We start from the raw sequence: 61335 nt of genomic DNA, 5'->3' as shown, positions 1-61335 counted from the left end.
TGCCATTATCAGAGGATGTGAACTGTTAGATCTTACATTTGTTTAAATATTATACATATTTTTAAATCGCCAAACAAAAAAAAGAAAGGCTTTTAAATATGAACAAAAGCCAAATTATTCAAGGTGTAGTGTGTACAAGAAAGTGGCATCGTGCGGAAGGAACTTGGCAGAATTGGAGTACGATACTCAAAAGTATCCATAGTAGTGTGTTATCCCATGAAAATAACAATAGTCTTTTCGTTACCTTGGAATGAGCCCTCTATTTGTAGAACGGGGGAGGGCCATGTTTCTACAGTAGCCAAGTGGAGAGAACGAGTTTTTAGTTCAGTCAACAACCAATTTAAGTGTACCTGAACCATCCGTTTAAGCTTGAATATGAACACTAATAAATGTGAATAAACAGTTTTGGACTAAACGTTAGGAGGGAGGCCGTGTCGTCTCCATGGCTGCGACCCATTTGTGATCCTCCTTTTACAGTCGTTGAGTATGAACGTTATAATCATTGATTTTGTACGTGAAATGCACCTCACTCTGCATTATACTGCAAGGGTCCGAGATGCTTAAACCTGACTCTAGCTATTTTTACACTGCCAATTTCACAATCTTGCCCGTGTAAAATCCGAGGGGGTAAAATCCCCCTTCGTCAAGGAGCAGGCTTTCTTGGTTCACTGGAGAAGGCGCGGCTACGCACGGAGAGTAGACCTCTTTAGAATAATTTGCATACTCTGAATGTTTTCATTTCTTCATGATTCAAGACACTCACATGCAATAATGAGTATACATCTGAGTGTAGGCTACAAACGTGATTTACAAGTGCAAAAACGCCAACATATTCAGGTTTTTTTCCCAACAAAAGCCTCCTAAGGAAAGTTCCTCTGGTACTTTCTCGTAGATCGCACCATCTTTCCACTTCTGCGTTAAATGCGATGGCATCACCTTCTCTCCCATGATGGTCTGCATCTCTTTCACCGTCTCTCCAGTCATATTGGTATCGCTGCATTGTCTCTGTTGTAGAGAAAACGCAGCGATACCTGGCGGGAGCACCAGTCCCGCCCCTGGAACCAGTGGCGGTCTTAGCCCTTTACGGGCTCCAGGCGAACAGTAATTTGGGGGCCCCTGAATCTACCGGGCTAATGTACTCCAAACAAGGGATGAACGAAAGTCACTATCCTTCTTTCACGCAAATGTTTATGATTTATTTACCTTAGGTTTCCAGTAGGGGGTTGGACAGGGCATTCTGGTCTATTTTGTGTCACATGCAAAGTGAGAATAGCATGCAAAACAAAAAGATTATTTATGGTGACACATAATACACTAACTGTTAATCAATATGTCAACATTTACCGCTTTAGTCTCAATGTTTATTTGCCTCTCCTCTCTCTGTTTGTCTTCATCTGTGAGCTTTAGTCTCCTCTCTCTCTCTCTCTCTCTCTCTCTCTCTCTCCCTCTCTCTCTCTCTCTCTCTCTCCCTCCTTCTCTCTCTCTCTCTCTCTCTCTCTCTCTTCCTCCCTCCCTCCCTCCCTCCCTCCTCTTGACTTACCGCCGGTGAGAGCAAACGATGTAGACGGCTGCTCTTGTTCTGCAAACGGTCCCTCTGCCACCGCGGTGCCTGTAAAAAAGCTTGATAGCTTTGAAATAAACTCCAGCCTTTGGTCTTTCTTCTTTGTCTGTGACCCGCTTTCGTACGTTCGCTTCATCCTCGATTTATCTCTTTTTTCTATCTTACCGCTATTTACTGTTTTGAATTTTACATAATTTTTGCATATGCGTGATGAGCGTATGCATATGCGTGATGAACACAGTCTGCACTACTTCAGTCTGTAGTGCAGACTGAAGGGGGGTGCACACGGAAAGACCGTCAAAACATGACTAATTAGACATACCAATGCTTCTATTGTGAAGAGATTTTTATAAAAACAATAAATATGGGCACAAAATATAAAGAGGTAATTTCGGGGGGGCCCAAAAGGCCTTCTATGGGGCCCGGGGCTCCAGGCAAATGCCTGGTTTGCCTAAGTGCAATTCAAATTAGTAATAGTGTAGTCTGCCATTTCATTATTAATCGTATAGTAAACTGGCACCATGGTGACGCCTGCTGGAGAAAAGGTACACTCCGAATTTGCAGTCAGAGCTTTGATTCTGTGTACAGAATCTAAAGCCGATAATTGCCTCTAACCTTGTTATATATAATTTCCTATTTTTTAAGGACACTGGTAAGTGAACAAGACACATTTCGGAAAAGTTATGAAAGGGCGATGTTGAAACTTGGTTGACACTTTATCGGAAATATATTCAAAATAAACTTTAAGGAAGATCATTCAGTTAAGTATACTTGAAAGAAGTACGCTGAAAGCATACTTCAAGTATTACAGCAGTAGCATACTTATTCTCAGTATATTAAAGTTGAGCTTAATGACTTCCTGACAGAAATAAACTTTAACTGAAATATGTTCTAAATTAACTTTTGAAAAAGATCATTTAAGTGTACTTTTAAGATGTATACTTATGTATACTTATTTTCAGTATATTACAGTTGAGCTGAATGACATCCTGGCAGAAATACACTTTATCTGAAATATATTGTAAATAAACTTTGAAAAATATCAGTGAAGTATACTTTTAAGATGTATAATGAAACAACACTTTAAGTACATTAGCGTTGGTATATTTCTTTCAAGTACACCTACATTGAACCTCAATAGATCTCAGAAGAAGTATATTTTTCCTAAATTCTACCTTAAATATATGATGTACTTATGTACTTACTTATTATGAACATAATTATGAATTATGTACTTCGGAAATATAATTTTAATACACTTCAGTGCACTTAATTTTCACCAGGGGGGCACTTGGTCTCGGTGATGAATCGGCCTGCGCCTTTACTTTGAAGTAGGCAGGGACTTTTAACACGTGGAGACTATAAACAACAACGAGAGAGGAACGAAGCAGACGCAATTCTCTATGACTCCTGTTTCTGCATAGTACTATATTTTCAAACTCAGAGCAGCATTGAGAATATGGATCTATATTTCTCTGAAGACATTGCACGAATACATTTATGGTTTGCAAAGATATTGCTTCTTTTTTTAAGATAATTGATCAAAATTGATAATGTTATCCTTCAAAACAATGGTTCATTTAGATAAGATTAGAGCGTGATGGGAATTGTGAGAATCAGGAGAGGCGCTGCCCCCTAGTGGCGGTAGAGGGGAGGACGCTCTTAATCCTAAAGTAAGAGCACTTTTTAGTAAAATTTAAATAAAGACAATGACTTGATATTATAGATTAATTCAAGTCCAAATCAAAAAATATATCAACTAGCATACAGCGTAGTTGTAATTGTGTACTTGTATGACGATAAATCATATGCAGTTCATTTCATGTGTAACCCGTTTTCTCTTTATCTAAATGACCTTTTCGGTTACTCTTAAGGAACGGATCGAATAAAAGTAGTGTTAAAGCTACTAATAGTTAACCTTGCTGCATTTTACAATTTGCTATTAGCCAATTAGCAATTTGCTATAGTCGCTTATAATATTTACTAATCTTTCTATCAAATAAAGGTAAAAAATGCAATTGTAGTTTGCATAAAAAATCTCTCCCTCTTATATGTCATATGACTTATATGACTCATACTTATTTAAGCATGACCATGACAGCGGGGGGCAAAGCGGTTAACATCTGAACTACATTTCAATCAGATACAAACAGACGCCATTTCCCATCGGCAACCGCTTTACGCAACACCAAAGGTGACCTCACATCCGGGCACCGCTTCGACGGATCACATTTCAAAATAAAACGCATTCCCCGCATACCACCTGTCAAGAGTTATCGACTTTAACAAGCGGAGTTCACGAAAACCATCTTACCGACTTTTACTTTGAAATCGGGGTGCTCGTTTGGGTTTCGGGGCTGGCTGTAGTGGCGACACTACCGAGTACTGTTGCGTCTCCGGCTCCGTCCAACCCGCAGACATGAAGCTCCGGTGGATCGGCTCCGTGCTGCTCTCGGCGGCCGCCTATTACGTCTACCTCCCGCTGCCCACCGGCGTGAGTGAGCCGTGGAAGCTGATGCTGCTGGATGCCTTGTTCCGGAGCTGCATGCATGTGGTGAGAAACGAGCAGCAGAATTAAATAAGTGACATAACGTTTCTGTAGGGGATCAGGGATGGCAGGTTCAGCATCTTATGTGTTTAACCCGTGTAGAATAGCGCCGATGCATGCATGGAGATGACTGGGTCTTTGCGTTTAAACAAATGAATCATTGAATAGAAAAGTTATTTATGCAGGAGATAATTCCATTTTCGCGACATAGAGCGATATCATGCTGCAGCATAGTGTGACTGAATTGAAATGCATGGGGAACTACCCTATCTGCATACTAGTCCAAATAAAAAGCTGTTGACTGTTATTCAATGTTAAACCAACAGTGAATAACACTGTAGTTCACTGTTAAACTAACAGCGAATAAACATAAGCTGGTGTTACGTCAGGTTGGTTTCCGAGTGTACTCATCCAAACTTTGCCCTGGGAGTGTTTCAGCGTGGCCTAGTCTACACTTCTGTGTAATAGAGCTACATGCATGTTTGTAACATGTTTGTAATCACTAATGGAGATACTGGTTCAACTGATCCTCCCAACACACACACGCACGCACGCACGCACGCACGCACACACACACACACACACACAGACACACACACACACACACACACACACACACACACACACACACACACACACACACACACACACACACACACACAAACAGCCTGTTAAGACATGTGTAATGTATGTGTCTCCTCATTCTTCGACCAACCCAACTCAGCCGCATTAAAGATGCAACACTACTGGTTTTACTGCCCATCCCAGCTCGTTAGTCCCCAAATTAACAAACTAGCCTTCTGACTCTACCTGTTCCACTGTAAGACTATCGTTAGATATAAGGAGTCATTCAGTACAAGGTTAGATGTAACTATATGTACATAACATATCTCTCCAATAGACAGCAGAATGCATATCAGTGTTAAAAGATAACAAGGTGAAGTCTTGACATTCTTTGTATCGACATTTTCCTCCAAAGTCTTCAGCCCGGTAAATGAACCATATCCAATACCAGTCCAGGGCTGGTATCGGATATCTATTACCATGAGTGGAACATTTAAGACCAGCATCAGATATCTGTTATACCTGCTGCAAATCGATATCAGTTACCAACGGAATCTTAAGATATATGTAATGAGTTTATGATGGTAATGTGTGTGTCTGTTCTTTTGTGTGTGTGTGTGCGTGTGTCTGTTTTTGTATGTGTGTGCGTCTGTTCTTGTGTGTGTGTCTGTTCTCGTGTGTGTGTGTGTGTCTGTTCGCGTTTGTGTGTTTATTTGTGTGTGTATGCGCGTATTTCTGTTTTCGTGTGTGTATGTGTGTATGCGTCTGTTCTCGTGAGTGTGTCTGTGTGCGTGTGTGTGCATTTGTGCACATGTAACTGCATGTCTGTGTGTGAGTGTCTGTATGTGTGTGTGTGCGCATGTGTCTGTGTGTGTGTGTGTGTGTGCACATGTCTGTGTTGTGAGTGTCTGTATGTGTGTGTGCGCGCATGTGTCTGTGTCCGTGTGTGTGTGTGTGTGCACATGTCTGTGTGTGTGTGTGTCTGTGTCTGTGTGTGTGTGTGTGTGCACATGTCTGTGTGTGTATGTGTGTGTGTGTGTGTGTTTCCAGGGCGACATGGCTCACGCGCTGGGCGTGTGTCATCGCGTCAGCCTCATCAACCAGGTGGTGTCGTGGGTGGAGGTGATCGAGCCGCGCTCCTGCCCCTCCGTGGACGTCAGCGACATACTCCTGGGGGGCGTGCCAACCCGCGTCTTCCAGCCAATCGGCGGGCAGAAGCTGAAGAGGGGCGTGGTCTACTTCCACGGCGGGGGGTGGGCCCTAGCCAGTGGGAGTGAGTACATTTATATTTACGTTTAGAGCAGTTAGCCGACGCTTTTATCCAAAGCGACGTACCATAAGTACGTTTGTCAGAAGTAAGAGAAACAACAATACATCGCTGTGGGTACAGTAAGGATGTTCATAGAACCAAGGGCCAAGCACTAACAACCGCTAGGTTAGCCCATTCCCCGTATGCAACAAAGATAGCTAGGATAAGACGCTACACAATGCTAAGTGCTGTTTTTAAGTGGCAGGACGTACAACGTACAATAAGTGAGTGGGTGAACTCTGAGCAAAGGACCACATTAACCATATGGACAACAGGGGGCCCAGATCGCCGAAGGGCCCCAGGCCACGGCAGCATTAGTTGTTAGACCTTGTTTTACGTTAGCTTGTGGTCTGCGGCGGCACCTACCCACAATGCAACAGCCTGCAAGCCGACAGATACCGAAATGGTGCCCGATCAACGTGAAGCTGGTGTTGATCGGGCGACTTTGTCGGAGCGCAAAACGAACACTGGCACTGTTAGGGATTTGTGCATCGGTGATTTATAAGTTGTCTTTATTTAAAAGCATTCGACTTTAATAAGTTGAACGCAGAATTCAGTTTGAAGCATTTAACAACAGATTGCCTCTGTTTTGAGTTCTATAACAAAGGCTCAGTTGTTGAACCACGATGACCACAATATGATTATTGTTTGGGGGGGGGGGGGGTATTTTGGTGAATGAATACACAAGAACAGATTTCTGGGTGCGGATTGTACTATTCATTATCTGCCTTACTACACAAGATGGTTTCTCTGTGTCTTGACTAGACAAGGGTACGAAAAGATTCCAGGGAAAAGCTTTAAACACGTGTTCTAGTTTCAAAACCATAACTTGCACACGTTGCACTGAGGACAGCTGGCTAACCTCTTCTCTCTGTATATATAAAGGAACAGAAAGAGTTCCTTTCCAGAGAGAGACAGAGACAGAGGGTATAGAGGGGTGAATAGAGAGAGAGAGAGAAGGAGTAAGATAGGGATAGGGGGAGAGGGAGGGAGTAAGATAGAGGGACAGAGAGAGAAAGCTAAAGATAGAGAACTTTTAGACTCTGGCATTACTCTCCAAGGGCTTTTTCTACTTAATAAGCAGCTCATTATGCTCAGTGAACATCCATCTTTGTTGCTCTGTTGATTCTCAATATTTTTTTTGTTATTGTTTCTTTCCAAAGCCCCTAAATAAGAAGACACATAAGGTTTGAAACAATAGGGAGTATGAAATATTAATAATTTATCCACACACATATGTAACTGAAGCAGCAAAAAACCTTTGTGTGACTTTTCGCTTGGTGTTTTCTGGCCCCGCCATGCTCACTGACAGGACACTGTGTAGTGATCTGGTTGGTTAACAAATCTCTTCCTTTATCTGTGTGATTCCCAGGGATGCGATCCTACGACCTTCTGTCTAGGAAGATGGCCGAGGATCTCGACGCGGTCATCATGTCAGTGGAGTAGGTTTGCTTCCTTCTCCTGCCTCGAACCCTGAAGCATTTTATACACATTGAAACATTCCAGTAAACTGAAAGCTGTGTATAATCTCTTGATCAGGGAGATTATACACACACTGAAGCAGTCCTGTAAATTGAAAGCTGTGTATAATCTCTCGATCAGGATGTGTATCACCTCAGGCTCCGTGAAAAGTTCACTTTGCCTTCGGCGAATAATTGTTTTAGAATTTACTACACGTGAAGACTGCAAAAATAAACAAGATAACACTTTTTGCCGGGAATTATTTGTGACGAGACGACCGTCACACAATATCCCGAGTTTGAGATCTCAATCATGGGATACTGCCCAATATCCCGAGATAGTGAACCAATCAAATTGCGCCATTTTAGGACGTTCACATGTAGCATAAACTAAGTGTGTATATCCTGTAATATTCATTCAAAATAACTCTTTGGTAAACATATCTCAATACCCCTTAACACCTCCGTCGTATCATAAAAATAATCAATGCTTCATCAATACATACAAATGTTATCCAACCAATATCCTTTAAACAAAAGCATATCACGTCACACTATGATATCATCTAAACCCCATATCATAAAGAGTATGACAAAAGAACACGTTCTGTGTGCGTGTAAGAACACTACAAAGCGGTGGAGCTACGTTAGCGACGTTAGCCTTGTGTGACTCACACGCTAAGAGTCCTAACATCCTTCAAAATAAAAGTACTTCCCCTCGAATCACTCTCACTCCCCCTTCATCCTCACCGTCCTCCCCCTGTGCGTGCGCGCGTGTGTGTGTGTGTGTGCGTGCGTGCGTGCGTTCCGGTTGCCATAGTTACCGTCTGGCCCCGGAGGTGGTGTTCCCGGGGCAGTACGAGGACGCCCTGGCGGCGTCGAGGGCCTTCCTGTCGGCGGGGGTCCGGGAACGCTACGGACTGGACCCCCAAAGGCTCTGCGTGTCGGGGGACAGCGCGGGGGGGAACCTGGCCGCCGCCGTGGCCCAAGAGGTGAGCCACCCCCACCCCCCACAGTGACACTCGGGCCCTGGGGCCTGAGAGGTCTGGTTAGGCGTCAGGGGGTATGGGACGGGTCCCGGCTGAACTCACTCACTCTCTCACTCACTCACTCAACCCTACCTCTCTGGTCTCTCTCTCACTCACTCTCTCACTCACTTACTCAACCCTACCTCTCTAGTCTCTCTCTCACTCACTCACTCACTCAACCCTAGCTCTCTGGTCTCTCACTCACTCTCTCACTCACTCACTCAACCCTACCTCTCTAGTCTCTCTCTCACTCACTCACTCACTCTCTCACTCACTCACTCAACCCTAACTCTCTGGTCTCTCACTCACTCACTCTCTCACTCACTCACTCAACCCTACCTCTAGTCTCTCTCTCACTCACTCACTCACTCAACCCTAGCTCTCTGGTCTCTCACTCACTCTCTCACTCACTCACTCAACCCTACCTCTCTAGTCTCTCTCTCACTCACTCACTCACTCTCTCACTCACTCACTCAACCCTAACTTTCTGGTCTCTCACTCACTCACTCACTCACTCACTCACTCAACCCTACCTCTAGTCTCTCTCTCACTCACTCACTCACTCAATCAACCCTACCTCTCTAGTCTCTCTCTCACTCACTCACTCACTCACTCAACCCTAGCTCTCTGGTCTCTCACTCACTCACTCACTCACTCAACCCTAACTCTCTAGTCCCTCACTCACTTACTCGACCCTAACTCTCTAGTCTCTCACTCACTCACTCACTCGACCCTAACTCTCTAGTCTCTCACTCACTCACTCACTCACTCAACCCTAACTCTCTGGTCTCTCACTCACTCACTCACTCACTCAACCCTAACTCTCTGGTCTCTCACTCACTCACTCATTCACTCAACCCTAACTCTCTGGTCTCTCACTCACTCACTCATTCACTCAACCCTAGCTCTCTGGTCTCTCACTCACTCACTCGACCCAAACTCTCTAGTCACTCACTCACTCACTCAACCCTAACTCTCTAGTCTCTCACTCAACCCTAACTCTCTAGTCTCTCACTCACTCACTCACTCACTCACTCACTCACTCACTCACTCTCGGTCACTCACTCTCGGTCACTCACTCTCGGTCACTCAAGTTTAAAGTAGGGGTGTAAACGTTTACACAACCGATTTTTTTTCCCGTGTACACGGTTAACCTTTTTTTTTTATTAATTAATGTATTATTTTCTTTTTTTTAAAGTGGACCGCAGTCGCGCTATGGGGGGATTATTTGTTTATCAACACGGCGGATGCGCGAGCAGAATGATCCCAAAAAGAAAATTTGTTTGACCGGTTGCCATGGTTATCTCCGTGTGGTTAATTCGCAGTTGCAGTTTTTAATCAGCGATGTTGTCAGCTTACTGTTACATTAAACTGTAATCAGACAACGCGGTTATATGCTATAGACCCTGTAGTATCTGTGGTATAAAGGCTGGGACGAATTTCAAATTATAAATATGTACACTTTACGTTGACAGTATAGACCGTCGCGATTCCCATTGAATCAATGGCGCGGTGATTATTATTTTGATTTTACGGTTTTCGTTTGCTGATTTTTCCTAAACGGTTATGATTTACTAACCGGTTACACGTGTACACGTTTACCCGTGCACACCCCTAGTTTAAAGCACCTGATGTGAACGGATTTACATCCAAAGTTATGTGAATGTATAACTTCTTAAAGGGCTGATATTAAGCAACAGTATTACCCCTTTTAAAGTCCCACATTGTAGATTTAGCATTTAAACCCAGACTTCATACTCAGGCTCAGATAAGGGGGCCACGGCCCTCCCTCAGAGTCTCACCACCCCCCCGTCCCCAATGTGACCCCCCCAGCTGGCTCAGGACGCCACCCTGGAGGTCCGCTTCAAGGCCCAGGCGCTGGTCTACCCCGTGCTCCAGGCCCTGGACTTCCACACGGCGTCCTACCAGCAGAACCACGACGTGCCCATCCTGTACCGGCCCGTCATGGCCCGCTTCTGGCTGCAGTACCTGGGCGCCGACCCCGCCCTGGAGCCCCTGCTACTGGCCAACAACCACAGCTCCCTGGACCAGGGCGGCCTCCCTCCCGCCGTCCGGCCGAAGCTGGACTGGACCGCCCTGCTCCCCGCCGGCCGCAGGAAGCACTACCGGCCGGTCGTCAGGGCGACGGGCTCGCCGGGCGTGGTCGAGGCGGTGCCCGCGCTGACGGACGCGCGGGCGGCGCCGCTGCTGGCGGAGCAGGCGGTCCTGGCCAGGACGCCGCGGGCGTACGTGATGACGTGCGAGTTCGACGTGCTGCGGGACGACGGGCTGATGTACGCGCGGCGCCTGCGGGACGCCGGCGTGGAGGTGACCGGCGACCACCACGAGGACGGCTTCCACGGCTGCATGGTGTTCGCCTACCCCCCCGTGAGCTCCGCCGTGGGGCGCCGCAGCATGGACAACTACATCCGCTGGCTGGACCAGAACCTCTAGCGGGGGGGGGGGCCGCACGGTGGTGCCAGGGGTCTGGAACCGAGAACGGAGGTTCCAGACGACGTGTTCTGGAGGCGGGCGGCAGCTCTAGTGGAACGCTCGATGACGAAGAGTGTTCTAGGAAACGTGTTCTAGAGGCGAGATGACGAATAGAACCACGCGATAGAGCCACAGAGTGTTCTAGAAAATATATTTTAGAGGCCACCAGAACCCCTCAACGGCCAATAGAACCACGCAATTCCCCCAACCGGAACGACAGTTGATGTTCTAGAAAACGTGTTCTAGACTCGGGCAGAACCTCTAGCTAATGTTCTAGAAAACGTTATTCTAGATGCGACCAAAATCCCCTCGACGACCAATAGAACGACTCGTAGAACCACAGAGTGTTCTAGAAAATATATTTTAGATGAGGGACGACCAATAGGACCACTCGACAGAATGTTCTCGAAAATATATTCTTGATACGACCCGGACCCCGAGCAGACCAATCAGAAACACGCGATGGAACCACGCGGGTCGATGCAGAACTGTCTTGAATCCCGGTACGTCCAGAAGCCACAAGAGCGTCTCCTCCAGCGGGAGGGACCGGGGGAAGGGACTGGAACCTTACGTGGAGCGAAGTAAAGCCATGAGGAGCAGGAGGAGGTGATAGCACCGTGAGCCGGAGGGGTTTCACCCTATGGGGTCTGGTAAATTACCCCCACCCTGTCCCAGACTCCTCCAGGGACTGTTATTGGAAGCACTTGGCCCGGGGGATGAGGCTCTCAGCAGGAACCCGACTGACTAGACGCGAGGGTCCGGACTGAACACATTTGATTCCCTCGCGATGATTTCCGATTCATGCGGACAATCGCTGTTGTTGTTTTTCTGGGAACTCTCGAAAAGATTCAGAGTCGCGCTTTGCAAATACAAAAAGGACCACTTATTCAACCAAAACAACGCTACCAAAATACATCATATCAAGGAAGTACTGTATATATATCGATCTATAAAACCACTAAATGAGTCGCTGAGTCCGGCTCAAACCAGCTTTGTGCTTTTGGATTCAACCCCTAGCACTGAAACGTCCCAAAGTACCAAGAGTTAAACTAAAATACATCTTATACTACCTATAAACGTACTACCTATACTGTCCAAGCAATCTGAATAATGAATAACTCAGACCTAGCCTGCTAACACGCTAACACAGACCATACTACGGCCCATCAGGGCGTATGCATGGGGAAACGGTTGTGTGTGTGTGTGTGTGTGTGTGTGTGTGCGTGTGTGTGGGGGGGGGGGGGGGGGGGGGGGGGGGGGGGGTGGTGAGTGATTAAGTGTGCAGTAGAGAGCGAGCGAGAGAGAAAGTGTGTATGTCTGTGTATGTTTTTGATACGAAGAAAGCAAGACCGAGTTTGCGGCTGTGAGGTTGGGGAGAACACATTAGAGCTTATATTACACACACACAAACACACACACACACACACACACACACACGTCCCCCCCCCCCAGAGACCACTGTTTTGTTTTTGCACAGCAGAGCCGCTGGCCGGGAGGTCGATGACCTCACATCGCCGCGGCGACCATGAGCCAGATCTGCCCCCTTACTCTTCCTCTTCATCCTCATTACGAATAATTAGAACGATAGGATCTATTATACGTGGAAGATTAGTTGGATATCAAGCTCGAATGAAAACAACAAGCCGCATTCCTCAACCCCCCCCCCCCAGGAACTAACCTTTTTTGAGCCTTTAAAATTGAGCTTTTTCTGGGGGGGTGGGGGGAGAGTTTGCTCTTGAGTGAAAAGCAGGAATTCAGACTACATCTCCCAGAGGTCATTGGGTGTTTGGCTGCAGAAGCAGAGTTCAAGGGGAGACCCAGATACAAGCCTAGGGGGCGTGGCTCTCACCCAGGGCTGGCTCGTTTGAGCTGGGTTTGTGTACTGCGTTGTGTGGCAGAGCTAAGGGTGAACCATCAGCCTCTCGCGCAAACACTCTGCACTGGGTGAAGCGATTACCTTACTTTAATCTATATTACAGTATTAGCTGTATTTTGTAGGATTTCAGAGGGTCTTACATTGGTGGAGGGGAAGCACACTGCTTTGCTTTGCCTCTTCATGTTTGTTGATACTATATTTGTGGATATTAATAATCATAAATCATAACTTACTGTGATTTGAGATTCTAGGTTCAGTCAGGATGACTGATGGTGAGGATCATAGGCTTTTATTTATAAATATACATGCTGTAAACAAAAGGAAATAGATGTAAAACATGGCAATAAATCTATGTTTTTTTACGGTTAGTATGTTTGATTTGGCACAACTGCTATTAATGGAAATAATCTGTGGTATTCAGGATGCTTGAATGTATTTTTGAGTGATGTGTTTAAATAATGTATTTCTGTAATTAAGAGTAGAGATTAATCAAGAAGTAATTGTGAAATTGTATTTTGTGAATAATTTATGACAATATTTTTAATGGATATATTATAGAACAGTTTTTATTGCAATGTTCTTTATTACCCTGGTATAGAGGGCCTATTACTTTCCACATTATATAAAATAAGAAACTATTTTTCCCTGTGGATTATTATTTTTGTGGGTATATTTAAAATTATTCTCTTTTATCAAACCAAACCAATAAATAGTAGTTTGGTTGCATTTTTAGTCCTTTTGTCCTTTCTTCATTTTTAAGAGCAGCATATGAAGACCTTTCTTAACCTACTCCCTGTAAATGTAAAATATTTCGTGGGTAACTCTCACTGTCGACAGCAGGTGGCGTCAAATCGTCCTCAAGAGGCAACGGTGAAAAGCCTCCAAACATTTGACCACATATTTACATTTCCGTGAATACATTCGGATGCGTATATTAATGAACCGTGACACGCCATTAATCAACCAACCGCACTGCTTTCCTCAAGTTAAATTCTTCTCGTTTTCTCCAGCAACCAGAAGCAGGTCTACTTTGAATAATTATATGTGCTCAGGACCAGTCTGTCCTCCCAGAACATGAGATCACTGCCAACTCTTTGCCCCCCATCATCATATCTCTCTGAACAAAGTCTCCTGACTTGTTTTTGGTGGTTTCTCTGCTCCCTTGTTCTTAACCATGTCGTCTCTTTTCCAAGGGCCCTCTTATGAACGAGATCATCCCCACTGAACATAAAACTCAACAAGTTGACCAAAAGAAACAAACAAGATGGTGGTCTCAATGAAATTGGAGGGATGGGTGTAAGTGGGGATATCTTTACATTTACAATCAGGGCGTTCAGCAGACGCTTTTATCCGAAGCGACTTACAATGAGTACATTTCTCAGAAGAAAGGAACAATATATCGCTGTCGGTACAGTAAGGATTTCATAGAACCAAGTGCCAAACAATCACTAGGTTAACCCATTCCCGGTATACAACACAGATAGCTAGGATAAGATGCTACATAATGCTTAGTGCAATTTTTAAGTGCCTGGACGTACAAAATACAATAAGTGCGTACATTAAGTGCCAGAACGTACAACATACATCAAGCGCTGTAGATAAAATATCTCAGAGCGTGCTAGACCCCCCACCGGGCACCCCAACAATGTGCTTCTGGAACCTCCCTCCATGTTCTCTTAGCACTGGGCTGCCCTGCAAATCCAGGGTTGGTAAGAGTTAAAAAGCACACAGTCCTATAGGAACCAGAGCCTCCACATCGTGTTCAACAGTAACCCTAATCAAGAACAGCCAGATACAGTATGTAGCTTTACACACACACATGCACATATACTTGCGCGCACACACACACACACACGCACGCACGCACGCACACACAAACATCTTTACCCCATCTCACTGAACCACCTTGACTTTAATTTCTCCCCATTCGTACCTGTCTCACTGCCACTGATCCAAAAACGTGAACGCTAAATAGCTTGTTGAGTTTAAACTAAATGACCCATACCGTTCTCACTACCTCATCCTTACCTGTCTCGCTCCCTAACCCTATACAGTCTCACTCCCTGATCATTACCTCTCCCATTCCCCCTTCCTTACCCATCTCATCCCCCTTCCTTACCTGTCTCACTCCCCATCCTAACCCGTCTAACTTCCCCTCCTTACCTGTCTCACTCCCCGTCCTTACCCGTCTCACCCACTTTCCTTACCTGTCTCACTCCCCGTCCTTACCCGTCTCACCCCCCTTCCTTACCTGTCTCACTTCCCCTCCTTACCTGTCTCACTCCTCCATCCTTGCCCGTTTCAATCCCCCTCCTTAACCATCTCACTCCCCCCTCCTTACCTGTCTCACTCCCCATCCTAAACCGCCTCACCTCCCCCCCTTACCTGTCTCACGTCCCCTCCTTACCTGTCTTACTTCCCCTCCTTAGCGCTCTCATTCCCCCTCCATACCTGTCTCTCCCCCCCCTCCTGTGTGAGCCGTCTCACCTGCCCCGGTCTGGTTTCAGCGTCAGGTCTCAGCGTGCAGCAGACAGACAGCTGTCGTCCTCCTGGGGCCGCAGGATGACACGCAGACAGCCGGGTTTGTCAGGACATGTGTGTGTATCTGGGTGAGAGTGCACGCCTGCACCAACGTGCACGTGCATGCAGATAGGTGTGAGTATGCAGTGTGGTGCACGTGTGTACAGTTACTGAGAATAAATCCATGTGTGTGCGTCTGTGTGTATGCGTTCCTGTGTATCAAATGTGTGTGTGTGTGTGTGTGTGTGTGTGTGAGAGAAGGGGCCTGACAAACGTGTGTGACAAAGTGATGTGGTATATATGTATGTGTGTGTATATGTGAGTGCTAGTGTTTGCTTGTGTACATTTATGTGAACGTGTCTGTATGTGTGTGTGCATGCGTGTGCCTGATGTATCTGTGAGTGTATGTGAGTGTGTGTCAACGTGTATGAATGTGTGTGTGTGTGTGTGTGTGTATGTGTTTAAAAGTGGGTGGGTACGTATGTGTGTGCCTAATGCTTCTGTGAGCGGATGTGTGTAGGTGTGTACGCATATGTTTGAGTGTTATTGTCCAGTATGTGCTTTAGAATGTGTGTGCGCATGTGTGTGGGCCTCATGTATCTGTGTGGGTTTGTGTGTGTGTCTTCTGTATCTGTGTGGGTGTGTGGCTGCTAATGTGTCTGTGCATGTGTGTGTTCCTAATGTATCTGTGCGTGAATGTGTGCGTAATGTATCTTTCTGCATGTGTGTGTGCCTAATGTATCTGTGTGGGTTTGGTTGTGTGCCTCATACATCTGTGTGGGTGTGTGTGTGTGTGCCTAATTTGTCTCTGTTGGGGGGGTGTGTGTGCCTAATGTATCTGTGTGGGTTTGGTTGTGTGCCTCATACATCTGTGTGGGTGTGTGTGTGTGCCTAATTTGTCTCTGTTGGGGGGGTGTGTGTGCCTAATGTATCTGTCTGTGTGTGGGGGTGTATGTGTGAGCCTAACATATCTGTGTGTGTGTGTGTGTGTGTGCGTGCCCCTATAGAGTTTGTTTCCCTGAGCTGGTGTAAAACACACTTGAAGGCTGCGTGGACCCCTCCATGAGGAGCAGATTAGGTGATGAAGGACAGGTGGGAGAAAGGGAGGGAGTCTTTTCCCAGTAACAGCAAAACAAAAGCCCACATCGCCATAACACAACGCAGACCGTGGCCGCTCAGACGTGAACGACACTTGTGCAGCATGTGAGCATGTGTGTGCTGGAGAACACATCTTGTGAAATGATAACCACCTCCGTGGATACTGAGGGGGCCCATACTAACACGCTGAGGTGCGCTCACTCCTAGTGGTGTTCTCACTCCTAGTGGTGTTCTCACTCCTAGAGGTGTTCTCACTCTTTGTGGAGTTCTTACTCTTTGTGGAGTTCTCACTCTTTGTGGTGTTCTCACTCTTTGTGGAGTTCTCACTCTTTGTGGTGTTCTCACTCCTAGTGGTGTTCTCACTCCTAGTGGTGTTCTCACTCCTAGAGGTGTTCTCACTCTTTGTGGAGTTCTCACTCTTTGTGGTGTTCTCACTCTTTGTGGAGTTCTCACTCTTTGTGGTGTTCTCACTCCTAGTGGTAATCTCACTCTAAGTGGTAATCTCACTCTAAGTGGTGTTCTCACTCTTAATGGTATTCTCACTCTAAGTGGTAATCTCACTCTAAGTGGTAATCTCACTCTAAGTGGTGTTCTCACTCTAAGTGGTATGAACAATTGAATTCCAGAATGGTGCTGGTTGTCTGTTGGAAAGCATAAGAAACAACTTATCTCTGAGAAGAAAGGGCGACATGTGTGATGCAGTCCTATTGTCAAGAAACTGGTAATCAAAATGCTTAATGTGGCAAAAGGCTTAAAAAACAAGTCCAGTGCTCTCTTTGATTCAATCTCTTCTTCCTCCTCTTTCAGATTTTTTCCATGCTCCTCTGTGTGACCTTGGCGTTGGACACAGAATACGTGTCCTGTCTCTTAGCGGTTGGGTAACCAACAGATTTCTATCATCTTTGATCAGAGATCAGATCGCTGATAAAAGTCTTGTGGGGTTTTACGGACACTTGAGAACAACTTAGTGTTGGACACTGTGTGTTGTGTGTTGGCAGGCGCTGGTGTCTCGGGGGAAAAACGCACACAGGAGGAAGTCTCTCGCTCACTACACTCACATGTGTGGACCGGGGGGATAGCGCGGGCCATACGAGTTCACAGAAAGGACCCTGAGGGGCATGCAGTTTAGAATCCCGACGCATGTTTTCCGTCTGACTTGGTTCGATTGTGATATTTTTGTGTTAATTACTTCAGGTCACATTGAATCAAGTGAGAGGAAGTCCTGGCAAGGCCGCAGCCCAGATACTGACAATGATATGAAAGGACGCCCATGAAAAAGGGGAGAATATGAACATGAGTCATTGTGTTTGTTTCAGCTGAAATCCAGCGAAGCTCAGACATGTAAGAATGGTGCACGTGGGTGTGGGCTTGCCGGTGTGTTTCTGGAAGCGTGTGTATGAGTGTGTGTGTGTGTGTGTGTGTGACTGCATGCGTGTGTTTATATGCGAATGAGCCGGTGTGTGTTTATACGTGTGTGTGTGTGTGTGTGTATGTTTGTGTGTACCCGTGTATGTATGAGCCTGTGTGTCTTAGCGTGTGTGTATGCGGATGTGTGTCTGTGTGTCAGCATTTGCGTGTGTGTGTGTGTATATGAGCATGCATGTGTGTGTGTGTGTGTGTGTGTGTGTCTATGAGCATGCGTGTGTGTGTGAGTGTGTGTGGCTGTGCCACCCAGTGTAACCAGGAGTCTCTCTCTGGGCTGCGGAGTGCTGGGGCGGCGATGGCGTCTAAAGAAAACAGAGCTCAGAGAATCAGACCTAAGGAGGGCAAAGTCAGAGAGAGGGAGAGAGAGAGTGTGAGGGGAAGGCTCGCACGCCCCGGGCCTGGGAACCAGAGGGAGAATGTTATCGCTGCAGTAAGTTAGTCTAAAGGTCATATTGTTCACTTCTTCCTGACAGCCCGGGAGAGGGCGAGGGGAGAGAGACATAGAGACAAAGAAGGAGAGAGAGAGAGGGGAGAGAGAGAGAGAGAGGGTTAGAGTGAGTAAGAGAGAGAGCCAAGGCTGGAAAATGAGCAAGAGATAAGAGAAACAAATAGAGAGAGAGACAGATAGAGACACAGAAGGAGTGAGGGAGGATAAGATAGGATGAGAGATGGAGACAGAGACACAGAGAGAGAGAGAGCGAGAGAGAGAGAAATACAGCAAGAGATAAAACAAAGAACGAGAGAGTAAGGGACAGAGAAAAAGAGGGAGAGAGGATAGAGATAGTTAGAGCGAGACACAGAGAGAGAGAGGGAGAGAGGGAGAGAGAGACAAAGATGGGGAGAGGAAATGAGAGAATTAGAGTCAGACATAAAGGAAGAAAAACTTGAGAGAAATTGAGAGAGCTTGTGAGGAGAGAGAAGGAAGACAAAGGGAGAACGCAAGACTATAAAGGGGAGAGAGAGAGAGAGAGAGAGAGAAATGGAAGGGAGGATGAGAGATATGGAGGGAGAGAGAGGGAGAAGGAGGGAGAGAGAGGGAGAAGGAGGGAGAGAGAGGGAGTAGGGAGGACAAGGAAAGATTGGTAGCTGGAGAAGAGTTGTTTTTGACTGTGTGGGAGTGAATGGCACCATGGGCCTTATACAGGCAGACTCACACTCCCTACAACAGACACACACACACACACACAGTCCTAAAACACACACTCACACATACACTGATACCAACACACACACAAACATACGTACACGCTGACACACAAACAACCACACACACACACACACACACAACCACACACACGCACTGAACCACAGACACACACACACAGACAAACTGAACAACACACACACACACACACACACACACACACACACACAACCAAACACATTTATATAACATAAACTGACAGAGACACACTAACTCCCACACATAATTGACTTATAAGCACACACACACACACACACACACACATACACACTAGGGGGTCCCCAGGGGCCCGGGGCCTCCCAGGGCTGTGCGTTCTGTCTCCGCTGATTCCTGCTGTGAAACGATGCATTCAAACTGAGGACCCCCTCCCAGACACACACCCCCGCACGCAGACACACACTGGACGCACAAACACACACACTGCACGCACAGACACATGCATACACACTGCACACACAGGCATATAAACGCACGCACGGATGTACACACTGCACACACACAGACTGCGAGCACAGACACACACATGCGCACACGCTGCACGCGCAGACATACACACGCGCAGACATACACATGCACACACAAACACACTGCACATGCACAAACACACTGCACGCACATACACACAGACTGCACAAAGGCATACACAAGCACACACAGACCTGGTTTCTTCAGTTTTCTCTCAGTTTTCTCAATCCCCTTCCCGACATCACTCTTCTCTCTCTAGCAGACCCACGCACACACAGACACACACACACTGTACACAAACACACACAGACCATAGCTGCAATCCAATACCTTCTATACACAGAGGCCAGCCTGCCATGTTCTAATTGTGAGATAAGTAGCAGCAGATCAGAAGGAAACACACGGTGTGTATATCTACTGCAGCTTCACGCGGTTCACCAAATAACGCCACAACCACAGCCCTGGAAAATCCCCCGAAAGTTTCCTGTCGGGCCATTGGTGGCATCCTGCGTTTCCGGCTTGGCCATTGGCTCATTCCATTTTCCCGCCCCTCACTTCCCTGATGTGTGCATGAACAAGATATTGGTTGTGTTGCCTTTGTATGCGTGGGGGGGTGGGCAATGTGGGTCTGAGCAGGCAGACGTGCGTTGCTAACCGGCTCTTATTGTGTCTGTCCTCATGAGCGTGGGTTTGAGACAGAATGTGAGACTGGGGACCTGAGAAATGACACCCATGTGTATGTGTGTGTGTGTGTGTATGTACTTCAATGAGCGATGCGTGTGTGTGTGTGTGTGTGTACTTCAATGAGCGATGTGTGTGTGTGTGTGTGTGTGTGTATGTACTTCAATAAGCGATGTGTGTGTGTGTGTGTGTGTATATGTACTTCAATGAGCGATGTGTGTGTGTGTCTGTGTACACTTCCATGAGCGATGGCTGTCTGTCTGTCTGTGTGTGTGTGTTTGTGTGTGTGTGTGTATACACTTCCAGGATCGATCTGGTGTGTGTGTGTGTGTGTGTGTTTGTGCGCATGTGGTTCTGATAAGGGTGACGATGACTACTATGATGATGATGCGCGTGCACGGAATAGCCTTGGCCTCCACATGCGGTTCTCTTCCTTCTCTGTTTTCCTCGCGAGCCCCCCGACACATATACCTAAACCTGCCCTCGCGCCCCCCCTCGAATCGATGGGCCAAGCCAATCATTAATCAATCCAATTAAATCCCCCCAAGGACGCCCCCCCCCCCCCCCCCCAAATAATAAAAAAACATAAGTGTACTTGTGTATTTCTCTCCGTCGCCCAAACCCACGCAGAAACACACACTCGCGAAGGAATATATATATAAATATATAAGTGAGTGAAACCTAATAAGCGCGGCTCCCCAGGGGGACACGCGCACAGAGCCAGATTGAGGCCAGATGTTTCAGATACCGACAAGAGCCAACAAGGGCCCGCCTGGGCCGGGGTCCATTTATAGGCTTTCACTTCCCCCCCCCCCCCCCCCTGAAGAAAATGTAACAATGGCGCGGTGGTAAAACGCAAGCCTTTAAAACTCATACTTAAGTCTTTGCGGTAGTTTATAGCGCGCGGGACTTTCAGATCAACAACGACGATACGGGCACGAGCCTGCTGCCACACCGCCCTGCCCGACTTTATCAGTGTTGTTTCAACTCTGCGGGAACGAAACACACACACACACACACACACACAATTTTAACAAAGGATAATGTTAAAAAGAAATCTCGTTCTGCTTTGGTGACCCCGCCCCCCATCCCCACCCCCCTCCTCCCCCCTCTCGAGGAATTGGCCACATTTCAGGGAGGGAGGGAAGGGTGTGTGTGGGGAGGTGTGTTGGGGTGGGTGGGGGGGGGGGGGGGGGGAGTGGAGCTAGGCGGACTCGGTTCTGCTCTCGTGTTCTTGTTCGAGGAGATCTTGGCACCGGAGCAACGCGCGACGGAACTGGACGCTAAGGTGGTGCTGGGCGGCGCGCGCGGTGGTGGTCTGTCCGTCTGTGGTCCGTGATGACGGGCTCGGGCTCGGGCTCGAGTTCGGGCAGACTCCCGCACCTCGGGGTGCTGCTGCTCGCGGCGGTTCTGCTGCAGACGGTGTCCGTGACGGTCACCGTGTTGTACTTCTCCAGCGCGCTCAGCTCGGTAAGGAAAGACACTGGGAGTTTTTGACTTCTTTAAAAAAAAAATATAGCGGGGTTCCGAGAGGAACGCGGTTACCCTGCTCCGCGGACCGTTCCCGTTCCCGGTTACCCTCCTCCGCGTTCCCGGTTACCGTTCCTGGTTGGAACGGGTAAATGTGGACCCAACGCACGAGCGACGCGCGTCTTTCTATACACTTTACAGATTTACGCCTTTAATAATTAATAAACGACTTGTCGTTTTCAGTCCGGTCTGCAGTCATCATGAAGTAGAGAGAATAGAGTTGTTGTTTTGTTGAGAACTGGGGAAGAGCCATAAAGCGACTGAGCACGAGGAAGTATTCAGCTCTGCCAAACAGGCCTCAGGTCACAGGATACATCATATCAGGGTAGGGATGGATGACAGTCTGGGTTTGATATTCAATGTTATTCTTGTGATCGGAAACAGATTTCCTCGCTTTGCTTTGTCAAGGTGCAGTCCAGACAATCTAGACCCATCATTGTGTCAACTGGAGGAACTTAATTACGCGTGTTATCTAACAACCTAACAATAGCCGATCGGAAAATAGAGCCACGTTGTTAATATCCGTGTATAGGCCTAGGCTGTGTTAAAATAGGATGAAGGATTCATTCTTCATCTGCAGACGTGCAGGTAAACAAACCATCAGTCGTTGTCGTTATCTTGTCTCGGCCTTCGTTAATGTTTTACTTGGCTCTAGAGTTCGTTTTGTTTTAAGAGCCTCGACATGTAAGCCACTGTTTGAAACTGTGTGTGTGTGTGTGTGTGTATGTGTGTGTGTGTTTAGATGAGGGAGACGTTCGCGCGGAGCAGCGTGTCTTGCTTTACGCGCGGCGACCCGTCGGCGAGCGAGACGCGGGGCGATCCGTGCTGGCAGGTCACTCAACAACTGCACGCGCTCATTGAAAAGGTATGGTAGGCATCTGGTGTCCTGTCTGCACGCAAACACACACTGGTGCGTAAACGCACAAACACACACACACACACACGACATAATGCCACACACACGGAGAGACGCACATATTGACAGATACAAAGACACACACAGACAAACAAACACACCACAGACACACACACATACAGATATTAAGCTACACACAGATATACAGCCACACAAACACGTAACTATATAGCACACACGTTACCCACAGCGTTTTTTAATTGGTCATTCTTAGTTGTTTTATATGATAGCCTGTTTCCTGTGAGTTGTTTCCCTGGGAGAGGTAAACAGGAAGCAAGGGTGAACTGATATCTCACCACTGTCTTGTTGAGGGGGGGGGGGGGGGGGGGGGGGGGGGGGCGGGGTTCACCCCCACACAATGGGCTCCTTCATGGCTGGAAACGTGATGTGGTCCAATCAGCACTGGAATGCACTCACCTGGCCCCGTTACACACGCGCACACCTACGCACATACATACATACATGCACATACACATGCACACACATACACGCAAGCATGCGCATACATACATACATACATACATACATACATACATACATACACACATACATACATACACACGCATACACGCACACACACGCGCGCAAACGTACATACACACATACATACACACACTTAGGCATGCACGCACGCACGCGCATGGAAACATACACACATGCACATAGCAAGTTTCCAATGCGTCCTATATACATTGTCCACAATGTCATACATCATGTGTGTCCGTAGGCATTTAAACATTAGGGATTTCTGCACTAAGTCATGTTCAATGAAAACTAACAGAAACCTTTGTTTTAAATTTATAGCATATCTATAAAACGAAAAAAAAGAAAAAGATATCACAAGCATGGCCACAACATCTGTCTATTGATTATTGATAATCATTTACCAGATGCTACACCGTACTTAAGAAAGAATGACAGGTGTTTGTCTCCGAGTTGACCCCAGGTCAATGGGGAACGGTTACCCAGCATTATTCGCACACTGGTCCCAGTATGCTAACCACCGTCTGTTCTCCACAGTCCATGTCTCAGCGCTACCAGGGCCAGATCTCGTCCGCAGTGAGAGGTGAGTTCCCCACCGACCGCACCAGTTAGACCTGCCGGTTAACACTCTGCTCACGGGACAATAACAAGCAACCGCTCAGTCACAGCTAAGTTCACAGCTTAGCTTCCGGTATCTCATTGGGTTGAATCTGAGAGGCCTGGGTTCGAGTGAGTCTCTAGGTAGTTGTCGTAGAGTTAAGACAGATTTTCCGACCGATTGCAATTTTTTAAAGAAAGAAAAAGGGGAATTGTGTTAGCTCGAGGGAGTGTGCGAAAAAAATACTTTTTTGGTACAGCTTTCATCGAATTTAATATATTCACACACATGTTGAAATATATATTTTTATATACACACACATGCACTTGGCACAACAAATCTGCGGAACAACACATCACTTTTCAGCAGGAAGAATGCAGAGGTTTAATAGGCTTATTGTAAACTGCTATTCTGTGGCTCAGAGGGGTGTCAGGACAGGATGGCTTGTGTTTGAATCCCTTTGTGATTATTATTGTAGGAGATGACTTCAGAGTCAGACTAGAGGCCTTTACTTCAAAAGGATTTGATTCTCAACCCCAACTGGATTAAACCTTTCTGTTTTGTTTACAAACTGATTGTGGTTCTATTTCAATCACAAAGAATTAGCCTATCATACTTTAAACTTTGTTTAAGTCCATTGGCAGAACAGCTTGCTCCTCATAAAAAATAAATGTTTCTTCTTTCAAAGATTTACCCCCAAAACTCTGATCTCTCTTTCTTTTGATAACCCTTATTATTAGCTATAGAATGAATTATAGATTCACAACTTCCAACTTAAAAGGTATGGTAGGCAATTTGGTGAAACCAGCCAGGGTCAGCCACAACTTTGAAAGTTTCCAACTAAAAAACTCCAAAGCCACTCCCCCAAAACAAGTGACACGCTTGCTAGCTTTAGCAATAGGTCTGCCTGGCTTGTCGACCCCGGTCTTGTGCAATCAGTGCACAGGTAGGTGGGTAGGTAGGGAGACGGACAGGTAAACCAGCCAATCATTTTATTCAGGCCAAATTAAATGAGTGGACTGGCGTATGACAGGCCTGCGACAGCCAGAAGAAGCTTTTGTCACAGCAGATAATATATCGATTGCTGTCGCTATATAAAGCAATTTCATAAATATGCAAATACACAAAAAATATTAAAAAATAAATAACCTACTCTACCTTTAATCTCAAACACCTTATAACTGAACTCTCCTTTAGCTAACATGTTTTACCTTCTGCTTCCCGCCGACCAGATGAGGTTTCCCGCGTGCTTCCTTCGCTAGTGGCAGACGAACCGCACCCCCACCGTCCCAAAGTGGCCGCCCACGTCACCGGCAGCTTCGTACCCCCGATGGGCGGCGGCAGAGGTTAGCATGCTAGCATATACATATCGTTTTAATGTTTTTATGTTAGCATTGTAGTATTTATTGTTACCTGTTTGTTACAATAGGTTAGCATGTCAACCTGTTCAGAGTTCACCTAAACTCTGCATAGCCCCCCCCCCCCTTACCCCCCCTACACACAACCCTCTTACGCACTTATTGTATGTTGTACGTCCTGGAACTTAGTGTACGCACTTATTGTATGTTCTTCATCCTGGAACTTAATGTACACACTTACTGTATGTTGTATGCCCTTGCACTTAAGAATAGCACTTAGCATTGTGTAGCATCATAACCTAGCTAGCTTTGTTGTGTACGGGGAATGCGTTAAAGGTCCCTTGACATGCCACCAGGTGTGAGTGTGATTAGCCGTTGCAAGCCATTTTGAAAATCTGTCTCTTATGACATCAAAAGTGGGTGTATCCACTTAGATATGTGACGGATAGATGAGCAACGTTTACTACAGTCCACTGGGTAGGCTGGTAGTCTGATCTATCCAGCACACATCTAGTTGGACACGCCCACTTGTGATGTCATAAGAGCCAGCTTTTCTAAACGGCTAATCACACTCACACCTGGTGGCATGTCATGGGACCTTTAACCTGCTTTGCACTTGGTTCTAACATCCTTAATGTACCGACAGCGATATACTATTGTTTCTCTTTCTTCTGACAAATGTACTTATTGTAAGTCGCTTTGGATAAAAGCGTCTGCTACATTCCCTGAATGTCAATGTAACATTGTTTGCAAATATTAGCATTTGTATAATATGAGAGCTTCTAAGGCATGTATCCCAGTGTGGTATCATGTTAGATTAGTTTCACCATAGGCTAGGTGTGTTTTCAATTATCAGAACCAGAAGGAAGGCGGATGGTTTTGAACTCAATGCACACAAGGAATGTTCTCCTGGCACTGAAGAGTTTGCTGAACACCTGTACTCCTTCTTTAGCTAACGGCATTCCTTCCCTCCTGGTTTCCACGTAGATGGGTTGGCCGGATATGTCGTTTTTATTGCTGTTTCCTTTCCTGTGTTTTGGACACTTTCGCCGCTTCAGCTGTCCGTGTCTATTTCCAGTGCGCTCTGGAAATCGTTTATCTTATGATACTATTATCAGATCATTAGCATCAACAACACATGACTCCGTTTATCGGAAATATGAAAAAAAAAGAAACCGGTTGATTTTTAAACCATCAAAGAGATACAATAATAGTTTGGCCTACTTGTTGAAGGGAAAGTGTTTGATACGTCTATCAATTGAGCAATAATAACTGTTCATTAATATTTAAATGACAGACTGAACTAATTGACTGAACTCATATTTGCTGGTGTAGTCTGGCATCAGTATAACACCAGGCGTTGATAAGGGCTAGTGGGCGCACTATCCGAGCTGGAGCGATCATTGGAAATAAAATGAGGATTTAGTATAAAAGTGTCTTTCAACTTTATCACCATTCCCCTAAAATTGACGTTTAAGAGACAGGCAGAGGACGTGCCGACCCGTACCAAATGAGAGGGAATGCAGATAGTCCGCCAACCACTTTCTTCGATGTTTACGACCAACCCTTTGTTCCTTGGTTGGAACGTTCCTAACGAGTAAACCTGAGCTTTAATTGGTTTATAGTCACTCTGCTTTACCCCCAGGGGGTGTGTGTACTATGTTTACATTTAGGGCATTTAGCAGACGCATTTAGCAGACGCTTTTATCAAAAGCGACTTACAATAAATACATTTTTCACAAGAAATAGAAACAATATATCGCTGTCGGTACAGTAAGGATGATCGTGGAACCGAGTGCCAAGCACTAACAATCACTAGGTTAACCCATTCCCCGTATACAACAAAGACAGCTAGTATAATATGCTACACAATGCTAAGTACTGTTTTTAAGTGCAAGGACATGGGACATACAATAAGTGCGTACATTAAGTGCCAGGACGTACAACATACAATAAGTGTGTAAGAGGGGTGTCGGGAGGATGTAAGGGGGGAGGCTATGCAGAGTCTTGGTGAACTCTGTACAAGTGAGTCTTGAGTCTTTTGCAGAATCTGGTGAGCGACTCTGCACTCCTGACATAGGAAGGGAGTTCGTTCCACCACTGCGGTGCCAAAACCGAGAAGCTTTGATTTGTTGTGGCTTCCAACGAGAATCACTCATTGTGTGGCTGCTCTGCTGTCCTTCCTCCACCTCAGGCTCTCCCAGCCGTCGGGTGCAGGGCCAAAAGATCTCCTGGTGGGAGGGGCGGAAGGGCCTGGCCTTCCTCCAGGACGTCCAGCTGTTGGACGGGGAGCTGGTGGTCCCCCGGCCCGGCCTCTACTACGTCTACGCCCAGACCTACTTCAGACACACTCACCCCGTGGCGGAGGAGGAAGACAAAGAGCAGCCGGAGAACCAGGGCGACCGGGACGTCGGAAAGCCCCTGCTGCAGTACATTTACCAGAAGGTGAGGTGTGGACCGCTTTTGGGCGGGCCGCCATTGCAAAAAATAGAAAAGGCCTCCTTCCAAATGGTGATGATCATCATCATCATCGGCTGACGTCACTTTGCCCTCAACCTTATAGTCTCTCTTTCATCGCCGAGTTCGGCTTGGAATGTTTCTTATAACCTCTCACCCCCTCCTTGTCCGCCAACAGACACTCCCCATAAGCAGTTTTTTTTCTTTTAACATTTCGTCATTCTTAAGTGGTTATATTTCACTGTGGTGATGTTACCATGCGGACGGACCTTGCTGAACCCAACGATAAACCCTCAGCCTGAGAGGTTGGGGCCTCCGCGATTTACAGATTCTATGCCTGGATGGGAGGCCTCCAGAGGGCATTGGTGAAGGGGAAAGAAAGAGACGCCGCCAACGTACTGTCACACAGGAAGTGATGGGTGGTTTACATACGGTTCGAGGACGACCTCCAAGAACAAGTAGCAGGCCGTCAGCGGAAAATATCCTGACTGTGGAGAAAGTTCCACAGTCCAAAGAGCCACGAGCAGTCTCATTTAGACCTGAATAGGACATGACAAGCCTTTGGAAAGCTGGACGGTGGTCAGTAGCGCAGTAAAACAGTCGGAGGTCTGTGTAAACTCTGCTGGACTTGTCAAGGCAACTAGGATGAATGGATGGGTGTCAAAGTTGTGGAGCGTGGCCCCTGGAAGGCCCCTCCATTACCGGGAACCTGCCGGGTTCACCCTAAACATGCCACTATATGCCGACGACGGATATTTATAATCTGTCACTTTATATTAGCTGGTTCTTAATCGTTGTTTGGAAAATACACAAAGTAGCAATTAGTATCCGAACATTTCTGAGAACTGTGGGCCACGTCGTGTTGAGGGCGGATCGCTCATCGTCAACCCATTAGCTGCGTTGGTTTTGGCGGACTCAGGTATGAGTTGTTGCATTTCTTCTTAATAGGCACATGCTTTCATTGTTATTTTAAGTCTCCATAGGTTTCATTGTTGATGAAACTAAAATAGGTTTGCTCGCCAACGTCGACAGGCTGGCCCGAGGAGGTGGAATTTCCCCATGTTCGACAAGTTGCCTGCAAGGAATGTCCTGTCAACCAAGGCTTCAAGTGAAATTGAAAGCACTGCTTTCAATTTCACAGCACAATTGTCATTGTGTTTTTAAAGAATAACACATCTCAGTGTAAGCTTATGTAGTTTAAAAGTCGTAGTTTTAAGTCAAACAGATATTTAACAGATATATGACCGGTATAAGTTCCAGTGAGTCTAGCCGTATATACCTGCCAGTGTTGTCATTGGGTGCAATAGTAAAGGCACCTTGTAGATCACCCTCCTCCAAAACAAAACTCACACGCATAGTGAATCAGGCTGCCAAAATAACTGGCTCCCCCCAACCCCCTCTATCTGAGCTGTACAGCCGTGAAAAGGAAAGCCAACCTGATCACAGAGGACACCACTCACCCCCTCCATCACTCATTCTGGCTGCTACCATCAGGCAGGCGTTTCAATCAATGTACACCTGGCCTGTAAAAACAGCTACAAGAAATCCTTCATCCCCTCTGCAATAGCCCTACTGAACAGACCACAGTCAGCTGATACCTCAACACCCATGTCTTGTCTTGTCTTTTATTTCTGTGTGTCACCCTTGTGTTAAGTATTATCTTATCTTATCTCTTCCTTCCTCCGTCCCTCCCCCTCCAGATGAACTCTTACCCGGATCCCATCCTGCTGATGAAGACGAGCCGGACGTCCTGCTGGTCTCGCGGTTCCCAGTTCTCTCTGCACTCCGCCCACCAGGGTGGGCTGTTCCAGCTCAGCACAGGGGACCGGCTCTTCGTCACCGTTAGCAACGCCTCCGCCGTAGACATGGACGAGAAAAGCAGCTTCTTCGGGGCTTTCCTTGTCAGCTAGCGTGCGTTTGTGCGTGCATGCATGGGCGTGTCCTAATGGGGGGGGGGGGGGGGAAACGTCAACATTTCTGGAAGGGAAGTCGAAGTGAATTCCCTCTTTGTTTTGTTGGCCTTTTTAAAAGGCAGATAAAAACGTTTGGCTATCTTTGCTACTGGGGGAGATGTGTGGGCATGAGAGGGACTATGCCAAGATCATCTCAAATCAAATGTGTTTTAAAGTAAACAAGGCCAGCTAATGTAGCAGAGTTTGATAAAGTGTGCTTTATATCTGGGGAGGGACTGAGTTTATGTGTGCATGCCTTTCTGCATACCGTGGGATATATCCCACGGTATGCAGAAAGGCGAGGGGTAAACAAATAAACAGAAATGCACATACTTGATTCATTTCTGATGTTCGGGAAATGAAAAGAAAGCTGATCCCTTTGTTATGTCGTTATGGATTATCTCCAATGATGCTCCTTTTATCGTTTTGTATTTCTAATTCTTTGCCGCGACTTCCGGTTCGTTCTCCTTACTGGGTCATGAACCGGAAGCTGTAAAAACATCGGGCACATTTATTCGTCGACACAAATGTTTTTTTTCCTTCAAACCAGCCTGAGCGCACTTCTTCATAAGCACGTTAGATCGTAATGTAGCTCTATGGATCAATTCAGATTAAATATGACGGGCTTTTCAGCTGTTCTCTAAATATAGGACCACCTCCTGTATTTTAATACTTTTTTTATGAATGTATATATTTTCTTTTTCTTGCGTCCTGCATTGAGAGCGAAAGAGATTGAGGCGTAAATGACCTGTTTTTTAACAGACCAAAACGTACCAAAAATAATGATATTTGAAGTGTGTCTGAGCAGTTTGTCAGTGCCAAAAAAGGTCTTTTTTGTGTGTTTTTATTTTTCATTTCAGCAGATTCTACCAAAAAGAAAAAAAGTCTTAAATGTGCCGAAGAGATCTGGTTGAAACTAAATGTGAATGTAAATAGCAACTGCGTGTATATATTTGAAATAAAGATATCGTGCGATGGTTGCTGGTCTGGTTTTCTGCAGAGCTGCTGAATACATTACAGAGACATGAGATATTACAACTGGAGATATCACAGTGCATACCAGCATCAATCCCCGTCCGGGATTACCAACAGGTGTAGTCTTATTTAGGAACAGGTTTTTTACGATTTCACATATTCCTTGTTTACCCTGTTCTAGGTAAGTCTAAATATATTTTATATAGGATGATGCGTCATTGTTAGGATTATTCCTATATTGATAAGACAATCCCATAGTGATTATCTTTGTTATGTATTGCAAGTTTAACCCTATTTCTTCCTCTCATACTGGGAGGGACCTGTATTTCGAAACATTCTTACGTCATCCCTCGTAAGAAGTGTGATCCATCATGAGGATTTGAGGGGGCTTAGAGACGGGATCCCTGGCGATGGCTTCAAATAAATGATGAAGTGCTCTCCTAAATGGAGCTGGAGACCCACCCACTGGTTACACTCACATGTGGTCGCTTAGGGACGTGACTCCTCCGACAGACGTCATTCTTCGTGTCACAACGCAGGCTCCAAACACACAAAGTCATCCAAACCATCCCACAAGTGTACAAAAAATGGGCCGACAATTTTTCGATTTTCTTTTTTGTGGAAATATGTTACAGTTATATTACATGTTTTTAATGCCCCGTGGGGAAACAAGTCATTCGAGGACATCGGTAACTAACACTAACAGGACAGCAACATCATTGAGACGCAGACTGTGCAGAGCAGGAACGTCGGACAGCCCGCAGCGCAACCTACGCTGGAGGTGACGTCACAATAAACACTGCGAATATTGTTAACATAACTTATTACAAAAAAAAAACACCAAGGGGAAGTTATGGTCCTCCTTGAGTCCTTCTGGTGGATTAGCAGCAGGTGCGAAGCTTCCAGGGATCCGAACCAACAACGAAATATGGAGTGGACTCCCCCCACCCCCCACCAAGACCACTCAACTCTCAAAGGGTGTCTTACACGTGGAAGAAAAAAGACTAGAATACTACGTCCACAGTATTTATTTGAGCTGTACCTGGCCAGAGTGGGCGGGAATAAGGTAAATTATATAAGTGCTTGGCTCCAATTGATTTTGTAGTGTCACATGTAGACCAGCTCGTTCCACCATTCTCAGTATACACGCAGTTAAACATGTACTGGTTGGACTGGACTGATTCATTTCATATGTCCGAATTACATCATTCAAACTGGGAAAGCACTTCACAATATAAGTTGGTCGAGGCTGATAAATAGGTAAATCGTCTGTAGTCAGTGTCAAATTGTCAATATTTTTGTGACTAATGCAGGATTTTCTTTCAATCATTATTGACCAAATAAAGTAAGTGGCTTGGAATCTCAGGTCACGTTTAATTACCATCTCATGGTTCCTGACATTCCCACACTGGCCCAGCCAGCTTGAATAAACACTGAACTCACACTTCAAATCCCTTGACTTCAGTGAAACGCATCTTGCCGAGAAACAAGTCCACCCCACCCAACGGCTTTCCTCAGTTTAATGTAACTTATAAAATAGATCATAAAATGTCTTCTTGAATGGAAACCGTTGTCCGTATAAAAAAAAGTTTTTTCCTCTTATATAAATTACACAAGTCTGCAATGATGACGCCTCCATTTCACCATTCATACACATACACACACATTCATACACACACACACACACACATACATACACACAAGTGCATGCACTCACACGTGTGCGCACACACACACACACACACACACACACACACACATACATAGGGGTTGGGGGGGGGGCATGGTTGGACTCTACTTGGCCAACATTCCTGACAAACGAGACATGCTCTAAACATTACCAACAGTAGAGGCCCACCACCCACCTCCTCGCTGAAATGATATTTGTGAACATACAGTAATGCTACAGATCTCTCTCCGCCTCGCTTCCTGATCCACCATGTGAAACCACACTCGGCAACCGGGGGGCGCTGTTTCCCCGTGTAAAACCACCCGCAGCCACAGAGGGGTGCTTTCCCCCCGTGCAAAACCACCCGCAGCCTCCGGGGGGCGTTGTTTCACCGTGTAAAACCATCCGCGACCACCGAGGGAGCTGTTTCACCATGTAAAACCAACCGCGGCCACTGGGGGGGCGCTGTTTCAACGTGTAAAACCATCCGCGGCCAACGGGCGGCGCTGTTCCTCCTCTGTCCTCACTGTAGCTGCCTTATTTGGGCGCCACCGCCGCTCCGCGTTGTCAAGGTGACGGGGGGGCAGAGCCCTAACAGTCAAAGCGCATCTCCAACGAGTCGTCGAAGACCCGGTTGTCGTGGCCCGCCCCCGACAGGAAGGCGGCGGTGACGGGGGTGCCCGTCGCCGTGGTGACGTTGATGAGGGTGTTGCCGGGGGCGCTGGAGGCGGGGCTACGCAGGGCGGCGGCGGTGATGCTGGTGAGGTTGATGCCAAGCGTGAGGCGCGTCTGCTCCAGGGCCTTCTCCGGAACGGCGAAGGCCTCAAGCTTCTTCTCGCCGTTCGCCATGTAGGAGTTCTGACAGCCGCGGCAGATACAGTCCAGACACGCCTACAACATACATAATACATACATTATAGATATCATATACATTATATGGATTATACACATTACATAGATACACTAAAGGAGTTCTGACAGCCGCAGCAGATACAGTCCAGACACGCCTACAACATACATAATACATACATTATAGATACATTTTAGATATCATATACATTATATGGATTATACACATTACATAGATACACTAAAGGAGTTCTGACAGCCGCAGCAGATACAGTCCAGACACGCCTACAACATACATAATACATACATTATTTATACATTATAGATATCATATACATTATATGGATTATACACATTATATATATTATATAGATACACTAAAGGAGTTGTGACAGCCGCAGCAGACACAGTCCAGACACGCCTACAACATACATAATACATACATTATAGATATCATATACATTATATAGATTATACACACTATATATATTATATAGATACACTAAAGGAGTTGTGACAGCCGCAGCAGACACAGTCCAGACACGCCTACAACATACATAATACATACATTATATATACATTATAGATATCATATACATTATATGGATTATACACATTATATATATTATATACACTAAAGGAGTTGTGACAGCCGCAGCAGACACAGTCCAGACACGCCTACAACATACATAATACATACATTATATATACATTATAGATATCATATACATTATATGGATTATACACATTATATATATTATATAGATACACTAAAGGAGTTGTGACAGCCGCAGCAGACACAGTCCAGACACGCCTACAACATACATAATACATACATTATAGATATCATATACATTATATAGATTATACACATTATATAGATTATATAGATACACTAAAGGAGTTGTGACAGCCGGGGCAGACACAGTCCGGACACGCCTACAACATACATAATACATACGTTTTATATACATTATAGATATCATATCCATTATATCGATTATACACATTATATAGATTATATAGATAAACTAAAAGGAGTTCTGACAGCTGCAGCAGACACAGTCCACACGCCTACAACATACATAATACATACATTATACATAGATTATATACATTATAGATAGGGTAAAAATATCGATTCATCAATGCACTGCAATTTATTTGTTCTCAATTCAATTTTGATTCAGAATTTTTTGAAATCGATTATGTCCATAAAAAAAGAAAAAAGAAAAAAAAAAGAAACATACTCAGTCATTGTAATCTAGAAGCGAGTATGCCTAAATGTACATGCCCTTTTACATTTGTCCATGTTATGATTATTACTTTCATGCTGCAGGTTTAGCTCAGGAACAATACTATACAATGGTGTATTCCCTTTTTGCTAGTTAAAGCACAATGAGATGGTTAATTCATTATGAAATGGTTAATTCTAAATAATATTTAGGTATTTTTGTCATCTGCACGTATTATTGAATCGATATCGAAGCAATTGGATCAATATCGCATCAAAATCTAATCGAATGAAGACCTAAAGAATCAAATTGAATTGTGAGGTACCTGGCAATACCCAGCCCTAATTATAGATATAGATATATATTATAGATAGACATGTAGGAGTTCTGACAGCTGTGGCAGATACAGTCCAGACACACCTTCAACATACATAATACATACATTATAAAGATATATAATGTATAGATAGGTCATTCCCAAAGTGTGGTCCGCGGACCACCAGTGGTCCGTGACGGTTCTGCAGGTGGTCCATGGAAAAGCAAAATAAAATATAAAATAGGTGTTTTTTTAACATTCATTTTACCAGAAAATTCCCATAAAAATATGTGGCATCCGTTGTGCGCAGCTACCTTTATTTTAACAAGCCTGCTGTGCTGATGCTGTGAGCAGTTATTGTTAGTGCTAGTAGGCCTTTTAAGAGGTAATTCAGGTAGGAGGCTTGTTGAAACATTTTATTATGTGTTTTCTCAGGTGGCCCGTGAAAATTCTTGATCACAAAATAGTGGTCCACACAAACACTAAGCTTGAAAACCCCTGATATAGATTACGAAGACAGACATGCAGGAGTTCATGCAGCTGGGGTAGATAGTGTCCAGACTGCACCAGCCAATGGTATCCAGATAAAAAAAAAATGAGACTCTAGGGAAACGAACCAAGAATCCACCACGACACATCTATACCTAAAGACTACAACAAAGGGCGGAACAGTTACCAGTTACCAAAACAACAGAAAAAGAGGATGTAGGCTTTTAAAATGTGACAAAAACACTCGACTCGGGTTCACAGGTGGAAGGCCTCCGCCCTCGCCGCCCGCCACCCCGGGGGAAACAAACCACAGCTCCGCGGCCGCACCACACCACACCGGTTCCTCACCTTGCGGTTGGAGTAGCAGGGGCAGCGCTGCCCCCTGCAGGTCAGCACCGACGGGTTCTGCGTCGCCCGGCCGCACTTGCAGCCCTTCTTCTCCACGGGCTTCTTGTACAGGGGCTTGGAGGGACTGGGCGGGTGGGCCATGGGGTGGGCGTGGGGGTGGGGGCCCGGCAGGCGCTCTCGCGGCTGGGGGCGGGGCTTGGGGGCCCCCTGCCTGGCCTTGCTGTAGGCCTTCTTGGGGCCCCCGTGGTGCTCCGCTGTCTTTTTCAGTCCCTTGCTGGAGACCAGCACAGTCTTGCCCACCTTGGGGGGCCCGCCGTTGGGCACCGGGGCCAGGTGGGGCAGGGGTTGGTGGGGGAGCTTGGGCTCTCTCTTGGCGGCGGCGGCGGCGGCGGCGGTGGTGGTGGTGGTGGTGGTGGGGGCCCCGAGGCCGGGCTGGTGGGGGGCCCCGGGGCCCAGCAGGGGGCTGCGCAGCAGGCTGGCGATGGGGAGGGGCTGGAGCTTCTCGCTGTCGCTCTCCGAGCGGGAGCGCTTGCGGTGGCAGCGAGGGGGGGGGGCGGGGGCCCGTGGGGAGAGGGGGCCCCTGGGGCCGGGGGGCGTCCTCCGGGGGGAGGGAGGGGGTGAGGCGCGGGGAGTTGGGCCCCGCGGGGCAGTGGGGGCCGTTGAGGCTGGGCTGGGGAGCGGGGTCGGGAGGGGTGGAGGAGGGCACCGGGAGGGGTACGGGGGCGTGGCCGGGGGCGGGGTCAGTGTCCAGTGTCCGGAGCACCTCCTCCACGCTCAGCAGCAGCGAGCCGCCGCCGCCGCCCCCACGCTTCAGGTCCTCGCCGAACGCCGTGATGTCACAAAGCCCCGCCTCGCCGCTCGCCGTGAGACTCACGCACATGGGCAGCTCGTCCCCGAGGGCCTCCTGCTTCAGCACCCCGCCGCCCGTCTCCATGGCGACGGACTGAAGCCCCTCCTCCTCCTCCTCCTCCCCCAGGCCGTTACACCGGTGCAGCCCGTTCACGTTCACGCCCGCGGGGCTCGACTCCTCCCCCCCCTCCTCGGGGGCGCCCGCCCCCGCCGCCGACTCCTCCTCCTCCTCCTCCTCCTCGTCAACTCCGGCTCGTCCCGCCTCCGGAGCAGAGGCGTCCTGCGATTGGCCGGCCGCCACGACCCCCTCGTCGCCGGGCCGCTGGCCCTCGGCGAGGGAGAGGCCCTCGTCGAGGACGGCCCGGAGGTCGGGCGAGTCTCCGGCGGCCGTGGCGATGTGCGGCGCCAGCGGCGACTGGGCGATGTAGAGGCACAGCTTCCTGTAGCAGTGCACCAGCAGGGACAGCTGGCGGTTCTCGCGGAAGCGGGAGTAGTCTTTGCACCAGCTGCACGACGGCTTCAGCTGCATGCGCCGGCCCTTGCAGCCGCGGCAAACGTAGTGCTGGCATGACGAGTCGGTGGGCGCGATGGGGTCCTGCAGCAGGTTGCCTGGACGGCCGCGGAACGACAACAACGACAACAGATTCAGTGACTGGAGTTTGCTTTGTGAGGCTCGGCTTCCTCAACGGTCAGATAGCCGCAACAACGCAAGATGAGGTGAATAAAGATAAGTGAAAATATGTAGCAGCATCAATAGATCACAGTTATAAATAACGAGGACGTCGGTTCGGAGGAACGTCAACAAACAGGGTTTATTGACAGAGCGTCGTACTGTGGGAAGATTTCATACAAACCAAATGTAGCGCTACCCCTCGAAACGATCTCTGCCGACATTTACAGCACGGGCACAGGACTCAAATAACCTTTGCACAAATCCAAGCCGTGACATCTATGCACGGTACTAGATAACAACCTTAATATCAACCCTCCTGAAAGCTATGGTTTTTATAGATGCTTCTGGTCAGGACAAGGTTTGTTTCTGCTTCACCCCTGCTGGCGGGACACTACAAGCCCACCTTGTTAATTTGATACACTCAAAGGAAAAGTAGTTAAGTCCTCAGAATGCTGGTCGTATTACGGCCTTTTGCTGGCCGCAGAGTGCACGAGACACCTGTTCAAGGCGCATGGTTATAGGTTGGGATTTTTCTTTTTTTGAAGAGTAGAAAATCTGCCACGGATAGGCCTGTGAGACAACTACTCTTTCAGAGGAGCTTCCTTAGCAACCGCTGGTTGTCAGGGTATGCAGCTGCCGAGGGAGGAGGGGGGGTGGGGGGGGAGGCAGGGAGAGAAAGTCCATTCATTGAATACAAAAAAAACACTCACGCATACCGCTGTGCATTCTCTCACACACGCACGCACGCACTGTGCACGCAGCCCCGACGGACGAATTCGTTTGCGGTGTTACTATGCGTGGAATAGCAGGGTTATAACCACGTCTTATTCGCAGTTATTAAATATTTATAGCAAAATGCGGATGGATACTTTAGGGGGAAAGGCTATCACCGTAGCGCTCTCCACCTGACGAGAAGAGTCGTGCAGCCGTGAACCACATTATTATTCCCTCCTTCCGCGGTAGAGGATAGGTCCAGGCACTCCCAATGAAAACAATACTGATATTAGTCCGCTTTCACCCCATAAGGACATAATCAAATCACCAGTCCAGTATTAATTAAGAAATTTCACAATACCTTTTACAAGAAACAGCGACGGGGTGGGGGGGGGGTGGGCAAGTGACGTCAGAAAATGACTGTCAACACCGAATTCAGGTTTGAATCTGATAAACCCCTGCATGGCTCGGGCGTTAAAACCAATCGATATCGATCGAACACGAGCACATAGGACATAGGCAGGCAGCGGAACATTGGGATGGGGAAAGACCACCGATGCGTGCTCCTGATGGGAGTCCCACAGGGGGGTGTGTCATCACGGCCAGCACACGACCAGAAGGCGTATTCCGGTGGACGGTGCGAAGGCGAATTAAAGAACCCAATTAAGAAAGACAAAAACACACACTTACCACACACGAGGCAGGAAAGGGACTGCCGGAAGAAGGGGAGCAGCTTGCAGAGCTCCGCGAGGGCCCGGGGGTCTCGCGGATCACACTGCAGCACCGACCGGCTCGCGGACACGTAGAGAGCGGTCGCGTTCACCGGGTTCATGTCAGCTCCCTCGCCCGGTGTCCGGGAGACGACGCGTTAAAACGAAACAGCCCACGGTGCACAAACCGAACCGATGGATCGGCGAACTATCCGCGGCGGGAGTAGGCGGTGTGTCGCTCCCGGGGTGCGTGTGTCTGTTTGTGTGTGTGCGTAGCCCAGAGATCGACGGGAGCGCGTGAGCGTCTGAGAGAGCATAGATGAATGGATGAAAGCTCCATGCACCATCAAGTTCAGTGGTCTGAATATGAATGCCACATGCATAGTCCGTGCACGGTCAACAACAATCCGGGGTGTGTGTGTTTGTGTGTGTGTCTGTGTATCTCCGTTACATCCAATCCATCGTTACGCTGATCTGATTATGCGATACAACACCACCGAGTGCGGGGTCCTCTTCCCAATTTGAATCAAGTGCATTAAAGATGAGGTGTGCACCCGTGCAGCGCTGCATACCAGTGTATTCATCCAAGGTCCAGTTTCAGTTTATGAGAGTATATATAGAGCTAGAACGAAACAATACATCGCTGCGTGACGCTCTTTCCTCCGGCGGAGAGCCGTGGCCTCACTACTGCCTTGCACAAGCCACGAAATTCACACTGAATCCGCTCGATGTGCGTGTCCGAGGAGTGCAGTTTTCCTGAAATTTCCATAATCTGCTCTATGCATGCTCGTCGGGTGTGGGGTGGGCCCCGGTCTCATTGCACAACACGCGTTGTTCCAGACCGAGGCGTCGGAGGAGGAGGAGCGCAGGCCGTGCGCCCTGCAGCCTGGCTCGGGCTGTGTTATTGATCGGCTTCGAAAACAAAACAGGCCTCTCCGGCTTCAGATGGGCTTTAGGACGAAAATGTGGGGCGCCTCGGTAGATGTGGTGCGATCTGTCCGACCAGGAGGGCATGCGGGTATCGGGGGGAAATCGGAATCGAGTTCGACCACTTCCCCCGCGCAGGAAAAACGAAGCCCTTGAAAGCCTCGGTCTCGAGTGACAAGTGTGGCCGCCCGAGAGCTCCCTGCACGCCGGGAACAAAAACAGGCCGCTCGTTACTTTTTCTCTATCGGTTACACTCCGCCTCTGTTCTGGCTTCTCTACGTTTGGATGGTGCAGAGTCAACATCTGCGTCTTGACAGAATTGTATTCCGTCTTCCAGTAACGGGAAGAACGCCGTTGTGTTGTTGAGGAATTGTGGCGAATATATTCCTATTTGGGTACCTTGCTATCGTTAGCCGCGCAGTGTTTCTCTCTCAAACCTCCCGTCGCTTCTCGGGTAGCAAACAGGGGGCGCCGTTTCGCAAGTCTCGCGAGAACAGACCATACGCGGTTATTTAAAAATATTAAAATTTAGTCTAGTCAAGTGTGTGTGTGTGTGTTTGTATGTGTGTGTGTGTGTGTGTGTGTGTGTGTGTGTGTGTGTGTGTTTCTAATTCAGTCGAGTTCTACATTATTGTTACATTATTATTGTATTATTGTTCTGTCAAATAGATTACCAGCAAAAAAGTAATTTAGCCTACAATAATACTGGTTTTATCTGGACTCACACGTATAACAAAGCAAGCTTTTAGAGCAATAAGCTGAATTAAGGATGCTAAATAAGTAAATGTTGCAAAACTATGAAGTGAAATGTTAAAATTATTCAAGAAAATGTTTTTAAAATGTCGTTTACCTATCATAAAACAATAGAAAATAATTTCTTTATAAAGGTTTTTCTTTTAATAATGGCCTTCATTATATCTTATGTAGCCTATTTTGTAACTCTTTATTTCACATTTGCATCATTTCTTAGTAACGTGATGTTGTCTTTTACTACGAGATCCAAATTAAACCGCTCGTTCCATGAGTCGGATTCCTCGCTTGCGCTTCATTCATATTTCATTCTTGTCCCACGCATTCATCGTTCGTGACGCAGTGTAGTTATTATTACTACGCTGACCACGGACCCTAATAATAGCAGGCTATTCTGGTGCAGGTTTACATTTTTTGTGTTGTGGACATTAGCGGACGCGCGGACGGGGAAGTGGCTCCCCGTTTGTGGTGGGTCACAGGGTGATTCTTGTTCTGTAGAGTACACTCATAATAGGCTACAGCAGTATTACTCATTGCGCTGCTCGCAAGCCACATGCGGCTCGCCAAGCCTCTATTTGCGGCTCGCATGGCGGTAAGAATATACAGTGATATGATCATGCAGTGAATACAATTATTTAAAAAATAAATCAACAGCGGCATTAAAAGGTGGAAATATTTTTAAACTTGCTCGGCTCTAAGCTGACAGCGGGGTTGCCAGATTGGCGGTTTTCCTGCATAACAAAAGAGAATGTGCTCTTTGGATGGACTTATTCTTATAAACTTATTCTTCAATAGCTTCCATGTTATGTGACCCAGTGTCTCCACATTATTCCAGAAAATAGCACACAGTCACACAAGTCTTAATTTTCCTCTCAAAGTGCACCAGATTGATGCGTTCCAGGTTAAAAGGTACCAAATTTTCTTCCGGGGGAGCATGCCCCGGACCCCGCTAAGGACCGGGTTCCCTCCACAGTTTCACAAAATTCTGTGGGAAACACTGCTTCAGGGAGGACATATTATTAAGCAGGCATACTTATTTATGACTGGATTTATAGCTTTTGATACTTTGCGGTAAAAATGGCTCTCCTGTTGACGTCGGCCTGTCAGTGCGGCTCTCCTGAAAAAAATAGTGAATACCACTGGGCTACAGCCTTAGAATGAATGTGGCACATTCCTTGCTACCTACGACACTCCCCAGCATACAATTGAAAAAAAGAAACGGCTGGTTTAACAGACTTAAAAGCTATAAACTAAAATAAAATTAATCAAAACTAATAATATTCCTCAACTTTGTCCATTGAATTTTTTTAAATATCAAATCTAGTGGCCGAGTAAAATTACCATAACAAGCAAGGGTTACAAATAACGGTAGTACTTCGCTGTATTTATTTGTGATTTATTTCTTAATTTTCCATTTCCTTTCTCTTCAATATATAATGAGGCCAACAACTTAACCAACCCTATATCTTATCCCTGACAAACTAACCACTTAAAGACCCCTATCCCTCACCCCGGCCCTTTACCCAGCTAACACCTAACCCAAACACTTTAAGCCGACCACTGGACCCACTGTCTAACCACGTCTCTCAGCCTACAGGAACAGTGAAAAGCAGAACTCTAAACGGCTCTACCCCAACTGTAAACGATAACATCTCTCGTTTTGAGGTGCTTTTATGATTTCATATACTTCGGCCATATAAATGTTGCTTCTGACTGCTTAAGGGATATGCAATAAAAAGCCTCAGTTAATAATGGATGGCGACGCGTTGTAAGGTATAGCATAGCATATGCTAACACAGCACACCGCAAAGCTATGAGTGCCATGCCGGAACTGAACAGTGGCTGTTATTACTGCTTTTAATTTAATTAAATTAAATTAAATTTTGTTTGCATATTATCACAGGTACAGTCTCAAATGGCCTAACAGGCCATATATTTATTATACACTTGCAAACTTTCAACAACATATTATGTACTAACTTGAATTAAGGCCCAACTGTGTTAATAAACACTGAGAAAACAGGGTCAGAGTCATTCAAAATGATAGTTAGTTAACATAGATAGTAAGGAAAATGCTGCATGCACTTTTTCGCTTGAACCCTGAGAGATCAAATGTGTCAGGAACTAAATATGTCCATGTATGGGCATGACCATATAAGTATGATGTGTGTCTGTGTATGTGTGTTTGTGTGTGTGTGTGTGTGTGTGTGTGTGTGTGTGTGTGTGTGTGTGTGTGTGTGTGTGTGTGTGATTATTTCCATATTCAGACAGAACCTGTGTCCAGGGCCTCTTTGAGGTTCCTCTTTTGTTCAGACATATAAGTTCCCCCCCTCTGTCTTCCACAGTGCATCTTCTCTCCCGGTCGTCCAGAACTTAGCAGAAGAACCGTCCGACTCCAGTGCATCGGTAGCCTTAAGGACACCATGGCGATGTGGACATCTCCTTCAAAAACGACAAGCTGTGTCCTGTGGCTGCTCACATTCATTATGATAATCCTGTCTGCATTCCAAGGTATGTGGACATGGAATGTGTGTGCTTGTGTGTGTGTGTTTTTGTTTGTGTGTGTGTGCGTGTGTGTGTGTGCATGCATGTGTCTGTGTGTGTGTAGGTGAGTGTGTGAGTGTGTCTGTGTGTGCGTGCGTGCGTTTGTGTGTGTTTCTCTTTGTGCAGTATTGGTTTGAGTATGAATTAATTGTAAAAAAAACAAAAAAACATTAATCAGCAATAAACATCAACTAAATCCCAAAGGATTTCTCTGAACACTTGGGTTGCCGCGGCCCAGCAGACAGCAGGTGCGTTGAGAGTTAACCCAGAGGAACCGACCTGTCCTGTGGTTCTATGGTTCTAGCGGAGGCCCAGGGTCAGAGGGCGATCGCCTGCTGCACGTCTGTCAGCAAGGCTATCATACGGAGCCACGTGTCCGAGTGCTACGTGCAGGAGGCCCAGAGCAGCGAAGACTACTGCGGCATCCAGGCCTACATGTGAGAGCTGCTGGAACGCTCTGGTGCACAGGCTCATTCCTCTGCGTTTCATAGTCTCTCTGTCTTTCTCTCTCTCTCGATTTCTTAGCATTGGCAAGGATGGGCCGCGCAGGTTTTTTTTTTTTATCGGCTCAAATTGTTGCCAGGTGATGTCCCACGATGACATCATCTGACTTGTCTACAGTCTCTCTCTCTCTTCCTTGATGTCTGACAAATTCTCTAATTTCCTCTCGCCGTCTCCCTCTCTCTCTCGCTGTATGTGTATAGAGTAATAGATGTAGATATCTAACAACAGGTGGTGCTGTCACCAAGCTTTTTAGTGTTCAGCTAGACTCCATGTATAAAAAAAAGAAAAAAAAAGAAGAGCTCAAAGTTAACTCAGGGTGAGGCACTGTCCGATGCATGCGTGTTTGGGTGTGTAATTCATGTGAAGTGACCCTGTTTGATTCTCTCCAGTCTCGTTACCATCAGTGGCGACAAGTTCTGTGTGGACCCGAGAGCCCGGTGGCTCAATCAGAAGCTGAAGATGCTCATGAAGGTGTGCATCACTGTCACCCAGTAACTATATGGCATGGGCTCCGTTAGTTTTAGGTCCGTTTAGGAAGTTAGGAGTTAGGAAGAGGAGTAGGGCCACATATTTTATTTGAGTTCTGAGTTTTAAACTAGAATTCTGAGATTAAATCAGTAATCAAACTTTAAAGTCAGAATTCTGACTTTAATCTCAGATTTCCCCCCCCCCAAAAAAATCACATCACATGTGGCCGTAATCCTCTTGTGTGTAGAATACATAGTAAAATATTAATAATTACTAAATTCCTTAAAAAATACATCAAGAATGACAACTTTATCAAGCCAGTTAAGTTTTAAATTTTAAGCAGGCTGGTAAAGTTATTCAACCAGACGAGACAAGCGCAAGCAAAACCATTTTAGGAATATTTTAAGTTTGCAGAATTGTAAAACTGTTGTCTCTCTCTCTTTTAAGAGGGGAGTGTCCTGCCAACCACTGCTGCGGCCTGAATGATGACCATCATTTCCATTTCTTTCTTTCTTATTTATTAATTATTTATTCTTTTTTTTAAACCTATTATTGTTTTAATATAAATATCCTTCACAATGCATTTATTTTATTATTTATTTATTTATTTTATTAATTTTTATATTTGAGTTGGATTGGAAATAAGGTTAAAATAAAGTGTTTATTTTTTTTTATCCGAATTGTTCAGTGTGGTTTATGAAAACATGGAATTGTAACTGAGAAGAATAAAGGTGGAATGGTTGAATAGGAGTTAATCTTTATGTATATATATATATATATATAGTGGGAGACATTTGAATTCAAACAACTCAATGTTCTGTCCACACTAAATGGCTGTGCAACTCACTCAACTAGAGTGATTCTACTTACGCAAAATAACAGTGTATTAAATATCAATCAGTCGTCCTGAAACCTATTCATAGAAATATGTCTGCTTAGCCCGTTGTATATTTCTTACTGATGTGTGTGACTAAGAGGGGATCTTCTGTGACTGTCTGACTGGTATATTTAGGCCAATGTCTGACAGCAGGGATATTGTCTGTTGCTTCGTCTGGCTGCTGGATGACTGGAAGTCCCCTTCAGCTGAATTAGAAACCAAAGCATGACAACAGTAAACTTTCTGACAGCAGCAACACTGATCATCAGGACGAGAGGCGACCATGTGGTCACGTGAGGTCCATCCATATTTAAGTTCAGTCTGGGGTCTTTTCTGCACCATTCATTGAGCTTTCATCTACGGACGATGCGTTCTGAATGTGGAGGTGGTTATTACTTAAAATTACTTTCAAGTTAATCGCGAAAAGAACGGACAACATAAATCACGTGTGATTTATGCGTTTCCCCTCCATGGCCACAAGAGGTCGGCATCCATGCTACGATGCATATTACAGTTTTTCTCACTCGCTTTGGTACATTTCTCAGATCAGAATTGAAATTCTCAAAACGACCTGTTCAATCTTCACATCAGTGTGCTTTGGTATGTTCATGCAAATAATTATGTAAAATTCTCTGCTCTTTCCAACATTATCAATTGCCATGCTGATCAAAATGTGTTGTAATGGGTCTCTATTGACAAGTTGTCATAATATGTCAAGCATATTTCTATACATTTCCATTCGACTTTTTTCTTAATCTGTCCTGAATTGGTAAATTGCTACCAGGTGATTCTTGACTTTCTCTAAAGAAGTGAAATGTGTGAAGTGTTAGATCAACCAACGATCAACCAGTTTACTGAAATAGCTCAAAGGTGCATCTCCTGAACCATGAACTGGCAAGTATATACAGTGGGGCGAAAAAGTATTTAGTCAGCCACAATTGTGCAAGTTCTCCCACTTAAAAAGACGAGAGAGGCCTGTAATTTTAATCATAGGTAAACTTCAGCTATGAGAGACAAAATGAAAAAAAAAATCCAGAAAATCACATTGTCTGATTTCTTAAGAATTTATTTGCAAATTATGGTGGAAAATAAGTATTTGGTCACCTACAAACCAGCAAGATTTCTGGCTGTCACAGACCTGTAACTTCTTTTTTAAGAGGCTCCTCTGTCCTCCACTCGTTTCCTGTATTAATGGCACCTGTTTGAACTCCTTATCAGTATAAAAGACACCTGTCCACAACCTCAAACAGTCACACTCCAAACTCCACTATGGCCAAGACCAAAGAGCTGTCAAAGGACACCAGAAACACAATTGTAGACCTGCACCAGGCTGGGAAGTCTGAATCTGCAATAGGTAAGCAGCTTGGTGTGAAGAAATCAACTGTGGGAGCAATTATTAGGAAATGGAATACATACAAGACCACTGATAATCTACCACGATCTGGCGCTCCACGCAAGATCTCACCCTGTGGGGTCAAAATGATCACAAGAAAAGTGAACAAAAATCCCAGAACCACACGGGGGGACCTAGTGAATGACCTCCAGAGAGCTAGGACGAAAGTAACAAAGGCTACCATCACTAACACACTACGCCGCCAGGGACTCAAATCCTGCAGTGCCAGACGTGTCCCCCTGCTAAAGCCAGTGCATGTCCGGGCCCGTTTGAAGTTTGCTAGAGAGCATTTGGATGATCCAGAACAAGATTGGGAGAATGTCATATGGTCAGATGAAACCAAAATAGAACTTTTTGGTAAAAACTCAACTCGTCGTGTTTGGAGGAGAAAGAATGCTGAGTTGCATCCAAAGAACACCATACCTACAGTGAAGCATGGGGGTGGAAACATCATGCTTTGGGGCTGTTTTTCTGCCAAGGGACCAGGACGTCTGATCCGTGTGACGGAAAGAATGAATGGGGCCATGTATCGTGAGATTTTGAGTGAAAACCTTCTTCCATCAGCAAGGGCACTGAAGATGAAACGTGGCTGGGTCTTTCAGCATGACAATGACCCCAAACACACCGCCCGAGCAACGAAGGAGTGGCTTCGTAAGAAGCATTTCAAGGTCCTGGAGTGGCCTAGCCAGTCTCTAGATCTCAACCCCATAGAAAATCTTTGGAGGGAGTTGAAAGTCTGTGTTGCCCAGTGAAGGCCCAAAAACATCACTGCTCTAGAGGAGATCTGCATGGAGGAATGGGCCAAAATACCAGCAGCAGTGTGTGAAAACCTTGTAAAGACTTAAAGAAAACGTTTGACCTCTGTCATTGCCAACAAAGGGCATGTAACAAAGTATTGAGATGACCTTTTGTTATTGACCAAATACTTATTTTCCACCATAATTTGCAAATAAATTCTTTAAAAATCAGACAATGTGATTTTCTAGATTTTTTTTTTTTCATTTTGTCTCTCATAGCTGAGGTATACCTATGATGAAAATTACAGGCCTCTCTCATCTTTTTAAGTGGGAGAACTTGCACAATTGGTGGCTGACTAAATACTTTTTTGCCCCACTGTATAGCTGGAGCACAACACAATGTTACATTGTCTGACAATGGAAGGACAAGGAATTGGATGGGGTCAACAGCCAGAGAGAAGAACAAGAGGAAGAGGAGTGAGGCTGCGTGAGAACTAGAATGTGTGGCCCAACAGACAGGAATGTCAGGAGGTGTAGTTCCTACAGCAATGAATGTACTGTTTACCCTAAGGAGATCATCCTATGTTCACATTGCTAGCAATGACATGGTCGTCAACAAATTACAGTATAAACAGTCAAAGCATAACTGTGAATCTTGTCCAGTCTCTTGCAATCAATCTCCCACATACACTAAGGTGTAACTTACAATTTACAATAACTGTCTTCAAAACTTTAGCCATATTTTACATCAGAATATCCCTGCACACAAATGACAAAGCAATTTGACTGTCTTATCCGTACACAATGACAAAAGGACTTGTCATTCTGATGGCACTGACATGTTCATTGACACAGATATTTACTTTTGAAGCAATTTGTACGAATTATTTTGAGAAATGCATTAACTGTTTTGCAAATGTTGAGGACTTGCGAGAAATGTACCAAAGCGACTGAGAAAAACTGTAATAAGCACCAATAATGAATATCGGAATCGGTGGTAAATCATGTGCGATAAGAATGCTATTCTCCAGTTTATGAGATGAAAATGGACGGCGTGTGTTTGGTTAGTGGAAGGCCTAAATTATATCCTTAAATTAAGATAAATTACCGTGAGCCCTAATTGTATTTTCAACAACAAAATTATTCGGTATGAAAAATCCTAAATATGCCACGCCCGGTTCTCTTGCATCCTTATTCATCTTCATAAATTTGGTTTATCTTTCTAATCTAGAGTATTTTTTCTGAACTCTTTTCACTCTGGCCACTAGAGGGCGGTCGAGAGATCATGAATCTGCATGAACCAGCAAGTTCACAAATGGGTTCTTGTTTTACATGATCATCAACTTTATTGAAGTGATTGAGTGAGTCTATGAGTGAGGGAGTGATGCCTGGGAATGTGAACCTTGTGTCTACTGAGGGAGGGGGGCATGTGATGGAGGGTACTAGTTGTTCCCATGGTAACCTGGTCAGTCATTAAGGTATGTGCGTGATGCATGAGCATGGGGTGTGGCTCCTGGGATTCACACTTGTTCTATCATCGTCATTAACGACTCTACCCATCCATCTATCTACATGTCTGTCTGTCTGTCTGTCTATCTGTCTGTCTCTGCTTGTCTGTCTGTCTGTCTGTCTGTCTGTTTGTCGATCTATCTCTGCATGTCTGTCCAGGGGCGCCGAAAAGGGGGGGTAAAGGAGACGGATTCTAGGGGCCCATGATGGAGGGGGGGCCCAGAGAGGCACCTAATGATGATGAAATTATAATACAGAAAAAATAATGACACTAAGTTATTAACTAACATATAATCACACATGTTTTATTTTCCATGTCCTGGTAACAATTCCTTTATCTGTTTTGGAAGCATCAACCCCTGCAGGGCCCCCCCTTCCCCCCCTCTATTTACGTAAAATGGTTCAGTCCGACTGGATCAACTGCGGTAGCGCACCGGCGGCCACAGCGGGCAAAGCGGAGGAGACAGCAGTATGCCTCAAAAATCAGGCAGCCAAAAAAGAAAGGAAAATAAATTAAGAGAGGAGAAGGAGTTGAAGGGTCGACAATATGTCACCCAGTATTTCCAAAAAAAAGGTGGGTTTGTTGTGGTGGAAAGTTATGGATATTAACTTTGTCCCTGTCTGTGGTCTAAGCTATAAGCTAGCTCACTTTTCTCACCATGTTAGCTCAAGAAAACTCTGGATTTTTACATTTTACTGCTATATTAGTTAAATAATCAATCCAGTCAAACATTTATCAAGCTGTTCTTATTCAATAATAGTTGATCTCCCCTCTGTGAAAATGATGCCTCGTTCTGAACAGAGTCAAGTGCACCAGAAGCTGCAGCAGCTGTCTGTCAGCCCCCAACTCCCCCTGCCCCTGAATCAGCCCCAGTGCCCCCACATGAGGAAGGAGGTGAGCAGCTGTGTGTGTTGAAATAATAATAATAATAATAATAATACATAATATAATACAAAATATAATACATTTTACTACAGTCTCAAAACAATACAAAGATGAAGGTAATTCATTAAGAAAATGAATTAAATAAAAGGCATTTTGAACAATTTTAATGGTTTAAAAAGCATAAACCCTTTTAAAAAATGAAATAGAAGACGTGCAGTAAGAACAGAGGAGAACATCTGTGGTGTGTGCAGCAGACTGGGGTGACTGCTCTCAGTCCAATCAGAGAAGTTTACATGTTGGTGACTATGCTATTACAAATAGTTATATTATAGGAAATCCTATATAATTAATGTATGTCATGTACACTCTACAGAGCCAGGTCCAGGACCCTCTTCTGGTTTGTCAGGGAGGGATGTGGAGGAAGTGGAGGAAGAGATGGAAGAGGGTACAGATGACAGTGAGAGTGCAGAAACACAGGCGACAGAGAGTGAGGGCGAAGAAGTTGAAAGGAATTCAGAGGAGGATGGACTGAATACAGAAAGAGCCAGAAAGACAACAGAGAGGCAGGAAGAACAACAAGCTGATGTTCAGGTCTTTGAAAGGGAAGAAGATCATTTGACTGATGACCCTGGTTTCTGGCCAGCAGCTTTAACTGATCAGGATAGGGAGAAGATAGTAAGGAAATTGGCCATGAGAGAGAAAGAAGTAGAAATGCCATGTGATTCAAAGGGGAAGCCATTCCCTGACTACCTGAATTATACAAAGGCAGCAAATAAAAGAGAAAAGGTAAACAGAGACTGGCTGACTTTTAGTCAAAGTAATAATTCACTTTATTGCATACCATGTGTGCTTTTCTCCCATGTACAGAAAAAGCCTTCCACTAGTGCACTGACCAGTCAAAATGGGTATAAAATGTGTGATGTGGAGTGGCGTCGAATGTACAATAAATTCCCAGTCCATGAGAGGAGTGAGGCACATAGAGATTGCTACTTAAGATGGAAAAATCTGCAAGGATCTGTAATGAAAGATAGAGGTGTGGATTCTCTGTTTAATAAGGAGTTGCAAACAGAAATAGAGAAAAATAGAGCCATCTTGGAGAGACTCTTAGACGTAACCCTACACTTGGCCTCAAGAAACCTGCCTTTCAGGGGCAAAACCAAAGACCTAGATGACATTCATAATGGCAATTTCCTAGGCACACTGGAGCTCTTGTCACATTATGATCCTCTGCTGAAAGAGCACTTTAAAAAAATCAGGGACAACAAACAAAAACAAAAAGAAGGAAAAGGAACCAGGCTAACACATTATCTTAGCTCTGACAGTCAGAATGAGTTTATCAACTTATGTGGACGACGAGTTCTGAAAAGAATTCTGCAGGAACGGGAGGATGCCATATATTATGCTGTCATCTGTGATGCCACACCAGACATTTCCCATACTGAGCAAAATGTGGTGCTCCTAAGGTATGTTAAATATGACAAAGAAAAAGATGAGTGGGAAATTACGGAGAGGTTCCTTGAATTCAGGGATTTTCACAAAAAGACGGGGAGTGAGATCGCAGAGATGATTCATGCAGTTCTTCGTGACCATGGGATAGACATCGGTGATTGCAGAGGGCAGGGCTATGACAACGGGGCTAACATGTCAGGGAAAATAAAGGGAGTCCAAGCTCAAATACTGAAGAAAAACAAGCTGGCTACTTATTCACCATGTGCCTCCCACACATTAAATCTTGTTGGTGTGCATGCTGCACAGTCAAGCCCAGAGGTATCCACATTTTTCGGCTGCATAAATCGCCTGTACACATTTGTAAGTGGCAGCCCAGAGCGTTGGGCCATCTATAAAGAGCAAACAGGTTGCTCATTGCATCGCCTATCTGATACCCGCTGGAGTGCAAGGATTGAGGCTGTTAAACCTGTGGCAAAGCACCTACCTTCTGTCCTCAAATCCCTTGATAGCATAGTTATGACATGCAGTCTCACCAGTGAAGCAAGATCAGAAGCTAATGGTTTGAGGAAATACTTCATGTCATTTGATGCTGTTGTTCTTCTCACTGTCTGGCTGAAGGTACTGCAAAGTATTGACAACAGGAATGTTATTCTCCAGTCAGGAAAAATATCACTTGACATAGAAGCAGCCAATATCAGAGACTTGACAGAAGAGATGCAGTCTCTAAGAGATGCATGGGACACTCTCCTAGCTGAGGCAAAGTTGATAGCTGGGGAAATGAATGTTACACCTCAGTTAAGCAAGGAGTCCAGCCGCCAGAAGAAAAGGCGGAGATTCCATGATGAAACCGCTGAAGAGGAGACAACTCAGGAGAGTTCAGAAACAGTGTTTCGGAACACTGTGTTTTATACAGCCATGGACCGTATCATCAGTGACTTGGATACTAGGTTCCGGGGCATTGCACATATTGTCAACGAGTTTTCTGCTGTTCTGAAAGTTGGGCAGATTAGTGAGGGCAAAATCTCTTCTGTGTGCCAACCACTGATCACAAAGTATTCTAGTGATCTTACTCCTGATTTTGAAAATCAAGTAAGACACCTAAACAGTGTATATGCAGCCAACTTCCCCCCTAACCTGTCCCCTCTTGAACTCCTGAATGCAATTTGTAAGCTGCAGCTGCAAAGCATCTTTGGAGAAGTGTGCATCGCCTTGCGCATATTTTGCACCCTGCCAGTTACTGTTGCTGGTGGTGAGAGAGCGTTCAGTAAACTAAAAATGATAAAAAACTATTTGAGGTCCACAATGTCTCAGGAAAGACTTTGCAGTCTTGCCATGCTGTCAATTGAGAGTCAGTTGGCTAGAAAGCTGGACTTCAAAGACCTGATAAGTGATTTTGCACATGAGAAGGCTCGGCGTTGGGCTTTGGGTGAGAAGAGTTGAGCAAGGACCAGTGATTGAAAGGTTGCAAAAGGAAGCTTGACTCAGTCGGCAACGTTATATTATATATTTGCCATTCTTTCATATATTAAGTTCTACTTAAATGATGAGAAATCATATATGGCCATTTTGTATTCTGATGGCGTTTTTGTTTTTGCTGAGATTTTTTTCTCTCCACTGATTATAATTGCTATTTTTTCATGGAAGAGTTTATTTCCAATTTAAGAATCAGTGGTGCAGCAAATAAATTACTCAAAATGAATTCCATTGTATTCAGAGTGCTCAGTTCTTCCCCTACTGTACATGTCAACTGTCATGCTGTTCTTCTTTCACAAATATGGTAATGATAGTCAAAAATACCATTAAAATGCATAATTGTATGTAAAATAGCATCAAAAATTGTTGCCGCTGTGTTGGGGGCCCTGTTTAGATTCTTTTCATGGGGCCCAAAACCCCTAGCGGCGCCCCTGTGTCTGTCTGTCTGTCTGTCTATCTCTGCTTGTCTGTCTGTCTGTCTGTCTGTTTGTCGATCTATCTCTGCATGTCTGTCTGTCTGTCTGTCTGTCTGTCTTTCAGTCTGCCTGTCCTCTATCCATCATTAATTTTCTCTCTCTTTATATCGCTCTATGTCTGTCTGTCTGTCTGTCTGTCTGTCTGTCTGTCTGTCTGTCTGTCTCTCTTTCTGTCTGCCTATCCATCAATAAATCTCTCTCTCTCTCTCTCTCTCTCTCTCTCTCTATATATATATATATATATATATATATATCCTTCTATATGTCTGTCACTCTTTATTGCTGACACTTGTCATCATATTTGTCTCATTCACAAGTTTGAACAAGAGTTGTTCCCACTTCATTGAAACACTCTCGTAGGTAGAGGAAGTGAATCAATGACCTCAAGTGTCCGTTCAGACGGACAGTGATACTAAGGAAACGCCTTGACAAAAATTCTGAATCTTGCAGCGTAAATCATGGAGCATTTCCTAAAAACGGGGCGATAAAAACATTTAGAAGATGCTGTTTCCATCCAAACGATTTACAGGTGAGGATGAGAGGAAAGAAGACATGCAGCCAATATTATATGTAGAGTTACTAAACACATTCCAAACAAGCAAGTTCTGCAGACACACCTGGACAGAGAGCCGGCCAGAGTGGCTATTGGGACAACCAGAAGTGTACATATTGGGGTACACATATATGGTAGCATTATGTATAGATATATTTTTTACTTTAAAGATGAACTGAATTGAAATTTGAAGTTTAGTTGATATAACAGATGTATTGTCTGCCTTCAAAAAATGGCTGAACTTGCTAAAAGGGATTAAATTGTACGGTGAAAGTGTTACAGGGCGCCGCCATGTTGGATTTCAACAATCAGTAATGAATTATATAGGGCCAAGGCAGCTGGGGTAATCATACATTTCCACAGGCTACCTTTGAATAGGAAACCAGCCCTTAATACATGGCTGGCAGCCTTAAAACTGACTAACCCTCCGATAGCCCCTGTCATGTCAATCTCCACAAGCTAGCACTCCGACCATAAAGTGTATAAACTATTACTCCCACGATATCACAGATCTATGTTTCCAAGCTGCTAATTAAACCACGGCGGGTCTGTAAACAGAAGTTCAACAAATGTCCCTTTCTACTCACCCTGATGTTCGCCGACTAGCCGATTGCTGATGCAGAGGGAGTTAAACTCGAAGAAGTACTTTCATAGTAATTTGTACCTGTGCAATATCCATCAACATCCACCAGAAAGTAAACCTACAACATCCACCTAAAGTAAACGTGACACTCGTGAATCGCATATGCTCATCCGCGGGTCTATCTCCCAAAGTGCATCTAACATGTCTTTCAGGTCCCGTCCACCCGGAGCCGATTTTTTTGTGAAACCATGTCTTTAATAACCATGTTATTAGGCAGATAATAAACTATGTTCTTTAATAGGTCCATGGTCCCAGGGTGGTTTCAAATAAAACCGGACCTGTGTGGTTTCGTGTTAGGATTCGTGTGCACGCCTGAAGCGACGTTAGAGTTGCGTTGAAAGTTACAGGGTTTTTTTTGTATTATTTTTGTAGCTTTAAATACAGCCCCTTGGTCAATTTAATTACTAACTGTACATTAAAAAGTATTTCTACTCAATCTAAAAGGTTAAAAAACTACTATCTCCTCCTCGACTTGAATGTTTTCATACAGCGCGCAGGCTTGATGCGCTCCACTTTTTTGTGGAGAACCAGTGCCTTGAATATGTAGGTACTACAGCTTTTGTACTGCTCGTTGCGTTTCCACAATGAGTCCGTCTTTACGGAGATATCCCTGAAACGCATCAAAGGAAAACGGAGGGGGAAAGATCGTTTTCGCCTTGTTACTTGGTTGCTATTTATGGGGCGCTCCAGTGTCTCCGCTCGGACGCCCCTTAGAGAGAGCTTGGCCACTTCCAAAACCTCTCTCTCGCCGCACAGCATCCGAAATGCCCTATGCATGGTTATGCAACCTAATCCCACCATTAGATGGTCAAGGTTGACCGGGACCTCTCGGCAGCAGACCGATTCAACGGCAGTGTGCACGCTCCGGCATCACCCACACGCACACCAGCCACACCCACGCGATCCGAAGGTGGAGCTGGAGCCTGAAATTGATCCCTCTCCACCGGGTGGCAGTTGTACACTACAGGCATGTCCCTCACTGGCTCAAACGCGTAACCAGCCATATTAAAATCACTATTTCCCGCCTTGGAGTGTAGAAGACGTTCGCGTGTCTGCAGCAACGACCTATTCCTACCATGCCAGTGACGTCATCGGCGATCTAATACTAAAAGACGGATTTTCTTTTGTTGCAAAAAAAAGGTATATATTGATATATTTTTTAAAAAATTTAGTGTCATTTTCTTCAGAATGTTCATAACTAACACGTTATCGATGTTGATTATTTCAGTTCAGTTCATCTTTAAGGTTCTTTCAGCTTTAAACCAGAGCCGATGTGTAGAAACAGCAGACTCATGTAAACCACATTGTACCTTTAACAGCATAATGTGTAACCAAAATGGAAATAATTGGGACCAGTCAACTAAACAAAGGATTAAATGGTCGTTCACTTAGCGGCCATTTTGGTTCTAAACCCCCGTGCACTTCTTTCAAGACGCAGCAGAACCAACATGACTTTCGACATTTCGAGGTCGGACAAGGGCTTCCCTATCGAGGGTCGGTGTCACACCAAATTTGTACCGGGTGCCAAATTTGTACCGGGTACGTAATCCATACGCAATCCATTCCAAACCTGCCTGGCAACAGATGATCGCGATCATCTGTTGCCAGGCAGGTACAAATTTGGCACCCGGTACAAATTTGGTGTGACAAATTACATTTATTAGCGTTCCTAAATTTATATTTGTATTGCATTTAATTGTTTAATCGAATTTAGCTAGTAACCTCTGTGTTTAATGTGTAGTAAACCGAGTGTTTAACCGCGAATGTTCTTGAACCTTCCTACGTCAATCGACGCGATCGTCCGCGATCATCTGTTGCCAGGCAGGTTTGGAATGGATTACGTATGGATTACGTACCCGGTACAAATTTGGCACCCGGTACAAATTTGGTGTGACAGCGACTGGTGATCAGAAATGTTGGTGGGGCACAATAATAGACAGGGGGTCTGGGGTCTCGGGTCTGGGGTTGGGCCCACCCAATAGTGTTCATGGAAAAAAAAAAAACAACAACAACAATATATATATATATATATATATATATATATATATTTAATGTTTTAATTTTCTTTTCTCATAAAATATAGTTTTTTTTCTTGAATACATTTATAATTTAAAATAGCTACAAAAAAACAATAATATTCAGAAACCCCTCTCGTACTCATTAGTTCTGTCCAGTGACGTCTTTACGCAACATCATGGTCGACGCAGACAGTGAATGGCAGTTTCGTGCACCATCAGATAGCAGCCTCAATTAGCAATGGCTAAACAGCTCCCTTTTAGTCACTTATGATGACATAATCAACTTTTTCATCTCGAAACCTAGGAGAGTCCGCCTTGTGTAGAAGCTCCGGTTAAACCGGGGTTTTATATGCTGGCCCGCCGTGGCATTATTGCTGTTTCTGAAAGTTTTTTCTGAATATGAATTCATTCGATTCGTTTGATCCATATTCATGTTCGGGTTGTAGTCACTATAACGTGAGCTATGCAGTGTTGGATTTGTGTTTTTATTATGTGATATTCTGACATGAGTAAAAGGCATATTAAAATGTACTACCAATCTGCACGTTCTGCACGTTCTCCACTTCATGATTTTATATAATGTATATATATATATATATATATATATATATATATATATATATATATATATATATATATATATATATATATATATATATATATATGTTTGTTTAATCTTTGAAAAAACTAAGGCCCATCCAGATATTCCTAGGCCCACCCATAAATTACGTTCTGAATCCGCCACTGCCCGAGGATGAATTTTCTTGCGCCAATGAAAAGCTGTCTCTGCTTGATAGACAGCAAAAAGTTAGCGAGCTTACATTGACTTCAACGGGGCCGGCGCCCCTGACTTGGAGGAGGGCTTATTTCGAATGACCAATAACTATCCTAGCCCAAATCATTGATGTTCAGACGCATTTAAATGGTTGCTGGCAGTGACAAGTAGGGGAGAGCCGGGTCGATTGAAACAAGGGACGATTGAAACACAGCGATTTCCTCGAAAACCACGCAAGGCTTTCACGTCAAATTTCGTCACTACGTTCAGCACGCAAGACTGACCAACCCCGGGAAATTTCGTGTAATGACGTCACACCGTTCAAATGTTATCCCGCGAACCTGTTTTCGAGAGCGCTAAGAAAAATCCTTCCTGCGGTAGTTATTTTGTAATAAATAGTTGTGTTTTTTGTTTCATGGCATAATAATATGACTATACAACAGATGAATTAGTACTTAAACCTGTGCTAATGTGTGCAATGTAAGAGTTTTGAAGTTTAGAGGTAAAAAACGTTTAAGTGTCAGTTGTCGCTGTCGGGACGATTGAAACACTTGTTTCAAACGTCCCGCACACCACCATGCATAATTGCGCGCACATTGCGTGATCAATACCTGTATAAATCACATAATTAAAAAATGTTTTGCAATGAATAACAACTGCTTTGAATTAATAACATATTTTGAATGTACAAAACGTGTTTATCACATGCATCACTAGCGGCGCCAGGATTTTGATTGTGGGTGGGCCTCCAGAAAACTGGATGGGCCAGTTAAAATAAGCCAACAATAAAAACCGGGTTCCCCTTCATCTCCGTTTCAGCGCTTTTCTGCGGCACTGAGGACAGCGACTCAGTAGCCTACCTGTGTGGCTCTTATGTTGCTGTCCTCAGCTCAGTGCTGAAGCGGACAAAGACATACACCTTGGCATTAAGCCTAACTTCATTTATCTCCTTTGAACGTTCAATACACAAAAAGACTGAAACGGAATTATATCTTTGGACGTTCTGTTTCTCTCTCCATTTATTTACCCAGCACGGCGGGCAGGGAACTGTCCAAAATTATTTAACTGTTTCTTATAAATTCAGAATGACAGAAGAACTGTATGGACATGAAATAACAGCAGCATTGAATCTGACACAGCTGCTAAACACAAACAGCAGGAAAACGATCAAAAATTATTTCTCCTGTAGCTTATTTCTTAAGAATAATTAAATGAATAACATATCTAACCATATAAACAAAAGCATAACAATCCGAGATAACTGATAAATAATCACAAATGCACACAATTCAATTAAAACTTGCTTGTGGGACTTGGGGCTGACAGCAGGAGACGGCGGGGTTTCGTGCTGAACCCAGCAAGAATTTCTTGATATTCCAGTGAATTAGTCAATTCCCTTTCAAATGAAAGCAGGGACAAAGAGTGTAGTCTATCTGTCAACATTGTAGCCCTGGTGCCTGTTTTTATCCGATTGACAGCTGAAAAGAGTCTCTCCACAGTACATGTCGTCATGGGTAATGTGAGGAGGCTGTTCATGTTGGGGAAAAGATCACGGGGGCATGCACTTCTACGAGTGTTTCTTTTTTCTCGTTCATGGTCTTGTTGGCCTTTGCCTTTCTTTTAAGCTGCTACACAAACACAGTGTGCTCTGCGTCTTCCACCGGAATGGAAAAGTGCGCGCAGGCGGGCCGGATGAGAGCCTTGTCACCAAAGGTGTCTGACCGTGGCAAGCAGGCAGCAGCGGCTCTCATAAAGCCGTATGTGTCGGGCTTGAAACGAGTGTTCAGCTCCATCATCTGCTTGTCCAGTATGTCATTCCATAATTTCTGTAGGTCAGAGTTTTGCTGTACAGGTGATGATTTGCCCAGAATAGAATCAACGTGCGTATTGCAGCCTGTGGGTAGGTAGAAGCCGCTGATTGGCTGAGAAGCTTTTACTCAAAGATTTACTCAGGCTGCTTATTGGATGAACAGCTAGAATGAAAATCACTCACTACTCACTATAGGCCTGGGTCAAAATGGGTGGGCCCAGGCCCACCCGGGCCCAATGGTAGCGCCGCGGGTGACATGCATCAAGAGATTATTACCAAGAGAGAAAAATGCCGCGAGTCAGAAGGAGAACCACCTCCCGTGTGCTGGTTCCTGCAGTACCTGTGTATGCCAGGGCCTGCAGCGAAGTCTATTCTGGGAGCTCAGTGAGACAGGCAGCATTGGCCAACAACATTAACCATGTCACGTTGTCACGCTACCTCAAGCGGAGGGCAGAGGAGGGCAGTGAAGCAGCTAGGTCCCCTGGCTATAACCACAAAAAAGCACAATAGTTTTTTTTTAAATAAATAAAAGGATGCAACTGTGTATCCCTAAACATGACTTAGGACAGGGAAATAAGTAAATTTAATGCAAATTTAGTCGTCAAAAAGAAGAACAGTGAGTTTAAATCGAAATGTGCATTTTGACAATTACGCACGGGCCAAAAATATATTTAGACCTATTTATATTATGCGGAATAATGTGAAATTTTAGCAATGACGAGCTAATAAATGTAATTTGTAAAGTTAGGGCTATCTGTCTTGTCGCGCTCAATGAACGACTTCGCGAATGTTCTTGAACTCAATGAACGACTTCGCGAATGTTCTTGAACCTTCCTACGTCAATCGACGCGATCGTCCGCGATCATCTGTTGCCAGACAGGTACAAATTTGGCACCCGGTACAAATTTGGTGTGACAAATTACATTTATTAGCGTTCCTAACTTTATATTTGTATTGCATTTAATTGTTTAATCGAATTTAGCTATTAACCTCTGTGTTTAATGTGTAGTAAACCGAGTGTGTAACCGCGAATGTTCTTGAACCTTCCTACGTCAATCGACGCGATCGTCCGCGATCATCTGTTGCCAGGCAGGTTTGGAATGGATTACGTATGGATTACGTACCCGGTACAAATTTGGTGTGACAGCGCCCTAGCGCACTCTATTGACCCACCTCCACTGGTCGGGACATGTTAGAGGTAGATAGATTGTTAGAGAGAGAGAGATAGATATAGATCAATATATTTATATATCTATATATACATATAGATAAATAGATATACATATAGATCGATATATTTATATATCTATATAGATCTACAGACTAAGAGATAGAGAGAGAGAGAGAGAGAGAGAGAGAGAGAGAGAGAGAGAGAGAGAGAGAGAGAGAGAGAGAGAGACGGAAGAGAAATATCACTCCAGCACTTTTCCTTTTCACAATATAAATATCCCTCTCCTGCTGAGAGAGGGCAGTCCAACGGTCGAAGAACATTAACACCAGATCTTCTCTGCCGTCTTCCTGTCTATTTCAGAACCAGTGAAGATGACGACCTGTGGCACTGTGACGAAGAGCCTGCTGCTGCTGGCTGTGGTGGTCGCTCTGACCGGACAAGGATCTGCAGGTGAGGGGAGGAAGGTGACGATGGGGACCTGGGTTCTCAGGGTACGCCACGAGAACCAAGGTACGGACCGCCATCTTACAATGTGAAAGTTAGGGAAACTAACCGTCTTTCTGTCTCTCCTTCAGCAGAGAAGAAGTTCTCTGAATGCTGCACCAAGGTGTCCACACAGCGGATCACTGAAACCATCGTGGACTACATGGTGCAAAAGAGAAACTATTACTGTGTCAATGCCGTCATGTAAGTGACCAGCCATATATAATGAATGTGTTCTTCAAAAGAAACATCTCTACCTTTGAACGTGTTTTCGGTTGTGTGTCTTCGTTTGAACGTGTGTGTTAGGATGTGTTAACCTCATATAGGGTGTCATCCATGGCTCAGACTACTCACGGTGTCTCTGTGTTTTGTGTAGTTTCCAAACAGAGAATGGTGGTTTTTACTGCTTCAAACATGATGAGCCCTGGGTGATGAAGAAGGTCAGGCAGCTTAGGGCTTTGAAAATGTCAAGGTAAGTGTCCCTCACTAATTCACTGACACACTCATTCCTTCACACACTCATTCATTCACACACAGCACAGTTTATGAAAAACAAAATCTAAGTCTCTGTGTTTGTGTTTCACAGGGCAGAAAAAAGATTAGCATTGGCCTCCGCCACCGCCTTCCTGAAGATCATCACCTCCAGCTCCTCTCCTCCACCATTGGAGTGAACCACCGCCATGCCCTCAACGCATTATACCGTCCAATAGAAATGCATCTTATTCAGCGGCGGCCAATGAGCTCCAAGATGGCTGACAAGATACTTTTGAAGAGGAAAACAATGAACTGCTAGAACTTTTTTTTAAAATTAATTTTGAGTACTCCAGATATACAAGCATTTTTGTGGAAGTGGATAAGGGCCACATGTGATTTTTTTTTAATGAGTTCTGAGTTTGAAATCAGAACTCAAAAAAAGAATCACATGTGGCCCTAATCCTCTTCTCTACATTGTCAACCCCTTATAGGTTATTGATTAAATTATGATAATATAGCACGACAGTTAAATGTATTTTCAAAAGGGAGTCCTATTTATTAATTGCGTTCATCAATGTCCGTGCATTATGTTACAATGTTATATCGCTGTTTATCTATAAGTTCACTAGATTTGTTGAAGGTTCTAGCTATTTATTAATTCATGCGTTTTTAGAATTGTAATATTCAAAAGTATTTTGTGTGTTTGAATATCAATAAAATATGTCCTATTGTATAACCTGACTCTCTATCTTCATTATTTCATGATTTGTCTTTTGGCATCTTTGCCCAATCTTTGAAAATAACTTCAGTACCGGCCTCCAAATCAACCATTACTTTACTAAAATATCGAAACACAAACGCTTAGCTGAGCACATGGACAGGTCAGCCTCAGAGCCTCTCAGAAGGGTAACTTTGCTCCTTAAGTTATGGATTATTGGTTTCCTTCATTCTGTCCTTGTTTTACATTTTCATTTTACATTAAGGGCATTTCCCAGATTGTTTTATCCAAGAAGACTTACAATATAGACGCGGAGACCTAAGTAGCTGCGCTGCTGTCATGAG

General features: G+C 45.1%; 4 protein-coding genes across 4 annotated transcripts; 3 read left to right on the top strand and 1 right to left on the bottom strand.

The window, feature by feature from the left end:
- Positions 1-3980: 3980 nt before the first annotated feature.
- Positions 3981-12148, top strand: LOC307088951 (neutral cholesterol ester hydrolase 1-like; the record flags this gene model as incomplete). Its single annotated transcript, XM_079755030.1, has 5 exons — positions 3981-4115; positions 5724-5946; positions 7355-7424; positions 8263-8434; positions 10304-12148. 5 exons carry the CDS (start codon positions 3981-3983, stop codon positions 10922-10924), a joined length of 1221 nt encoding a protein of 406 aa, XP_079611156.1. The 3' UTR covers positions 10925-12148.
- A 9332-nt stretch (positions 12149-21480) lies between these two features.
- On the top strand, positions 21481-30506 carry tnfsf10 (TNF superfamily member 10). The gene is made up of 6 exons (XM_079755233.1): positions 21481-21702; positions 22505-22627; positions 23699-23744; positions 24992-25105; positions 27312-27562; positions 29275-30506. The coding sequence occupies exons 1-6, from the start codon at positions 21571-21573 to the stop codon at positions 29482-29484; spliced, it is 876 nt and encodes a 291-aa protein (XP_079611359.1). The 5' UTR covers positions 21481-21570; the 3' UTR covers positions 29485-30506.
- Positions 30507-31106: 600 nt separating this feature from the next.
- Positions 31107-39711, bottom strand: LOC307088519 (E3 ubiquitin-protein ligase MSL2-like). Its single transcript, XM_079754445.1, is given in 4 exon segments — positions 31107-33061; positions 35408-35969; positions 35971-36865; positions 38334-39711. Coding segments are annotated over 4 exon segments (1899 nt in total). The 5' UTR covers positions 38476-39711; the 3' UTR covers positions 31107-32761.
- A 19618-nt stretch (positions 39712-59329) lies between these two features.
- LOC307089060 (uncharacterized protein) lies at positions 59330-60580 on the top strand. Its single transcript, XM_079755154.1, has 5 exons — positions 59330-59343; positions 59677-59766; positions 59892-60003; positions 60176-60271; positions 60386-60580. Exons 2-5 carry the CDS (start codon positions 59688-59690, stop codon positions 60468-60470), a joined length of 372 nt encoding a protein of 123 aa, XP_079611280.1. The 5' UTR covers positions 59330-59343; positions 59677-59687; the 3' UTR covers positions 60471-60580.
- Positions 60581-61335: the final 755 nt, after the last annotated feature.

This window comes from Pollachius pollachius, assembly GCF_949987615.1.
Source record: "Pollachius pollachius genome assembly, chromosome: 17".
Taxonomy (NCBI): Eukaryota; Metazoa; Chordata; class Actinopteri; order Gadiformes; family Gadidae; genus Pollachius; species Pollachius pollachius.
The sequence above is the reverse complement of the archived record's forward strand: the minus strand, read 5'-3'. Positions and strand labels throughout refer to the sequence as shown.

What these genes read in the sequence shown, in the direction of transcription:
- tnfsf10 (XM_079755233.1), top strand. Translation starts at nt 21,571, where the DNA reads ATGACGGGCTCGGGCTCGGGCTCGAGTTCGGGCAGACTCCCGCACCTC. An exon ending in TGCACGCGCTCATTGAAAAG is followed by an intron (nt 22,628 to 23,698) that starts GTATGGTAGGCA and finishes TGTTCTCCACAG; the next exon opens with TCCATGTCTCAGCGCTACCA. An exon ending in GATCTCGTCCGCAGTGAGAG is followed by an intron (nt 23,745 to 24,991) that starts GTGAGTTCCCCA and finishes CCCGCCGACCAG; the next exon opens with ATGAGGTTTCCCGCGTGCTT.
- LOC307089060 (XM_079755154.1), top strand. Translation starts at nt 59,688, where the DNA reads ATGACGACCTGTGGCACTGTGACGAAGAGCCTGCTGCTGCTGGCTGTG. An exon ending in TACTGTGTCAATGCCGTCAT is followed by an intron (nt 60,004 to 60,175) that starts GTAAGTGACCAG and finishes TGTTTTGTGTAG; the next exon opens with TTTCCAAACAGAGAATGGTG. An exon ending in AGGGCTTTGAAAATGTCAAG is followed by an intron (nt 60,272 to 60,385) that starts GTAAGTGTCCCT and finishes TGTGTTTCACAG; the next exon opens with GGCAGAAAAAAGATTAGCAT.